Source organism: Lissotriton helveticus, chromosome 3_1 (genome assembly GCF_964261635.1).
Source record: "Lissotriton helveticus chromosome 3_1, aLisHel1.1, whole genome shotgun sequence".
NCBI lineage: Eukaryota > Metazoa > Chordata > Amphibia > Caudata > Salamandridae > Lissotriton > Lissotriton helveticus.
Window position 1 is genome coordinate 1,621,082,928 of NC_136061.1, and position 72,089 is coordinate 1,621,155,016.

The window sequence follows — 72,089 nt, forward strand, 5'->3', positions numbered from 1 at the left end:
AATAAGTAGAAATTGTCATTTAAAGAAACCTTTGACATTCACTGAAAAACCATAGGTTTCAAGCAGGTTATAGTTAGGAATTATCATTTGAAAACCCTTTGAAATTCACGGAAAAAAACATAGGTTTCAGACATGTTATAGTTAGGAATTAGCATTTAAAAAATCTTAGAAATTCACTGAAAAAACCATAGGTTTTAGGGGTGTTATAATTTGCTAGACATTTCACCCGTACAAAACCATTGAAAATCCCCCGTTAGAGTTAGTTGTACTAACTATAACTCGCACGCCCGCATTCCACTGCTGATGATGTCACATATTACATCTTTCATGACATGGTCAGTGACATCACTGATGACATCTCAAAGGATATCACTGATGACATCACTAATGACATCGTCCATGTGACAATCTAATACACCTCATCATACAGTAGCAAAATCTTTTGACACTCATTATAAAATATGGAGTACCATGTTTGAATTATTAACAAACAGGGATATTGGTAGGCTAAAGAAGAAATTACAGTTGCAAAAAACTGTCTTGTATATGTATCGTCATGATATACATAACATGGAAAAGAGAACCCCTCAGCCCACCCAGTGGCGGAGCATCATCATCTGGGATTTTGTAGGAAAACTGGTATCTCTTACATGTATCTCACTAGTTGTTTTCGTGAGATATCCTAGTATGGATCCACCAGTGATGTAAAACAGCCACAATGAAGATGCAGTGGTGCTGAGAAACAAAATGCAATGTTGAAAAGTGTAAGAACGCAAAACTTGAAACTAAAATTAACTATTATGATGCCAAAGAACCAATTTATTGAAAGGTCATTATAATGTCAAGGTTAAAAATAGTTTTAGATAGTATGAATAAATGGTAACTATCTTGTGATGATTAGGGAGGTCAACATGTTTCAGCCAAACGAGGACGATAGATCGTCATGTGGCTTTCTTCAGGACCAAATATGTAACACTACTGCAAAGTTCAGTACAAAAACAGTCATCATAAATAAACAATCAGAGATACATCCTACCATATGTGAGGTTCCAGATTCTGGAAATGATGTCTCTGTAATGCGATTCTTTTCCTGAAAGATAACACATATATACACATATGCAGACGCAGACAAATTATTGTTAGCCACTGTAATAACAAGTAAATAGCCACATAGCAACATGCTGCGGCTACTCTATTCCATCAGCATTAGTCATTGGTATCCATTTGGTATATCAACTAGACTCACCCAGGAAAGTCTTGGGATCAGACCTCACCTCTCCTGGCACTCGCTCAGGCAATGAGACCCCGCTCTAAAGATATGCATAGAAAAGAGGGGAAGAATAGCAAGATAACATGTATTATCATGCCGTTTTTATATTAGCAGTCAATCAACCTTGGTAATTGGTGGAAACACGAGTAGGCAGTCCTTAACAAGCCCTCTAATTCTCGATGATAATATTATTTTAAAAAAAAATGTTTTTTGTGTATCTTATTATGTTATAAGCAACCTAAATCACATTATAGGACATCAAAGTGATGCCTCAATATAAGCAGGCTGTTGTTTAAATACCAGTATATGTGGACAAACCAGTATATATAAACTAAACTATGTAAGTTGGACAATAGTCATAAAGCTCATAAGAATGCTCTTTATAGAACCCCGAGTCAAGCGAGGGTTTGCAGGAAGAAATGGTAATTCACGAGTCCTGTTTTCAAGAAAGTTCATGTGACAAAGAGCAATGCGGTGAAAAAATTAACAATGCGGTGAAAAAAACACCAGAGGAACGCTTCTTCATGACGCCATCAGAGAATCTTGCGGTCCTACCTGTCCGTCCGTACCTCGGGCTTTGTCCTAAGCCGAGGGCGAGGTACCCGACGGAACAGGAAGGACGCTAATATTATCCTGCTTGTCAACATTCTAATTACGATGTGCGGACCAGAATGGCAGCTACTAGCAGGCCGGACTGGTATGCAGCTTACGTTCTGATTGGGTAGTTCCAGAGCGCAATGTTATAAAACTGTGTAGGACAAGATAGGGAGCTGCATTGTACTACCCAACCGGAAACAGACTCTATATCCGGTATGCGCACCCTCGAGAAAGAGCTAGTACGTCAGTGCGACATTCTAGCAGAGACCGGAAAGTATTCCAAGTTCGTGCTCTATCCCCATTGCTTGTTGGTCCCTTTAATTCTGGCCTAAAGGAAAACAGTGTGCACGATTATCCGAACCCTGTTCAAAGAAAAGCGGAATGCCTCTTTGTACACGTAATGCAGACCTGAATGTAAATCATGTTTCTGACTGAAAACGGTGTCTGGTCAGAACACCGTACAATGGAGGCATGTCCTTCGGTCTTAATACATATGTGTAGATCGTATCTAAGTGAGCTTTCCAGAGTAACCTACTCAACAGTTAATGCTCCAAACGAGGATAACAATGAAAAAGGTGCAGCGGTTGGAGTAGCTGCTCGTTATCATCTAGATATGTCATTAATCATAGACTGCCCAAGTATCGCAGAATGTTCGCGGGGGGCCGTAAAAGTAATCATTGAGAGCCCTAATGTCGCAAGATCATTTTAAAGTAAAGCTTGCTTATAGATGTAAATCTGCTCTACTGACATATAGGCATATTTCTGTTGGCATCAAAATCTCCATATGACAGTTCCGTAAGTGATAGCTTCTCTTATCTACAAAATGTACCTTATTGACATTCCCAACTTCAGGTTATTGCAGAAGTGAAGCTTGCTTGTAGATGTAAATCTGCTCTACTGACATATAGGCATATTTCTGTTAGCATCAAAATCTACATATGACAGTTCCGTAAGTGATAGCTAAAAATGTACCTTCTTGACAATCCCAAATTCAGTTATTGCAGAAGTAAATCAGATTGTAACCCAAGGTATGTCATCATTTAGGCCTTCTATGTCATTTTTCAACTTGAACACCCATTGTTGTTATCTGATAAATAAGTACTGTGCGATGTCGCTGACATGGTGGGGAATGAAGGGTTGTTCTAGTACAACCCATTTCATCTCTTCAGCTTTATGTTTTTTAATCAGGCAGTGGCTTGTAAGACGCGTGGCTTGTTTATTGCATCGTAAGGTGCTTTTGTGTTCATTGATTCTAAGCTTCACTTTCCTGGTTGTCATCCCCACATATCTTAGAGAGCATGGGCATGTGACCATGTAAATGACTTTCTCGCTATTGCAATTTGTGTGTTTCTTAAGTATCCATGGTCTATTAGTGCCTATATGCACCGTCAGTGTCTTTTGTGTTTGGGGACAAGCAGTACAGGAGCCACAAGGGTAGTGACCCTGGACAGACGGAAGGCCCCAGAGTGTGGTTGCCGATTCCTGTTGAAGGAATCTGGGTCTAGTATGTATCAGGCCATCTCGTAGGCTCTGTGCTCTTTTAAAAGAGAAAAGTGGGAGAGGTATGGTAATTCCTGCTGTGTTCAGAATGCGCCAGTTCTTCCGAACCGACTTCTGTACTTGAGTGGACAAAGTACTGAAAGTCGTGACGAAGGTGAGTCTTTCCAAAGGTGGTTTTGTGACTGGGGTGTCTAAGAGGGCTTCTCGATGGTTATTCAAGGCTCTCTTCCGAGTTTTTCATACCAGATGGGTTGGATAGCCGCGTTGTTTCAGTTTTGTAGAAAGATCTTTTGATTGAATTTCAAAATCTGCTCTTTCCGAACAGTTACGTCGAACCCTCAAAAATTGGCCAAACGGCAGGTTTTCTAAAAGAGACCGAGGATGATGACTATTAAAAGAAAGCAAGGAATTCCTAGACATGGGTTTCCTATAAAGCTTGCTCTCTATTTTACCGTCTTTTGGGAAGATGAGTAAGTCCAAAAATGCAAGTTCAGACTTGCTGTATTCAACAGTGAATTTTAAGAACTGGTTCTTCGTGTTTAGCCAGGTTTGAAACTCAAAGATAGAGGTGGCATCTCCACGCCAAATGACCAGGATATCGTCAATGTACTTTTTCCACAGCAACACCTGATGGAAAAATGGGTTGCTGTGGTCGAGTACGTATCCCGTCACGAAGAGATAGACATATAAATTAGCCAAACTTGGGGCAAAGACACTGCCCATGGATGTCCCCGAGATCTGAGGAAAGAAAGACTCTTCGAACTTGAAAAAGTTTTCAGTCAAGGCTAATCTAGCACATTCAATTATGAAGTTGATAGGTGTTATGCTGTCATGGTCACATGTTTCAAGTAGGCCCTTGATTGCCTGTAAGGTTTCTTCCTGCGGAATGCAGGTATATAGAGATTCAACGTCGAAGCTGACTAGGAAGTCAGTCTCGACGTTGAAATCTAACTCAGGAAGCAGCCTGAGGATATCTTTTGTGTCCTGAAGGTATGTGGGCATGTCTTTGACCAAGGGTCTTAGAAAAAGTCCACAAAGGTGGACAGTGGTTCCAGTATAGAACCAATCCCTGATATAATTGGTCGCCCCGGGGGAGGTCTAGTTGCCTTGTGAATTTTGGGCAGGATATAAAAATATGGGGTTACTGGATGTGGTGTGACCAGAAATTGTGCCTCCTTAGCAGTGATCCATCCCTCTGCACTAGCTTCTTCCACCAGATGGCCAATCCCCGTGGCCAAACGGTTCGTAGGGTCAGTAGTCAGGGGCTGGTATGATTTAATGTCATTAATCTGTCTCAGACACTCAGTGCGATAGGCTGTGGTGTCCATAATCACTATGGCCCCACCCTTATCGGCTGGTTTTATCGTGATGGTCATATCCCTGGATAGACCATCAGCCGCCGCTTTTTCAATATTAAAGAGATTCTGGAATGCTGCTGATTTAGAAGCATCGATAGACATAATGTCATGGGCTACCGCTTTCTCAAACGCCCCTACCATGGGGGGTACCTGTTGAAGAAGCGGTGTAAAGGTTGATGGTCTCTTGAGACCTGTGTTTTCATCTCTCAGACCTCTTTCATTGTCTTTTGCACTGTTCAAGAAAAAGAAATGGAGTCGTATTTTTCGAAAGAACTTCTCGAGTTCACAGCGTAGGAGAAATGGGTCTCCATGGTTTGTGGGAACAAGTCCCAAACCTTTATTCAGAACTGCGTGCTCAGTCTCAGTCAGTGTACGGGTACTCAAATTCACTACGAGACCCTCCCCTCTGAGCTCATCCCTGCTTTTTGTTGCTGTTTCATCTGCTGTCCCCTCCTGCTGCGTGTATTCGGGAAAGTCTGTTAGTCTTCCCATTGTACCTGGGGCGGACCTCTCCGTCTGCCTCTTCTCCGGCCTCGGCCCTGCCCTAAAACAGTCTGATTATCAAAGAACTGGGGTTGGGGCGGAAACTGTGGCATCGTGTGTGGATAATGAGGTTGTGGATAGCCCCAATGAGCAGGTGGCTACCAGGGGCCTTGTTGGTAGAAATTACCCTGGGTGCTTCTTCTACGATTAGATCTACGATATTGGCCTCTGCCTAACCCCTGTGGTGTATGGTTGGATCCAGAATCTTAATTGTTTGAATCCTCGTCAGATGAAGAGTAATTCGACCCATACCTTCTACCTTTTTTGTTGAATTCAGGAGTGTAATTGGTACTAGTGTATAGATAGATTTTTTCTAAAGAGAACCGTGCCAAATCCTTTTTAAATTTCTCAATCTTTGTGAGTAGGATGGACTCTTTGTACTCTTAGTTAGATTTATTTGGCTCGTCCATGTTCTTAGTAAACAGTTTACTGGACAATAAGGTCTTAATTTGGCCCTCTAGAACTTGTATTTCAATGAGGATGGCGTCCGCCACCCTCTTGGCTGTAGTAATAATTAGGATTAACCAATCGCGGGTACATCGCCATGCGATTAGGGACCAGTCTTTCATAAAGATCTTATCAGTTAGAAAGAGTCTAGGGGCATTAGTTACTATTAGCCCCGTTGGTGTGCATTTTCCATGCAGGTATTCGGCCATGACTTGTCCGTGTATGCATGTCCGTGAATGTGACTTCCTAAGATTAAGGATGGTGTTCAAGTTCTCTTTTCCATGTTATGTATATCATGAAGATACATATACAAGACAGTTTTTTTGCCACTGTAATTTCTTCTTCAGCCTCTTTTGACCACTAATTTCCCTGTTTGTTATTAATATAGTTAGATTGGGGGATAGGATATTAGAGGGTCGGTAATCTCATTTCCCTTCGGACCCTTTACCTAAGTTTATGTTTACATGTACCATGTTTGAAACCATTGACACACCAATACAAGTTTGTAAAAACCCACTAAGTGATTCCTACATCTACACACAAATCTAAACACTTACCTATAAATTCACTCATGCATGCTAACAAAGATCAATAGAATATTATCAAATATACTTATACACCTACATCAACATTACACACCAGCACACATCCTACACACTTATGTAGTCATCCTACACACTTATGCAAACAATTGATCATACTTACATTTACTAAGCTACACACGTATAAAAAACTACTTTATTTATTCATATATACAGTAACTTATACTTAGTGTGTTATAAAATCACTATTACAGGTATATAGTTTTCAATACAGTCACTCATACAATCACTGAGTCTTATGTATACTTATTTATAAACAAGTGTCACATACACTGCCTTTTATTTTTCAACTTTGTTGGATATGTATCATTGAGACATATATTTACTCATCACCACACCCATAAACAGATTCACTCACCCAAACGAGTGTTTCCATGTGCAGTATTAAACTCATATAACTACTAAATAAACTATTTTCACATTTTTGGACAGTCACACACCTCCCACCCAACCATAAATACATTCACTATCCCATACTGATACTCACTTAACTAATTAATAGTAATATAGACTTTGAGGTAGAAATTAACTTATGTAGTAGTTTACACAACAAGAGATACAGAGAAACAGATATTTACACAGTTTAATCAGTATCCCATATATTTAGTGAGACACTTTAATATAGTCACTTAGATAGTCAATCACAGTGCTACTAAATGCTCCATCGAGACACTTATACATCCACTCATTCTTCAATGCAGATTGCTATATATATAATACATATTTAAATATCAAACCAAACCACATTCACTGGATGATGTCATTAGTGGTGTCATCAGTGATGTCATTTGAGATGTCATCAGTGATGTCATCAGTGATGTCACTGACCATATCATGAATGATGTAATATGTGACATCATCAGCAGTGGATTGCGGGCGCGCGAGTTATAGTTAGTACAACTAACTATGGTTTTGTACGAGTGAAATGTCTAGCTAACTATAACACCCCTAAAACCTATGTTTTTTTCAGTGAATATATATACACATACAGAGAGATAGACAGATAGATAGATAGAAATATTTCTATATATTATATATTCAAAAGTACTGGGACGTTATAGTTAGAAAAAAGAAAGTTTAATAAACCTTACAAACGTACTGAAAAAAGCAGAGGTTACAGGGATTTTATAGTTAGGCTCAGATTTCACTTGTACAAAACCAGTGAAATGATGCTGGTATAGTTACTTGAGCTGTTGGGAAATCCATGTAAGCCGCACCTCCATGGACTCCCACGGTTGACTAGTTTTCAGAAATGTCTTGGTTTGGTAGGTTTCCCTAGATGACCGCTGAGTCCGGGGTCAAAAATGCAGGTGCCCCCGCTTGCAAAACCAGGTCATTTTGTGATAGATAATTTTGATGTCTCCAAAATATGTATTGGGCCCTTCCCTGTCACAGGCACTTTGCCCACCCACACAGGTGAGGTAGCAGTTGTGTTGGGAGATCTGGAGGAATGCTGAGTGGTAGGAAATTTGTGGTGGCCTAGTGATCCCATAACTGTCTCACACAGAAATATGTGGAATATGTGACATTTTAGTTACATTTTATGTGTGCAGGGTATTTGTGTTAAGAAAAAGAATACATTGGTGGACCCATGCAGGCTACACCTTACTGGACTCCTCCATGTGTCTAATTTTTAGAAATGTCTGGGTTTGGTAGGATTCCCTAGATGACCGCTGAGTCCGGGACCAAAAACGCAGGTGCCCCCTTTACAAAACCAAGGGTCAAATGTACCAAAGTTTTTTGCATGCATAAATAGGTTTTAGACCCGTTTGCGACCGTAAAAAACATGTGGCCCATGTACAAATCCTATTTTGTGATTCGCAAATCAATTTGAAACTCGTAAAATAGAATTAGCGACTTGCTCGTAGGAAGGGGCATTTCAAAGGCCTCCCTTCCTAATAGCGACTTCTGAAGGTCTATATGACTGTTTTGCGACCGCAATCGCGGTTGCAAAACAGTCGCAGTTTACCACCCTTCACAGAAGGGTGGTAAACCACTTGCAAATGGGATGGGATCCCCAGAGGACCCCTTCCCTAATGTGAGTAGCTCTAAAAATATGTTTTAAGTGCAGGCAGTGGTCCCAGGGACCACTGCCTGCCCTTAAAAAATTGAAACTGAAAAGTTTCATTTTTATTTTAAATTGCTTCTCGTTTTCCGAATCACTGACAAAATATCGAAGGTCAGAATATCGTCCTACAGAAATATTGCATCTACATTATGGTAAGTACAAAAATATCAAAAATAAAATATCGATGTCAAAAATATTGTTAAAAATATCGTTTTTTTAGTAAAAAAAAATTGTAAAATAAAGTACATAATACATATAATTAAAATCAACATACTTAAAAATATTTTTAATTGTTTAAAAAGTACAAATAATATATATATATATATATATATATATATATATATATATATATATATATATATATATAATTAAAAATGTATATTAAACATATCCATATAATATATAATGTATATATATATATATACACCTACTTTTTAATATGTTTTAATAATTATTTTAATTACCTATTAATTGTTTAAAAAAGTCTTATACATTATAAATACATCTATACACATAAAAGATTAATACAAATACTAAATAAATAAATAAATGTAAAACATTACAAAATATTAGATAGCGGAAGGAATAGAATTACTATTCCAACTCCAAACAGTGCACCAGTAGTGAAAATGTTGGATAGCACAGGGGTTAAAATTACTATTCCCATTTCAGGGAGTGCAACAGTAGGGAAAGTGTTGGATAGCATAGGGATAAACATTACTATTCCCACTCCAGTGAGTGCAACAGTAGGGAAAGTGTTGGATAGCATAGGGGTAACAATTACTGTTCCCACTCCAGTGAGCGCAACAGTAGGGAAAGTGTTGGATAGAGTAGGGGTAAAAATGACTATTCCCACTCCAGTGAGTGCAACAGTAGGGAAAGTGTTGGATAGCACCGGGGTAACAATTACTATTCCCACTCTAGTAAGTGCAACAGTGAGGAATGTGTTGGATAAGTAGGGGTAAAAATTACTATTCGAACTCCAATTAGTGTAATGGTGTGGAAAATGTAGGGATAGCGTAGGGGTTAAATTAACATGCTTATCAATTAAATAATGTTTGTAAAATAAATAACATAATAATTAATTAAAAAAAAATAATTAATAAATATCAATACAATTTAATTAATATTTACTTAAATAACATTAAATTACTTCCCACACTATTCCCCCATTAACACATAACACACTACACATAAAAAAACACAATTAATGTAATTATCAAATAACCAATTAACCAAAATTATTTAGCAAGAAAAATAATTAACTATAAAGGAATAGTCAATAATAATACATAAAAACATATTCATTAATTCATTTAATTTAATTACTTCCCACACTATTCCCCTATAAACACACAACCCACAAGACATAAAACATCACATAATTAATATAATTAACAATTAATGACTTAACACAAATTAATTACCAATTAATAATGAATCAATAATACATCAATTAAAATACATAAGCATAAGAATATATTAAATATAAATAATATAATTATAAATTAACCAATTAATAAAAATGAATTACCAATTAATAATGAATTACCAATTAATTAATAATCAATAACAATACTTAAAAATCATATTAAATGATTAATTATAATTAAATTACTTCCCACCCTATTCCCCTATAAATCCTCAACCCGCTCTAATACGAAAACGCAAAATGTATGTTAAAAAAATTACTAATTTCTAAACATTTATTAAATATATTTAACTATTTATGAAAATACATTTAAAAAAATGTTAAACATACATTTGAAATATATACTAAAATACATAACATGAAAAAAAATTATATTATTGACTACTATATTTTTGCTAACAGTATTACTTACTTCGATATTACTTACTTTGATATTACAAAAAAATATATTACTTACCTTATTGTCGATATTCTGGTCAACGATATACTTGACTTCGATATTTTTTCCCTTTGATAATAAAATCTCAATATTAAGGTAGGTCGATATTTAAAATTTTGACTGTGCAACACGTTTTCCTTTTAGGAAAATGGGCTGCATTTAAAAAAACTGCTTTATTTAAAAGCAGTACCAGACATGGTGGTCTGCTGACCCCAGCAGGCCACCATCCCCGGGATTGCCATCCATTCCCAATGGGGTCACAAACTGCAACAGCCTCATTATTATGCATGAGGCTTGCAATGTGTGACCCCATTGGGAATCGCTTACAGTGGCTCAGACACTGTTGTGCATCCCAAATTGCGAGTCGCAAATGCAACACAATTTTTCGACTTCCAAATTGGTGGGTCATACATCTGGCCCAAGTGTATTGTGATAGATAGTTTTGATCTCTTCACAATTTGTTTTGGGCCCTTTGCAGTTGCAGGCACTTTGTCCACACACACAAGTGAGGCACCTATGAAAGTAAAAATGTTCTTTTCTAGGCAAAGGAGGAACTTTGCATGGGATTCTGGATAGAAAATCTGCTGAAACTTCTCAGACACTCACCCCCAGTCACTGATCTGGGTTGAATCCATCATCATTTTTTAGCTCACTTTGCCTCCTCAGTTCATACCCAGCTGCATGCAAATCAGTCTTGACACTGTGCCTCATGGAAACAGTCCAGCACAAACTGCCAAGCCAGTTCTTCCCTGAACCGGAAACAAGCATCCTGGGACCGGTTTCTGGGTAACACCCTTCATCAGCCAGGCTTACTTGAATCCAGTGGCAAAGTGAGAAAGGGACTCATGTCTGGGCATACCCTGCCAACATAGGGCGAATAAAGCAAACACAAGAAGATGATTGACGAAGCACTGAAACTTTTCCGACACTCACCCTCAGTCACAGATCTGGGTTAAATTCATCATCATTCTTTAGCTCACTTTGCCACCTCAGTTCATACCCAGCTATATGCAAATCAGTATTGACCCTGTGCCTCATGGGAACAGTCCAGCCCGAGCTGCCAAGCCAGGTCTTCCCTGAACTGGAAACAAGCATCCTGGGACCGGTTTCTGGGTAATACCCTTCATCAGCCAGGCTAGCCTGAATGCAATGGCAAAGTGAGCAAGGGACCCACGTTATGTTATACCCTGCCAAATTAGGGCGAACAAAGCAAGCACAAGGAGATAATGGACGGAGCACTGAAACTTTACAGACACTCACCCCCAGTTACAGATCTGGGTTGAATCCATCATCATTCTTTAGCTCACTTCGCCACCTCAGATCAGACCCAGCTATAGGCAAATCAGTCTTGACCCTGTGCCTCATGGAAACAGTCCAGACCGAACTGCCAAGCCAGGTCCTCCCGGATCCGGAAACAAGCATCCTGGGACTGGTTTCTGGGTAAAACCCTTCATCAGCCAGGCTATCTTGAATGCAGTGGGAAAGTGAGCAAGAGACCCACATCTGGGCATATCCTGTCAACTTAGGGCGAACACAGCAAACACAACGAGATGATGGATGGACCGCTGAAACTTTTGAGACACTCATCCCCAGTCACAGATCTGAGTTAAATCCATGATCATTCTTTAGCTCACATCGCCACCTCAGTTCAGACCCAGCTATATCAATCAATCAATCAATCACAGAAATTTGTATAGCGCGCTACTCACCCGTAAGGGTCTCAAGGCGCTGAGGGGGGGGTCGCTACTGTTTGAACAGCCAGGTCTTGAGTTGTTTCCTGAAGGAGAGGTGATCCCGAGTCAGCCGTAGGTGAGTGGGGAGGGAGTTCCATGTCTTGGCTGCCAGGTAGGAAAAGGATCTTCCTCCGACGGTGGATTTCCGAATTCTTGGGACGGAGGCGAGGGCGAGGCTGGCGGATCGGAGCTGGCGGGAGGGTGTGTAGAAACTGAGGCGGCTGCTGAGGTACTTCGGGCCCATGTCATGGAGAGCCTTGTGTGCGTGGGTGAGGAGTCTGAACGTGATCCTCTTGTTGACGGGGAGCCAGTGCAGGTCTTTCAGGTGGGGAGAGATGTGGATGCAGCGCGGGATGTCCAGGATGAGTCGTGCCGAGGCGTTTTGAATGCGCTGGAGTCTTTTCTGGAGTTTGGCTGTGGTTCCAGCGTAGAGGGTGTTCCTGTAGTCCAGGCGGCTGGTGACGAGGGCCTGGGTGACCGTCTTCCTGGTCTCGGTGGGGATCCATCGGAAGATATTTCGGAGCATGCGCAGGGTGTTGAAGCAGGATGATGAGACTGTGTTCACTTGCTTGGTCATCGTGAGGGAGGAGTCCAGGATGACGCCTAGGTTGCGTGCATGGTCCGTTGGTTTGGGTGCGCGGCCAGGGCAGGGGGCCACCAGGAGTCGCCCCAGGCGGAAGGGGATGGTCCTAGGATGAGGACTTCCGTCTTGTCTGAGTTCAGTTTCAGACGGCTGATCTTCATCCATGCCGCGACGTCTTTCATTCCTTCCTGGAGGTTGGCTTTGGCGGTGGTGGGGTCGTTGGTGAGGGAGAGGATCAGTTGGGTGTCGTCGGCGTAGGAGATGATGTTGAGGTTGTGTTGGCGGGCGATGGCTGCGAGGGGGCCCATGTAGACGTTGAAGAGGGTGGGGCTGAGTGAGGATCCTTGCGGGACGCCGCAGATGACTTCGGTGGCCGCGGATCGGAACGGGGGAGGCGGACTCTCTGGGTTCTTCCGGCGAGGAACGAGATGATCCACTCCAGGGCCGCTACTTGGATTCCGGTGTTGCTGAGGCGCTGTATCAGGGTGCGGTGGCATACAGTGTCGAAGGCTGCTGAGAGCAGCCGTTTCCCCATTGTCGAGCAGTGACCTGATGTTGTCGGTGGCTGCGATGAGGGCGGTCTCGGTGCTGTGGTTTGCTCGGAAGCCGGACTGTGAGGGGTCGGGGGACCCGTTGGTCTCGAGGAAGGCGGAGAGTTGTCTGTTGACGGTCTTCTCGATGACTTTGGCTGGAAAGGGGAGGAGTGAGATGGGGCGGAAGTTCTTCAGGTCCGTGGGGTCCGCGGTGGGTTTCTTGAGGAGGGCGCTCAGCTCGGCATGTTTCCAGCTCTCCGGGAAGGTGGCGGATGCAAAGGAGCTGTTGATGATGTTCCGGAGTTGGGGTGCAATGGTGGAGTCGGCTTTGTTGAAGATGTGGTGTGGGCAGGGGTCAGTGGGGGAGCCGGAGTGGATGGTGTTCATCATGCGGGTGGTGTCTTTGGTGCTGACAGGGGTCCAGGTGCAGAGGGTGGTGGTTGGGGGCACTGGTTCGGCGGTTTGGTGCGTGGTTTTTGCGCCAAAGCTGTTGTGAATGTCTGCGATCTTGCGGTGGAAGAACGAGGCGAGCGAGTCGCAGAGGTCTTGCGAGGGAGTGATGTCGGTGTTGCAGGCGCTGGGATTTGAGAGCTCTTTGACGATGTTGAAGAGCTTCTTGCTGTTGTGGGTGTTGTTGTCCAGTCTTTCTTTGAATGCTGTCTTCTTGGTGCTTCGGATCAGCTGGTGGTGTTTGCGGGTGGCGTTCTTGAGGGCGGTCATGTTTTCTGTTGTCTGGTCGTGGCGCCAGGCTTTCTCGAGGGTGCGGCAGGTTTTCTTGGAGTTTTTGAGGTCGATGGTAAACCACGAGGCTTTCCTGCTGCCGGGTCTGCTGGGGGGTTTCTTCAGTGGTGCGAGTTGGTCGGCGCAGTCGGTGAGCCACTGGGTGAGGTTGCAGGCTGCTTCGTTGGTGTCCGTCGTGTTGGTGGGTGGGTTCTGGCTGAGGGCGGTGGTGAGCTGGTCGGCGGTGATCTTGCTCCAGCTTCTGCGGGGAACCTGTTGTGGGTGGTGGTGGGTCGTGGTTCTCTTGAAGTTGAAGTGTACACAGCTGTGGTCTGTCCAGTGTAGTCCGGTGGAGTGGCTGAAGGAGATGTGCTTGCTGGAGGAGAACACGGGGTCAAGCGTGTGGCCGGCGTAGTGGGTGGCGGTGTTAACCAGTTGCTTGAGTCCGAGGTTGGCGAGGTTGTCCAACAGGGCGGCGGTGTTGAAGTCCTTGTTGTTCTCCAGGTGGAAGTTGAGGTCCCCTAGGAGGATGTAGTCTGTGGAGGCGAGGGCGTGTGGACTGATGAAGTCTGCGATGGCTTTGCTGAATTGTGTGCGTGGTCCAGGGGGTCTGTAGATGAGGGTGCCTCTGAGGGTGGTCTTGGGGTCGGTGTGAATCTGGATGTGAAGGTGCTCGGCGGCGGTGAGGGTGTCGTCGGAGTTGGTCGTGATGCGGATGGTGTTCCTGTGGACGATGGCGATGCCTCCTCCGGTTTGGTTGATGCGGTCCCTCCGGGTGATCTTGTAGCCGTCCGGGATGGCTATGGCGATGTCCGGGGCTGAGGAGGCGTTTATCCAGGTTTCCGTGAAGAAGGCGACGTCTGGTGAGGTTGTGTCGAGGAGGTTCCAGAGTTCCACGGCGTGCCTGTGGACGGAGCGGGTGTTGAGCAGGATGCACTTGAGGTGGTTGTTGCTGGTGCTTGGCTTGGTGGGTGCGGTGCAGGTCCGGAGGCAGGTGAATCATCAGGCTTGGCAGGAGAAGGGTCCGTGGGTGCGTTTTGGGGTGGCTCGGTAGCAGGCGGGGTTCCGGCCGGCATTGAGTGCGTGGAGGGTGGCGGCATCATAGGTTCGTCGGGTGCGCTGGCATCGTCGGAGATCAGGGGCCCAGGCGCGGACGGGCGCAGACGGGCTTGCCTTTGGCGCACAATCGGCGCGCCCGCTGCGCGTGACCCCTGCGCGTACGCGCGGACTCCGCCATAAATGGCGAAGTGGGAGAGAGGAGCAGCTGGGAGGCGGGAGCGGGGCGGCAAATGGGGGTACAGAAGGCAAAAGGGGCGGGGCCACAGGGGCTCAGCAGCGAGGAGCGGGGGAGAAAAGAGCACGAAAAACGGGCGAGGTGGCAGGACACAGGACAGAGAACGGGCAGAACAGTGGGCACAGAGACAGGGTCAAATACAAACAGAATACAATACTTGGCAACAAAATGCAATGCTAGGCAACAGATACAATACTTTGCAGGCGAGGCGCAAAAACACAGGGGCGGAAAACCGGCACAGGAAAAACTAAGAGCTCAGCTGCGGGCAGCGGCGAAACTCGAGGCAGCAGCTGGGGGAGCCTGGCACACTCCTGGGGAGTCGCGCGGTGTGTGGAGCGACCGGCCCTGAGCAGGGTCAAGGGTCACAGCTCACCACCGCGCGGTCTCCGCCATAAATGGCCAAGTGGGAGGGAGGAGCAGCTGGGAGGCGGGAGCGGGGCGGCGAATGGGGGTACAAATGGCAAAAGGGGTGGGGCCACAGGGGCTCAGCGGCGAGGAGCAAATCAATCTTGACCCTGTGCCTCATGGGAACAGTCCATCCCGAACTGCCAAGTCAGGTCTTCCCTGAACCGGAAACAAGCATCCTGGCACCAGTTTCTGTGTAATACCCTTCATAAGCCAGGCTAGCTTGATTCCAGTGGCAAAGTGAGCAAGGGACCCACATCTGGGCACACCCTGCCAACTTAGGGCGAGCAAAGCAAAGACAAGGAGATGATGAACGGAGCGCTGAATCTTTTCAGAGACTCCGCCCCCAGTCACAGATCTGGGTTGAATGCATCATCATGTTTTAGCTCACTTTGCCACCTCAGTTCAGACCCAGCTTTATGCAAATCAGTCTTGACCCTGTGCCTCATGGGAACAGTCCAGCTGGGTTCAAACTGGAATGGCAGGGTGAGCAACAAATGATGGATTTAGGCCCAGATCTCTGTAATGGGGTGAATATATGACATTGTTCTGCATTCTGTCCATCAATTGTGGTTTTTACATTTGTCACCCCGAGTGGGACGGGTATGCTCAGACGTAAGTCCCGTGCTCTCCATGCCACCAGAATCAAGCTATCCTGGCTGATGAGGGCTGAAACCCGAAACTGGACCTAGTATGCTTGTTTCCAGTCCAGGGAGGACCTGGCTTGTTATTTCGGGCTGGACTGTTCCCATGGGGCACTGGGTCAAGACTGATTTGCATATTGCTGGGTTCAAACTTGAATGGCATGCTGAGCAAAAAACAATGGATTTAGGCCTAGATCTCTGTACTGGGGTGAATGTATGGCATTGTTCTGCATTCTGTCCATCAACTGTTGTTTTGGCCCAGATCTCTGTACTGGGGTGAATGTATGACATTGTTCTGCATTCTGTCCATCAACTGTTGTTTTTGCATGTGTCACCCCGAATTGGACGGGTATGCTCAGACGTGAGTCCCATGCTCTCCATGCCACCAGAATCAAGCTATCTTGGCTGATGAGGGCTGAAACACGAAACTGGACCTAGTATGATTGTTTCCAGTCCAGGGATGACCTGGCTTGTTAATTCAGCCTGGACTGTTCCCATGGGGCACAGGGTCAATAATGATTTGTATATGGCGGGTTCAAACTCTAATGGGATGGTGAGCAAAAAACAATGGATTTTAGGCCCATATCCCTGTGCTGTGGTGAATGTATAACATTGTTCTGCTTTTTGTCCATCAACTGTTGTTTTTAAAATATGACGCCTCCTTGGTCACATTTTGGGGTGTTTTGTGTCGCACAAAGCCCAGCCACAGGAAACAGCGTTTACATGGCATCCGCTACAACGCATGCGGCTACAACGCGGTTGTTACAATAACTGTGTTGTTACAACGCAAGCCGTTACATCGCAAGTCATTTCTACGACTTGCTGGTGGGGGCACGCTAAACTAAGGAATAGAATAATTCACTATTCCAACACCTTCCCTACTGTTGCACACGCTGGAGTCGGAATAGTAAATTATACTATTCCTAAGCCCAGCCTGCCCCCGACAGCAAGTCGTAGAAAAGACTTGCTATGTAATGACTTGTGTTGTAACAATGTGGTTGTTGTAATGACCGCGTTGTATTTGCATGCTTTGTAGCGCATGCGATGTAACATCGCATATTCACCAGCCACACAAGTGTGGTACCATTTAATAGGGAAACATGTGGGAATGCAGAATAGTAGAACATTTGTTATTACTAATACATTTCTCTGCGTTTGTGCCTTTCGAATGTAAGCAAGTGTGTAACACAGAAGACATTTTACAAAATGGTCTCTGAAACACATGCCAGTAAGGGTACCCATTAATTCAGAGATGTACAAACAACCACTGCTCCTAAACTCCCTATCTGGTATACATTTCAGAAATACAGATTTTTCCTTCATACCATTTTTCCTTTCGTTGAAATGTACCATCTGAATTGCTTTATAGTCAGCACACAATAAAATCTATTGTAAGGTGTAGCTTGGTTGTTGGCTCTTGGTGTCTAGCTACAGGCCCTATATATCTCTGCAACCAGAGGGTCTAGCAGACATAACAGTACCTTGTTGTTGAAAATCTGCCATAGTAAGACGAGGTTACAGATGAAATAGAAGACACAAATGGCTGATTCTTCAACGCAATTTAAATATTTTCTATTTCAGCTGTTATTTTTTTATAGGACACCCTTGAAGGATCTACTCAATAGACCCCTTGCTTAATTTAGAATTTTGTTTAGATTTCATAAATGTATTTCTTTACAGGATCCCCAAAGAGTGAGAAATGTGTGTGCTATCTCCCAGTAAAATGTCAAAACTTGGTTAAAAAATTTGCTTTTCTGATTCGAATCTGCCTGTTCCTGTAAGCTGGAACGATGATTAATTTAGCACTGCAAACTCTTTGTTGATGACATTTGCAGGGAAAAATATAGACATTTTCGACCGCAGCATATTTTTCCCATTTAAAAAAGAAAAAAAAACATTTGCTAAATGTTGGCTACTTTTTCAAGCCCCCTAAAGGGGAATATTCAAGCCCTGGGTACCTTTAGACTCAACAGGATGTTGAAAAAAAGGACACAAATTTGGCGTTAATACCTTATGTGCAGAAAAATGTATGGAGCCCTATGGGTGAACCACCACAAAGAGCCAGAAATGCGCTCTGCAATGCGGGGGAAGGCCCAGCAGCAGGGGTTAAAAGATTCTGTTTAAAAAAAACAGCAAAGGAATTCACTAGTTATCATTATGTCAGGTAATAACTTGTGCCCTGAAGTGATTATAGCTCATGCCCTCGCGACGTACCGTTAATTACCTCCAATATTATATCACTCATTACATGTTTTTGACACCATTGATAGTTATCACTGCAACATCTGAAATTACATCATTGATGACAACACTGTCCATGATGGGGTGCAACATTGCATATTAAAGTATATCTTTAAGTGCTTCCTATAAATTAAAAAACATAACTTATTTTAAAAAACACATTTTATTTACATGTACTTAATATTAATTACAAATAAAAACGCCAGTGAGGGTGAGATTTCTTTTGTGTACAAATTATTATTTAGATATTTATTTAATCTTTTTAAATTATTTGATAATTTTATAAACACTTACTTTCAAGAGTTAATGTGCTGTAATATTTTATTTTATAAGTTGTATATCAAACACAATTATTTAAAATAAAGATATAATTATATTTTACATTAAAAGATTTGCAATATTCTTGTTTAAACATTAATAGATTATTTTTCATTTTCCCTATACTGTCCCAAACAGGTGATCCACCTATGCATTAAAATGTACCAGCAATAACATTACACTTAGAAATTCAGTTGGAGACATCTTCACTCCTAAACTTAGGGGATGGAGACATGCAAATGTGCACATGGAAATGCTGAATAATAAAAAGGGAAGATTTATACTGTTGCAGGGTAGTGATCTACCCCTTGGCAAATTTACATATGTAAGTGTACTTTTGTTGGTAGGCTCTTTGAGCTTGACCTAGTGAGGATAAGGAGGAAAAGTACCTACAAAAAGTCATGGGGCATATTAACCCGAACAGAGTAGTGGGAGAAGTGCATTGGTCAATGAGTGATTATAAAAGGAACAGTTGGGCTTGTAATTCAAAGAGAATCTGGTTAATACCATCAAAATTGAAGAAATGAGGTTGGTGTGCAGTTTTTAAAGCATGCAGTCATCTTGACTGATGCAAATATTTAGGGGTCTATTAGGATGGCGGGCGGACCACCCTAGCACTGCTGGGACTGGCCACCAGTGGTGCGGCGGTCCCGCACCGGCAATTAGGATGCCACTGCCATGGTGGTGGTAGCTTTGCCATCTACAACATTGTGGCGAGCAGTGCTCACAGCAACGCCCTCCACAACACTGTGGATGCACCATGTACATTTGCATGCACAACGTGGCAGGTATCGCGCGGTGCCTGCCACGTTGTGCATGCAAATGAAGGGGGGTACCATAGGTACCCCCCATGTGCACCCCCACCCCCCAAAGGGCCCACACACTCAGATACCGGATGAAAGGCACATTAACGCCTGAATTGTAATATGGATGGCAGTGTCTTGCAGACACCGCCACCATATTCAGCCCCTTTTCCACCCGCCGGGGCCCCCCGCCATTGTAGTTTGGCAGGGGAAATAGGAGACGGGTGGTAGATAATGGCAGGCAGATGGCCACCGCCATACCCGTGGTGGCGAGCCGCCCGCTATTATAACAGACTCCTTAGTGTGAGGTCATATTGAATGAGAAGGCTGAATAGTGGTCTTGGGAGTAAACAGGTAATGCTTTTGTGTGGAAAACAGGATGTTAAGGGCACCTATCTATAAGTTTGATCAGAAGATGAAATTACATTTCAGCAACATCAAGTAGATCTTTAATCATGAAAATATGTTTATCAGGGAGAATGAACGTTTGCTCCATCACCTCTTCTGAGCGGGAACAGCAACGCTAAAGGTGTTTTAGAAGCTTAAACGAAAGAAGTCTCATTCGAAACACAAAGAATCGCTAGTCTGCAGTAATATCTCCTCATAATGTGGATATGCTGGAGACAACTAGGGATGACTTGATCTTTGCATTTTAAGGAATCATAGGATTGTACTTGCATGAATTCCAGATGCTTTTGGATGTTAACAACTTAAACGCTAACTGCTGACTTCTCCTGCTATTGGCATTTTACAAGCTAGATCCATGCAGGGTCAGTTTAACATTCCATCCAGTATGTGGATTTAGAATCATTACAGCGGTTGATGATAACCCTGATATTCAGAACGTTTAGGGATCGCAGATGTGTGGTATCAGGATATTAATGCAATTATTAGTGTAAGAAATCAGGGGGCATATTATCAAGGATGAGCGATACATTATCGCCGCTTTTATCGGCAGGAAACTGCCGATAAAGCGGCGATAATGGGCTTGATGATATGCTCTATTGAATTCCTATCAAAGCCCATGTTAGATGTGAAGACATCTAACATGGGCTTCAATAGGAATTCTATAGAGCATATTATCAAGCCCATTATCGCCGCTTTATCGGCAGTTTCCTGCCCATAAAAGCGGCGATAATGTATCGCCCGTCCTTGATAATATGCCCCAAGATGACTCTGTAAGTGAACTTTTGTTCCCGGGAGCAGGTAATGGACCACGCCACACATGGAGCTCTCATTTGCACGTCTTTATTCTTTAGCATGCAGCCGTTAACTGAACGCTCTGTGTCACAAAGTTTATTATCACACCCAGCCACATCCATCAGATTGTGTAATACTTGTAAGGGGTCTGCCGAGGACCACAATGGATCTCCATGCACAGAACACAGGACACGAAAGTTACTATAAAAAAATAATACTAATGCTGTGGTACCTATATTTATGAGTGGTCACATCACTGATCATGACCAGGAGTACCCGAGAAGGGCTAGATTATTTAGCTATATGCAGCAGGGCATGTAAAAATATATTTCCTAAAATTTGTTTGAAATGCGCACATTCAGCCGCGGCCGGTAGTGGGAATACCGGCCGGGTGGTGACGTGGGGAGGGGGAGAGGCAGGGAGGGGGGTAGTAATGTATGGATTACGGACTTTAACAGGTAAGTAAACATAAAAATAAATAAAACAAATTTCGTTGCTTGCACTGCATCACCAAATGCGATGAGGTGCGCGCAACGAAATTCGTTTTATTTATTTTTATGTTTACTTACCTGTTAAAGTCCGTAATCCATACATTAATACCCCCACCCTGCCCCTCCCCCTCCCCACATCACCGCCCGGCAGGTACTCCCACTATCGGCCGCGGCTGCGCACATTTTCTCTAAATTAGTGCACATAGGTTTGCTACTAGCCTCCATAGTGCAATTTACATATCTCCAAGTTGAAGGAGCTGCTTCGCCTTGTGAACTTAATTACCCTAGAAACATATTTTTCAATATATTTTGAAGATTTTTGAAATAATTAGGTGAACTCTGACGTTTGCGGTTTATGGGTACTCATTATTTTACTGGGCTAATTAAGACATCAACCACAAGCCGAAGCCTTTCTCTACCTTGCTTATAACTACTGCCACCATAAACTTTGTGTATCGCTAGATTAATATACACATACTTATCTGAGAATAATGCGGCAAAGCACATCATAAAACTAATTAGTAATTTTCAATTCCAGTGATGTGTGAAACATTTGGTTCCTTATATCATTTTGATCATTAAAAATATCTGGTTAAAAGTAATGTCTAAAAATTCAGGTTTTTTTTAAGACTAATAAGGTCATCTCTTATAAATACAGCCCAGGAAATGTATTTTACTTTAGGTTCAATGCGAGAGAAAAGGAGCGTTTGGGCTACAGTGTGGGATATTTGCAATAATTAAATATATCAGATGAGTAAATGTAGTTGTAATAAGGCTGGGTTAAGTGAGAGAATATTATGCTGCAGTTGCATATTGTACAGTACTACATGAAAATAAAAGAACTGGCAAAGCCAGGAGGTAAGGTTGCTTTATAACTAAAAGTGCTTCTTCATTGATTGTTAAGATTCTGTGAGCAGTTGTATGAATGAGTGAATTAGAGTATGGATAGTTAATTGCCAATCGAGTGCATGGGTGGATGAGTGATATACTTTGTTAAGAAAATGCAAGTGATAAACCAGGGACTGATTGGATGGCTGGACGAATGGGAGAGCATGATAGGTGAGTGAGTTCATGGATGGTTTCTTCATCAGTCGTCTTTGCATGTATATTAATATAGTGAAAGAAGTGGGGGTTCTCTAAAAGGGGCGTATTTATGAATCCTTTAAAATAGGTGTGGCCTATGTAATTGAGGGGGGCTTAAAGCATGTAAACTTAAATCCTGCGTTTTCCATAAACTTTCATCCGACCAGTACTTTATAATCTTTCTGTTTTTTGCATTCAAACATATGACACAATAACAGACGTACCTAAAATAAACGAGACCTTTTGGTTTTGCCAGTGCTTCTTAGCGATAACAGAACAAATGAGTAACATTGAAGATTTGTTTGTGACTATTTAGAATTTGTATTTAGAATTTGAGTAAACTTTTTTGAGCTCTGTGGAAATGGTACTGGTCTTCAGCATTTTTCCTGCGTGCTCCCCATGCACACCACTTGCTTCTGTAGACCCTCTGTGAGGCACCTTTTCTCCCCACATCTTTCTGAAATTCTTAGAGGTGGTAAACGAGTGCTTGCAGGGGAACATGTAAGGCATGTACTGCTTTTGCCTGGAAATATAGCAGCATAAATTGACATATCTAAAGTAAGCAATACAAAAACACAATGCCATACACGGAGCAATATAAAAACACAGATAAACATAGCATACATTATCAAAAGAAAATAGTCAAAACAGAATGCAACACAACTGTAGTACAAGACAACAACATTACATTGCAGTAATTCAGCACACAGAAGGGCAGCAAAAAAAGACAGAACACATCACCGCCCAAACAAAATTCCACATACCAAATGCATGCCACACACTACCATGTCCAGGTCCAGTTTCTTAAAACAATGCCAAATGGCGCTTGGAGAAAGCACATTAGCTTTAAATCAAGGATGTGAAATAGCCTCGTCAACAATGTTGCAATATGGCCCATTGAATTTGAAGGAAAAAAGGACCATCATTGCACCAGGAAGGCACCAGTAGGTGTCTGCAATACTGCCTCACTGTGTGCAGATCTATAAGACACACATCTGGAGAAAAACGAGAAACAAACCTGGAAAGTAAGGTATCTGGACAGTAGTCAAAGAAAGGAACTCTGAGTGAGAAGAGTTCACAATAAACAAACAAGCAGTGGCAAATTCAGTAGGTCTGGCCTCAGCAACCCGGAGCATGGGTATTTTTATTTGTGCATGCACATTCATTAAAAAAGGAGGAAAAAATAACACACTATTGTCTAAACATGGCAATCATGTGCTTCCAATAAAAAATGCTACGTTTGAAAAACTCCTAACACATATAATTTTAAGAGAATAGTACAGCAGCTTGCTGGGAGACAGGTGTACTTAGAACAATTATACAAACCGTATTACAATTAAATACACATCCCAGAAAAATATTATTCTTATTGCCACAATTTGCTTTCATTGTTTTTGAATTATTATTACATGAAAACATTCTTTAAAGATGTAAGGGGGATCAAGAAAACTAAAAAAGTGATCAAGAATGTAAAGAAAATCATTGGCAAGAGTAAATACTGGCCTACTAGTGCTCAGATCCAAGTAAACGATGTCAGTAGGCATGGGAGAGATTTTAATTATGACAGAGTAATTTCAGTAATTATGCATTATTCTTGAGATGTGGAATTTCTGAAATTACGCAATTACACGAGCTTGAGTAAGTCAGAGTATTTTGGGCCAAAAATCCTATTGCAAGAGCACAGGAACAAAAAACTAAGAGAGAACGGGCAGCTGCTAGCTACTGCTGTTCTTGTTTTGTAGTATTTAGTGCTCTCTTCTTAGCACAAAATGCATCCTTATGCTTATTTTGGATGCAAGGATACATTTTGCACTAAGAAACTGCATTAAATGCCGAATTACACTTCTCACACAGTTATGCAGAATTAAGAGTCATTTCGCAGTAATTATGAGTAATTGCGTTAAAGAGAATTAAATTAGAACGATAACATAGTGCCTGTGTGTATTTAAGTCTCCCTGAATGGAGTCGACAATACAACTAAAACAAATCTGGAACTGCAGTGGCCAAGGACAGAGCTGATGCCCTTGGCATTGAAAGACCAGGGCCCAGATTCTGAACACTATCATGCAACTCAGCACAGCTTCCAAAGAGGCAGAGAGAGGGGGGAGAGAGCAGGCCAGTGCCATATTCAGAGAATCAGAATCAGAAAAATGCTTTATTCGATTTTAGCAGGAACATAAAATCATAAAAGCAACAATTATATGTGGACCATTTCAAAGAGGTATAACAAGAAAACATTAAAACATTAAAATAAGATAAAATTGTTACAATTAACAGGCTAAAACCTTTCCTTAGTACAGTTAACAAGTTATAAAATTCTGTTTCCTTAGGATACTTTTGAAAAAGTCAGTCATAATCATAATGCAGTATTCGTTTACCATTTGTTTTAAAAATAAGTACGCTGGCCGGCATTGCCACCAAGAACCCTGCTTTAGATACTGTCTGATCCACCTTTTACGTTCATTCTCATAATATTTACAAAATAAAACCACGTGAAATGTGGATTTCAATGATAGGTTATCACATGGGCAGAACTCCAAATTCCTTGACCAGTCATTTTTAGCTGGAAATGTTACCAGGTGATGGAATATTTCAAATCTAAACCTGGTCAAAATAAATCGATCGAAACCCTTGATACAAAGAAGTAAGTAAGGTTGGATCGCATAGCAGGACAAGGTCATTTGATGTTGAATTACTGATATTTTAGTTATTTCGCCCGATGATCTAAGCAGTTCAAAATGGTTCAGACATAAAATATTCACAGAGAAATGGTGCTCTCCTCCCCTCTCCCTGACGCCGGCGCTCATTTCAGCTGCCGAGCGCTGGACATTCAACTTAGCGCCGAGGGACTAGGGTGCGTGCCCGAGTCTAGGATGGGTCCTGTAACAAATACTATGCCTAGACATGTCCAAAAACATTTCCTACTTTGTAAGTGTGCTGCACAGTGCAACACACAGGCAAAGTTGGAAAGGCACGGAGAAATGTTAACATTTCTCTGTTTAATGCCTGTTTTTCAGCAGCATTCATTTATTATGCTACACCCTTTCCACTAATGCTAGTGAATCGTGTTTAGCATCAAAAGCATGGTTGGTTTCATGGGAACGATCATGTACCACCCATGAAACACTCCTTAACACAACCGGACTGGCTACCAGTCGTTTCTGTGTGCTGCCGAGCTGGGGGCTAATTTCTCTGTGGTGGGGGCTTATTTTGTTGATGGGGATCTGCGTGCGCTTTGAAATAAAAAAAAGCAAAACTAATTTTGTTTTGCACACGCAGGTTCACATCAACGAAATCAGCCCCCAGCTCGGCAGCACACACTACTGCCCGGTAGCCAGTCCCGGCCCTAAAAGTAATGCAAAGTAGCGTATCGAGTTGCTTTGCGTTACTCTTCTGGATAAATCAACGCAAATATTTATTTGTGCTGGTTTGTGAATCCCAAAACGGGTTGTTACCTGGAGACCTTTGCATAGAAGGTCCCTCTGCAAATATTTGTCACAGAAAGCTGTAAAGTGGGAAAGGGAATTAAACATTTGGAGATGGGGTTGGAACCACAAATCAACCATTCATTAACAGACACTATTAGCTTGCTTAGACAACACGTTATCCAGGGAATTTCGGAGGAATGCATCCGCCATCTTGAAAGTGCTAAGAATGAGAAGAAGGCATTCAAGGATGTGCACCCATGCGTGGGAAGGCACGCTCACACAAACTGAAGGCTTTTGTCTTAGTCTTTATCATTCTCTACTATTCCAAAATCGCCTGTATGTTGAAGGAATCAAGATGGTCATTTTGGAACGTGATGAATTTTAGAGATTGGGAAAATGCATGGCTTTCAAAAACAAAGTCCGTGCCAGAGGCTGCAGCGAATGGCTCGGTAGCTGTGTGCACGTAGGTGGCAGGCTCTGGCAAAAGGGAAAATAAATAATGATGTTTATGAAAACGGGTCGTGATGAACTTTTTTATTTATAAATAGGCTATTTATTCATGAATCAATCAATATCAGCCAAGATACTAAATGGGACTACTTTTAATGGAGATGTGCACATTGTCAAAGTCTGAGGCACCAGTGGCTAAAGTTGGCTGATCCATTGACCCATTCTGTATGCTATGGTAGGTAGAAACAAAACTTGAATGCCATTTAAACAGAACACGTTGAAGATCTCTGTGCAACTGTTTCCCAGACATGTCACTTCACACTGTGACACTGAATGACTTCATCATAAGAAAAATTGGTTTGAATGTCATCTTGGCTATTTTTCAGCCTTGTTCAACTGAAGCACCAGCAATCTTGATACGGGATTGACTTGTTTTTCTGAATTGCTCGTGTCAACGACAAATCCCTAACACTGACTGCAATGCTTTAGAACCCTGTGCTCCTGATACTGTCAAATGGTAACCTTTACACTTCTCCGTTATTTGGCTGTTCTAGAGCACCAGTACCTTGCACAATACACTCCTCCACAAATAGCAGCAAACAGATGTCTGTGGAGTTCAGCAGAATGGTGTGTGATGTGCTAGTGTAGCTGGGTCATTGCTCATGGTTTGGTGCAGTATATTCCTTGGGTCTCAGGCAGCTAAGTAATGCATCTTGATGGAAGCGAGGATTTTTAAATCTCAAACGTTTGGTGCAAACGTCATACAAACCCTGCCAGAGGCCATTATGAATCTTTTCTCATCAATGTTGGGTGAGAATTTGGAGCAATAAATTGCATACATGTCCATAAAAAGTGAAGACCAATTTAGCATCACAGGAAACGACAAAGAGAATTATAATAAGTGACAAAGGATTTACTGATACATTTTTGAGGCCCAGATCATTAATTCAGTAAGCATTCAGGTTTTTAGCAACATAATTACAAGTGTTAATGGTCCATGAGCCGATATTTCAAGATAGGTAAAAATAGAACATTAACAAAAACTATGCAAAGAATACAAAATGTGCAAAAAGTACATTCCATAAAACAAACCCCTAATCAAAATTAAGCAAGTATTGGTCAGGAAAGGGGTCAAGCAAATAAGGTAGGGCCTATTAGCAAGAAATAGCGATATTTATCGCTAAACGTGGTTACCGACTTTTTTTTTTTATCGCTGGATATTTTAGCGGAGAAACCATGCTATTAGCAACATTTTTCTCCATTGTGCTAAAATATCCAGCGATTGCGGCGAAATGCGAGAATATCGCTGGAAATTCAGTGATATTCTGGCATTAATGCCAATGGGGGCTTAATCTGATAATCCATCCCCTAGTGGCTATACAGATAAGTAAACTTTTTAGCAGGCGTTAGTTTATAGCGATGCTCGCGCTTAGCGCAATTGTTTTTTATTGCTTCGCCTGCCTTGCTAATAGTCGATAGCTGTGTTAGCGACTGTTTTCTGTCGCTAACAGTTTGGGTACGCCCACTTTGCATGTCATTAGCGATAAACATCACTGACATGCAAAGCGGGCCCCAAACCAGTAGCTATCGCCTAAAAGCTGTCGCTAACTGCTGTTAGCGACAGCTTGCTATTAGGCGATAAAAATATCGCCGCTTTAGCGGGAAAAAGTCCCGCTAAAGCGACGATATTGCCCTTGCTAATATACCCATAATGTGTCAGCTTCATACAACCATATAAAGGGAGCCTTTCATTTTACTCCAGATTCTGGGAGCGTGTAACCTTCTCTCTTTCTCAAGGCCACCCAATGGTCCATGCATGGCTATATTCTTGAATTGTTACACTGCACAGGCTGTCGGGTCATCTCTTCCCACAAGTCACTTTCCCATTAGGGCACCTTTTTCTTTCAATGAGGACCTGTATATCAATTGTCTAATACATAACAGTAAACTATTAACTAACAGGGAAAAGACATCTGGAAAAATGCAGCATCTGTAGTGGAAGAACACATGGGCCTCCATTAGGATGGCAGGCGGACTTTGCCCGCCCCCATTCTCCCGGTACAAGGGACCGCCCGCCATAAAGGCGGAGGTCCCATGGGGGGAATTAGGATGCGCCCATAATGTGCAAAACAACGGAAAATAAATGTGCAGCCTTCTTAGCCTTAAACATATAAAATGCAACATTCAAAATGACAATAAAATATGGCTAACCTTGAGTTACACAGCATGTTTACTCAGGTGAGAATTAAAATGGATAAATGTGGTTACCTACTACAAATTATATGATTAATATACATATGTTAATTAGCATTGTAAATCACCCTTTGCAAATACATGTGTTTAATTAATGTAAATGTAAAATTATGCTCCTTCAATGTTGTAATAGAAGAGTAGGGTGAATTTCAGTTTTTCTACAACACTACTGGAGATGCAGAGTTTGCATCACCTCTGTGAGGGATATATTATATCACTCACTCTCTCCAAGGCTAACAGAGTGTATGCACCAGTGATTTCTTTTCAATTGAAAAATGAGGATGGAAGTCACAGTGGCGTTGATGAAGATGTTATGTTCACTGACAGCACACCTCTCCTGTTTCCTTCTTTTCATTGAAGTGTTTCAAATAGTGTGATATAAGCATCATTGAGCAATTGGATGAGAATTGGTCTCGCCCAGGTGTGTGAGCAGTTTCTACAGTTACAATTCGTGCTGTTGAATTTGCTAACTGTTCTCTGTCAGACAGGGATTCCCTAAAACATAGGGATGCCTTCTGCATCTGCTTAGATGGATACGGATCACTGAAACAATATCGACATCAAGAATATCGAGTTCCAAAAATATCGAGGTAAAAATATAGAATTCCAAAATATCGACCTCCTATCTCCAAACAGGTAAGTACAAAAATATCGAATCGAAAATATCGATGTAAAAAATATAGGGGCATATTATCAACAAATAGCGATAGTTATCGCTAAGTAGGGTTTGAGACAATTTTTTTATCGCTAAGTATCGCTAAGCATCGCCTATTTTTATCGCTTAGGAACCTTGCTATTATCAAGGTTTATCTCCTAAGCGATAAAAATCGGCCGAAATGCATGAATATCGCTGAAAAGTCAGCGATATTCATGCATTATCGAGCTAATGCTCTTAGCCATGTTATCCACCTCCCATTGGATAACATGGCTAAGAACTGCTCAGGGGCAGGTGTTAGCTTTTGGAGATATTCGCGCTTAGCGCGAATATCTCCAAAAGTTGGTAATAGGAGATAGCAATGTTAGCGACTGTTTCCAGTCGCTAACATCTTGGCACGCCCACTTTGCATGTCATTAGTGATAAATATCACTGACATGCAAAGTGGGGCCCAAGATGGTCGCTATCTCCTACTAGCTGTCGCTAACTGGTGTTAGCGACAGCTTGGTAATAGGGAGATAATTCTATCTCCGCTTTCTTGGCTTTTAAAGCCAAAAAAGCGGAGATAAACCCCCTTGATAATATGCCCCATAGTTAGTCAAAATATCGAATTTTTTAAAATGCTTTAAATTAATTAAAAATTAATGAAATAATAACTATAATTAACTTAAACATACTTAAAATTCTTAACCTTAAAATTAATAAATAATAAATGTAAGTAAAAAAAAAATACAAATTGATTTGTTAATACATATATATATATATATATATATCTTGAGAAAACCAAACGAACTATGAAAGCACGCTCTCAGGACAAATAAAGAGGTAAACACCGGAAGGTCCGAAAGTGCTGTTTATTCCACAACGCGTTTCACCGTAAAACGGCTTTTACGTGAAACGCGTTTTACGGTGAAACGCGTTGTGGAATAAACAGCACTTTCGGACCTTCCGGTGTTTACCTCTTTATTTGTCCTGAGAGCGTGCTTTCATAGTTCGTTTGGTTTTCTCAAGATTCAAATTGGTCGGCTTTACTCCGCCGGCGTGCACGCCACCTTTCACGGGTCGCGGAGATCCAGAAGGAGTTGCTTTCGTTGTATGGATATATATATATATATATATATATATATATAATTAATATTAATAAAATATTTACAATAATTTTACCGTAGGATAGCGGAAAGGGTAGAATTTACTATTACCACTCCAGTGAGTGCAACAGTAGGGAAAGTGTTGGATAGCGTAGGGGTAAAAATGACTATTCCCACTCCAGAGAGTGCAACAGTAGAGAAAACGTTGGATAGCGTAGGGGTAAAAATTACTATTCCAACTCCAGAGAGTACAACAGTAGGGAAAATGTTGGATCGCGGCAGGGTAAAATGTACTATTCCCACTCCAAAGAGTGCAACAGTAAGGAAAGCATTGGTTAGCGTAGGGGTAAAAATTACTATTCCCACTCCAGAGAATGCAACAGTAGGGAAAGCATTGGATAGCGTAGGAGTAAAAATTACTATTCCCACTCCAGAGAGTGTAACAGTAGGGAAAGCGTTGGATAGCGTTGGAGTAAAAATTACTATTCCCCCTCCAGAGAGTGCAACAGTAGGGAAAGCGTTGGATAGCGGGAGAAATAAAATTACTATTCCCACTCCAAAGAGTGCAACAGTAGGGAAAGCATTGGATAGCGTAGGGGTAAAAATTACTATTCCCACTCCAGAAAGTGCAACTGTAGGGAAAGCATTGGGTAGCGGGAGGGTTAAAATTACTATTCCCACTCCAGAGAGTGCAACAGTAGGGAAAGTGTTGGATAGCGAAGGAGTAAAAATTACTATTCCCACTCCAGTGAGTGCAACACTAGAGAAAGCGTTGGATAGCGTAGGGGTAAAAATTATTATCCCCACTCCAGAGAGTGCAACAGTAGGGAAAGCGGTGGATAGCGGGACAGTTAAAATTACTATTCCCACTCCAAAGAGTGCAACAGTAGGGAAAGCGTTGGATAGCGTAGAGGTAAAAATGACTATTCCCACTCCATTGAGTGCAACAGTAGGGAAAGAGTTGGATAACATAGGGGTAAAAAATACTATTCCCACTCCAAAGAGTGCAAAAGAAGGGAAAGCGTTGGATAGCGGGAGAGTTAAAATTACTATTCCCACTCCAAAGAGTGCAACAGTAGGGAAAGCATTGGATAGCGTAGGGGTAAAAATTACTATTACCCCTCCAGAAAGTGCAGCAGTAGGGAAAGCGTTGGATAGCGTCAGGGTTAAAATTACTATTCCCACTCCAAAGAGTGCAACAGTAGGGAAAGTGTTGGATTGCCTAGGGGTAAACATTACTATTCCCACTCCATTGAGTGCAACAGTAGGGAAAGCGTTGGATAACATAGGGGTAAAAATTACTATTCCCCCTCCAAAGAGTGCAACAGTAGGGAAAGCGTTGGATAGCAGGAGAGTTAAGATTACTATTCCCACTCCAAAGAGTGCAACAGTAGGGAAAGCATTGGATAGCGTAGGGGTAAATATTACTATTCCCACTCCTGTGAGTGCAACAGTAGGGAAAGCGTTGGATAGCGTAGGGGTAAAAATGACTATTCCCACTCCAAAGAGTGCAACAGTAGGTAAAGTGTTGGATAGCGTAGAGGTAAAAATTACTATTCACACTCCAGAGAGTGCAACAGTAGAGAAAGTAAATACTTCATATATGAATACAAATAAATTACATATTAATCCCAAATACAAATAATTATAAGTAATTAATAATTTTATATAATATAATAATTAATCATTTAAAAATAAAAAATAAATAATTATTACGAATAATTACCAATTAATACAAATTATTTACCCATTAAAAATTAATTAATTAACAATTAAAACATTATTAAAAATTACAACAAAACAAAACCAATAAATAAATAACATTTAATTATTTACAATTAAATTACTTCCCACCCTATTCCCTTATAAACCCACAACCCGCTACAGAAAATACATTAATAACTTTTACATAATTGTCAATTAATCAATAATTAAAATGAATTACCAATTATATTTAAGTTAATTGCCAATTAAAAATGTAAATATCAATTAATTAAAAATAAATACCAATAAACATGTTTAAAAATTAAAATAATTATATTTAAATTACTTCTCACCCTATTCTCCTATAAACACACAACCCCGAACAGAAAATACATTAAGAAATGTAACATAATTATCAATTAATCAATTAATTAGAATAATTACCAATTATATTTTAGTTAATTACCAATTAATTATTAATTAACAATTAATTCAAAATAAACACCAATAAATAAATTAACATATTTATTAAATTATAATTAAATTACTTCCCACCCTATTCCCCTATAAACCCAGAACCCGCTACAGAATTATATTACGCTAAAATTAAATACCATAAAATTAATTAATTAAAATAAATTATAAAATAAATATACACTTTTCACACATATACTAACATAAAAATACTTTAAAAAATTTATATTATCTTAATTACCTCAAATTCGATATTTTTGTTGTCTATATTCTGTCCATTCTATATTTTTGTTGTCTATATTCCGTCATTCTATATTTTTGTTGTCTATATTCTGTCCATTCAATATTTTGTCCATTCTATATTTTTGATTCAATATTAATGCTATTCTATTCGATATTTTTGTAGTCTATATTTTGTCCATTCGATATTGTGTCCATTCTATATTTTTAACTCGATATTAATGTAACTCGATATTAAAGACTCGATATTTTGAGTGTATACCGTATAATTTGACACGAAAAGAGTTCACAGCTCATAAAAAGTAAACTCCAGCGTCGCTTACGAAAACAGTAAAATATCAATTAGCATGTGCAAAATACAATTACAGTACATAGACAGATGCCAAAAATGGTGTATGTGGCTGGTATTTTGCATACCGTCATAATACCAATGAGTGGGTGAACCTTCCTCCTGAGTATCAACATAGAACCAAGGAACTTGGCAACAGGAATGGCGTACGTTAAATGACTATCTGTTGTCAGGATGTGAAGAGCAATAGAATGGTTGCACACACCTATCTGCCTGCAGATAGGTGCTAGCCAGGTTCTGCGGGGACACTTAAAATCTGGGCAGGCAAAGAGAACACGCAAGACACTCTCTACTAAGTAATTACGGGCAGGACAAAAGACAACTCCCTCACTGGACGATTTTGAAGTGAACGATCTCAGGGGTAGAGCGCCCACTCTGAACTGGAGTATAGCATTCTGTCCATGGTGATGATTACCTGATCCCCAAAAACCCATAAGCATAGAGAAACTTAAATTCAATAAATTCACTTGACAACTTGGAAGGAGAAGCCTTTCTAGAGTGATTGGCCGTTGTGATTGCCAAGTATAGCTGCTTCGTTGAGTCCATGGATGGGAACCAGGTGACAGCTGGATGCGATGCTCCCATAATTCTGCTAAATAACGGTGATGGATCAAGCCCTGATCTTTGGACTGGGTAAGAGTGGTCTGCTTAATTCAGACACTCTGTTCATCACCACCCCCTTTTCTGAATCGTTTTTGTCCACTATAGGTGTGGCAGGGTATACTCAGACATGAGTCCCTAGCTCACTGCTCCATCAGGATTCAAGCAAGCCGGGCCGACGAGGCTGAAATGCCAGAAACCGGTCCCCGGTAGCTTGTCTCCTTTCTGGTGAAGAATTGGCTTGGTAGTTTGGTCTGCCCTGTTCCCATGATGCACTGGGCCAGGGACAGACTAATTTGCATATAGCCAGGTTCTGAGCTGGGATGGGGCAGTGAGCTAAATAACGGTGATGGATCAAGCCCTGATCTTTGGACTGGGTAAGAGTGGTCTGCTTAATTCAGACACTCTGTTCATCACCACCCCCTTTTCTGAATCGTTTTTGGCCACTATAGGTGTGGCAGGGTATACTCAGACATGGGTCCCTTGCTCACTGCTCCATCAAGATTCAAGCAAGCCGGGCCGACGAGGCTGAAATGCCAGAAACCGGTCCCCGGTCGCTTGTCTCCTTTCTGGTGAAGAATTGGCTTGGTAGTTTGGTCTGCCCTATTCCCATGATGCACTGGGCCAGGGACAGACTAATTTGCATATAGCCAGGTTCTGAGCTGGGATGGGGCAGTGAGCTAAATAACGGTGATGGATCAAGCCCTGATCTTTGGACTGGGTAAGAGTGGTCTGCTTAATTCAGACACTCTGTTCATCACCACCCCCTTTTCTGAATCGTTTTTGGCCACTATAGGTGTGGCAGGGTATACTCAGACATGAGTCCCTTGCTCACTGCTCCATCAGGTTTCAAGCAAGCCGGGCCGACGAGGCTGAAATGCCAGAAACCGGTCCCCGGTAGCTTGTCTCCTTTCTGGTGAAGAATTGGCTTGGTAGTTTGGTCTGCCCTGTTCCCATGATGCACTGGGCCAGGGACAGACTAATTTGCATATAGCCAGGTTCTGAGCTGGGATGGGGCAGTGAGCTAAATAACGGTGATGGATCAAGCCCTGATCTTTGGACTGGGTAAGAGTGGTCTGCTTAATTCAGACACTCTGTTCATCACCACCCCCTTTCTTTTCTGAATCGTTTTTGGCCACTATAGGTGTGGCAGGGTATACTCAGACATGAGTCCCTTGCTCACTGCTCCATCAGGATTCAAGCAAGCCGGGCCGACGAGGCTGAAATGCCAGAAACCGGTCCCCGGTAGCTTGTCTCCTTTCTGGTGAAGAATTGGCTTGGTAGTTTGGTCTGCCCTGTTCCCATGATGCACTGGGCCAGGGACAGACTAATTTGCATATAGCCAGGTTCTGAGCTGGGATGGGGCAGTGAGCTAAATAATGGTGATGGATCAAGCCCTGATCTTTGGACTGGGTAAGAGTGGTCTGCTTAATTCAGACACTCTGTTCATCACCACCCCCTTTTCTGAATCGTTTTTGGCCACTATAGGTGTGGCAGGGTATACTCAGACATGAGTCCCTTGCTCACTGCTCCATCAGGATTCAAGCAAGCCGGGCCGACGAGGCTGAAATGCCAGAAACCGGTCCCCGGTAGCTTGTCTCCTTTCTGGTGAAGAATTGGCTTGGTAGTTTGGTCTGCCCTGTTCCCATAATGCACTGGGCCAGGAACAGACTAATTTGCATATAGCCAGGTTCTGAGCTGGGATGGGGCAGTGAGCTAAATAACGGTGATGGATCAAGCCCTGATCTTTGGACTGGGTAAGAGTGGTCTGCTTAATTCAGACACTCTGTTCATCACCACCCCCTTTTCTGAATCGTTTTTGGCCACTATAGGTGTGGCAGGGTATACTCAGACATGAGTCCCTTGCTCACTGCTCCATCAGGATTCAAGCAAGCCGGGCCGACGAGGCTGAAATGCCAGAAACTGGTCCCCGGTAGCTTGTCTCCTTTCTGGTGAAGAATTGGCTTGGTAGTTTGGTCTGCCCTGTTCCCATGATGCACTGGGCCAGGGACAGACTAATTTGCATATAGCCAGGTTCTGAGCTGGGATGGGGCAGTGAGCTAAATAACGGTGATGGATCAAGCCCTGATCTTTGGACTGGGTAAGAGTGGTCTGCTTAATTCAGACACTCTGTTCATCACCACCCCCTTTTCTGAATCGTTTTTGGCCACTATAGGTGTGGCAGGGTATACTCAGACATGAGTCCCTTGCTCACTGCTCCATCAGGATTCAAGCAAGCCGGGCCGACGAGGCTGAAATGCCAGAAACCGGTCCCCGGTAGCTTGTCTCCTTTCTGGTGAAGAATTGGCTTGGTAGTTTGGTCTGCCCTATTCCCATGATGCACTGGGCAAGGGACAGACTAATTTGCATATAGCCAGGTTCTGAGATGGGATGGGGCAGTGAGCTAAATAACAGTGATGGATCAAGCCCTGATCTTTGGACTGGGTAAGAGTGGTCTGCTTAATTCAGACACTCTGTTCATCACCACCCCCTTTTCTGAATCGTTTTTGGCCACTATAGGTGTGGCAGGGTATACTCAGACATGAGTCCCTTGCTCACTGCTCCATCAGGTTTCAAGCAAGCCGGGCCGACGAGGCTGAAATGCCAGAAACCGGTCCCCGGTAGCTTGTCTCCTTTCTGGTGAAGAATTGGCTTGGTAGTTTGGTCCGCCCTGTTCCCATGATGCACTGGGCCAGGGACAGAGTAATTTGCATATAGCCAGGTTCTGAGCTGGGATGGGGCAGTGAGCTAAATAATGGTGATGGATCAAGCCCTGATCTTTGGACTGGGTAAGAGTGGTCTGCTTAATTCAGACACTCTGTTCATCACCACCCCCTTTTCTGAATCGTTTTTGGCCACTATAGGTGTGGCAGGGTATACTCAGACATGAGTCCCTTGCTCACTGCTCCATCAGGATTCAAGCAAGCCGGGCCGACGAGGCTGAAATGCCAGAAACCGGTCCCCGGTAGCTTGTCTCCTTTCTGGTGAAGAATTAGCTTGGTAGTTTGGTCTGCCCTGTTCCCATAATGCACTGGGCCAGGGACAGACTAATTTGCATATAGCCAGGTTCTGAGCTGGGATGGGGCAGTGGGCTAAATAACGGTGATGGATCAAGCCCTGATCTTTGGACTGGGTAAGAGTGGTCTGCTTAATTCAGACACTCTGTTCATCACCACCCCCTTTTCTGAATCGTTTTTGGCCACTATAGGTGTGGCAGGGTATACTCAGACATGAGTCCCTTGCTCACTGCTCCATCAGGATTCAAGCAAGCCGGGCCGACGAGGCTGAAATGCCAGAAACTGGTCCCCGGTAGCTTGTCTCCTTTCTGGTGAAGAATTGGCTTGGTAGTTTGGTCTGCCCTGTTCCCATGATGCACTGGGCCAGGGACAGACTAATTTGCATATAGCCAGGTTCTGAGCTGGGATGGGGCAGTGAGCTAAATAACGGTGATGGATCAAGCCCTGATCTTTGGACTGGGTAAGAGTGGTCTGCTTAATTCAGACACTCTGTTCATCACCACCCCCTTTTCTGAATCGTTTTTGGCCACTATAGGTGTGGCAGGGTATACTCAGACATGAGTCCCTTGCTCACTGCTCCATCAGGATTCAAGCAAGCCGGGCCGACGAGGCTGAAATGCCAGAAACCGGTCCCCGGTAGCTTGTCTCCTTTCTGGTGAAGAATTGGCTTGGTAGTTTGGTCTGCCCTATTCCCATGATGCACTGGGCCAGGGACAGACTAATTTGCATATAGCCAGGTTCTGAGCTGGGATGGGGCAGTGAGCTAAATAACAGTGATGGATCAAGCCCTGATCTTTGGACTGGGTAAGAGTGGTCTGCTTAATTCAGACACTCTGTTCATCACCACCCCCTTTTCTGAATCGTTTTTGGCCACTATAGGTGTGGCAGGGTATACTCAGACATGAGTCCCTTGCTCACTGCTCCATCAGGTTTCAAGCAAGCCGGGCCGACGAGGCTGAAATGCCAGAAACCGGTCCCCGGTAGCTTGTCTCCTTTCTGGTGAAGAATTGGCTTGGTAGTTTGGTCTGCCCTGTTCCCATGATGCACTGGGCCAGGGACAGACTAATTTGCATATAGCCAGGTTCTGAGCTGGGATGGGGCAGTGAGCTAAATAACGGTGATGGATCAAGCCCTGATCTTTGGACTGGGTAAGAGTGGTCTGCTTAATTCAGACACTCTGTTCATCACCACCCCCTTTTCTGAATCGTTTTTGGCCTCTATAGGTGTGGCAGGGTATACTCAGACATGAGTCCCTTGCTCACTGCTCCATCAGGATTCAAGCAAGCCGGGCCGACGAGGCTGAAATGCCAGAAACCGGTCCCCGGTAGCTTGTCTCCTTTCTGGTGAAGAATTGGCTTGGTAGTTTGGTCTGCCCTGTTCCCATGATGCACTGGGCCAGGGACAGACTAATTTGCATATAGCCAGGTTCTGAGCTGGGATGGGGCAGTGAGCTAAATAATGGTGATGGATCAAGCCCTGAACTTTGGACTGGGTAAGAGTGGTCTGCTTAATTCAGACACTCTGTTCATCACCACCCCCTTTTCTGAATCGTTTTTGGCCACTATAGGTGTGGCAGGGTATACTCAGACATGAGTCCCTTGCTCACTGCTCCATCAGGATTCAATCAAGCCGGGCCGACGAGGCTGAAATGCCAGAAACCGGTCCCCGGTAGCTTGTCTCCTTTCTGGTGAAGAATTGGCTTGGTAGTTTGGTCTGCCCTGTTCCCATGATGCACTGGGCCAGGGACAGACTAATTTGCATATAGCCAGGTTCTGAGCTGGGTTGGGGCAGTGAGCTAAATAACAGTGATGGATCAAGCCCTGATCTTTGGACTGGGTAAGAGTGGTCTGCTTAATTCAGACACTCTGCTCATCACCACCCCCTTTTCTGAATCGTTTTTGGCCACTATAGGTGTGGCAGGGTATACTCAGACATGAGTCCCTTGCTCACTGCTCCATCAGGATTCAAGCAAGCCGGGCCGACGAGGCTGAAATGCCAGATACTGGTCCCCGGTAGCTTGTCTCCTTTCTGGTGAAGAATTGGCTTGGTAGTTTGGTCTGCCCTGTTCCCATGATGCACTGGGCCAGGGACAGACTAATTTGCATATAGCCAGGTTCTGAGCTGGGATGGGTCAGTGAGCTAAATAACGGTGATGGATCAAGCCCTGATCTTCGGACTGGGTAAGAGTGGTCTGCTTAATTCAGACACTCTGTTCATCACCACCCCCTTTTCTGAATCGTTTTTGGCCACTATAGGTGTGGCAGGGTATACTCAGACATGAGTCCCTTGCTCACTGCTCCATCAGGATTCAAGCAAGCCGGGCCGACGAGGCTGAAATGCCAGAAACCGGTCCCCGGTAGCTTGTCTCCTTTCTGGTGAAGAATTGGCTTGGTAGTTTGGTCTGCCCTGTTCCCATGATGCACTGGGCCAGGGACAGACTAATTTGCATATAGCCAGGTTCTGAGCTGGGATGGGGCAGTGAGCTAAATAACGGTGATGGATCAAGCCCTGATCTTTGGACTGGGTAAGAGTGGTCTGCTTAATTCAGACACTCTGTTCATCACCACCCCCTTTTCTGAATCGTTTTTGGCCACTATAGGTGTGGCAGGGTATACTCAGACATGAGTCCCTTGCTCACTGCTCCATCAGGTTTCAAGCAAGCCGGGCCGACGAGGCTGAAATGCCAGAAACCGGTCCCCGGTAGCTTGTCTCCTTTCTGGTGAAGAATTGGCTTGGTAGTTTGGTCTGCCCTGTTCCCATGATGCACTGGGCCAGGGACAGACTAATTTGCATATAGCCAGGTTCTGAGCTGGGATGGGGCAGTGAGCTAAATAACGGTGATGGATCAAGCCCTGATCTTTGGACTGGGTAAGAGTGGTCTGCTTAATTCAGACACTCTGTTCATCACCACCCCCTTTTCTGAATCGTTTTTGGCCACTATAGGTGTGGCAGGGTATACTCAGACATGAGTCCCTTGCTCACTGCTCCATCAGGATTCAAGCAAGCCGGGCCGACGAGGCTGAAATGCCAGAAACCGGTCCCCGGTAGCTTGTCTCCTTTCTGGTGAAGAATTGGCTTGGTAGTTTGGTCTGCCCTGTTCCCATGATGCACTGGGCCAGGGACAGACTAATTTGCATATAGCCAGGTTCTGAGCTGGGATGGGGCAGTGAGCTAAATAATGGTGATGGATCAAGCCCTGATCTTTGGACTGGGTAAGAGTGGTCTGCTTAATTCAGACACTCTGTTCATCACCACCCCCTTTTTTGAATCGTTTTTGGCCACTGTAGGTGTGGCAGGGTATACTCAGACATGTGTCCCCTGCTCACTGCTCCATCAGGATTCAAGCAAGCCGGGCCGACAAGGCTGAAATGCCAGAAACCGGTCCCCGGTAGCTTGTCTCCTTTCTGGTGAAGAATTGGCTTGGTAGTTTGGTCTGCCCTGTTCCCATGATGCACTGGGCCAGGGACAGACTAATTTGCATGGATTGGTGTCACTACAACGCGGTTTTTTACAACGCATTCCATTACATCGGAATTTTTACAACGCAGGATCCATTACATCGGATGGCATTACAACGCATGGCATTACATCGCAGATGCTATTACAACGCATGGCATTACATCGTAAGTATAGGTAAGTATACCTTTTATAAAAAATGTAATTAAGTTAATTTAATGAATTTAATTAATTTAAATAAAATACATTTTAAAATAGTAATTAATTTAATTTAATAGATTTAAATCTAATATAATGAATTTAATTTAATTTCAATATTTTTAAAATTGTAATTAAATTAAATTAATTAAAAAAAATTATTTAATTTAATTAAATTAATTAAAAAATGTAATTAATATAATATAATTAATTTTATTTAATAAATATATTTTAATTAATTTATAAATGGTAAATATAATTTAATTAGCCCTAAGCACAAACCCAACCCTGAACCCTAAAACACCCCTGTACCCCAAAACCCAAACCCTACCCTGAAACCTAAAAACACCCCTGTACCCCAAAACCCAAACCCTACCCTGAAACCTAAAAACACCCCTGTACCCCAAAACCCAAACCCTACCCTGAAACCTAAAAACACCCCTGTACCCCAAAACCCAAACCCTGCCCTGAAACCTAAAAACACCCCTGTACCCCAAAACCCAAACCCTACCCTGAAACCTAAAAACACCCCTGTACCCCAAAACCCAAACCCTACCCTGAAACCTAAAAACACCCCTGTACCCCGAAACCCAAACCCTACCCTGAAACCTAAAAACACCCCTGTACCCCAAAACCCAAACCCTACCCTGAAACCTAAAAACACCCCTGTACCCCGAAACCCAAACCCTACCCTGAAACCTAAAAACACCCCTGTATCCCGAAACCCAAACCCTACCCTGAAACCTAAAAACACCCCTGTACCCCAAAACCCAAACCCTACCCTGAAACCTAAAAACACCCCTGTACCCCAAAACCCAAACCCTACCCTGAAACCTAAAAACACCCCTGTACACCTGTATTTATTTTAAAAATTACTTTAATTAATATAATAAATAATAAATTAATAATAATAAAAAACATAAATAAATATATTTATATTATAATTAATATTAATAAAATTAAAAAAAATTAAATACTTACCTATACTTACGATGTAATGCCATGCGTTGTAATAGCATCTGCGATGTAATGCCATGCGTTGTAATGGCATCCGATGTAATGGATCCTGCGTTGTAAAAGTTCCGTTGTAAAAGCCTCCCGTTGTAAAAGTTGCGATGTAATGGTGCATCACCAATTTGCATATAGCCAGGTTCTGAGCTGGGATGGGGCAGTGAGCTAAATAACGGTGATGGATCAAGCCCTGATCTTTGGACTGGGTAAGAGTGGTCTGCTTAATTCAGACACTCTGTTCATCACCACCCCCTTTTCTGAATCGTTTTTGGCCACAATAGGTGTGGCAGGGTATACTCAGACATGAGTCCCTTGCTCACTGCTCCATCAGGATTCAAGCAAGCCGGGCCGACGAGGCTGAAATGCCAGAAACTGGTCCCCGGTAGCTTGTCTCCTTTCTGGTGAAGAATTGGCTTGGTAGTTTGGTCTGCCCTGTTCCCATGATGCACTGGGCCAGGGACAGACTAATTTGCATATAGCCAGGTTCTGAGCTGGGATGGGGCAGTGAGCTAAATAACGGTGATGGATCAAGCCCTGATCTTTGGACTGGGTAAGAGTGGTCTGCTTAATTCAGACACTCTGTTCATCACCACCCCCTTTTCTGAATCGTTTTTGGCCACTATAGGTGTGGCAGGGTATACTCAGACATGAGTCCCTTGCTCACTGCTCCATCAGGATTCAAGCAAGCCGGGCCGACGAGGCTGAAATGCCAGAAACCGGTCCCCGGTAGCTTGTCTCCTTTCTGGTGAAGAATTGGCTTGGTAGTTTGGTCTGCCCTGTTCCCATGATGCACTGGGCCAGGGACAGACTAATTTGCATATAGCCAGGTTCTGAGCTGGGATGGGGCAGTGAGCTAAATAACGGTGATGGATCAAGCCCTGATCTTTGGACTGGGTAAGAGTGGTCTGCTTAATTCAGACACTCTGTTCATCACCACCCCCTTTTCTGAATCGTTTTTGGCCACTATAGGTGTGGCAGGGTATACTCAGACATGAGTCCCTTGCTCACTGCTCCATCAGGATTCAAGCAAGCCGGGCCGACGAGGCTGAAATGCCAGAAACTGGTCCCCGGTAGCTTGTCTCCTTTCTGGTGAAGAATTGGCTTGGTAGTTTGGTCTGCCCTGTTCCCATGATGCACTGGGCCAGGGACAGACTAATTTGCATATAGCCAGGTTCTGAGCTGGGATGGGGCAGTGAGCTAAATAACGGTGATGGATCAAGCCCTGATCTTTGGACTGGGTAAGAGTGGTCTGCTTAATTCAGACACTCTGTTCATCACCACCCCCTTTTCTGAATCGTTTTTGGCCACTATAGGTGTGGCAGGGTATACTCAGACATGAGTCCCTTGCTCACTGCTCCATCAGGATTCAAGCAAGCCGGGCCGACGAGGCTGAAATGCCAGAAACCGGTCCCCGGTAGCTTGTCTCCTTTCTGGTGAAGAATTGGCTTGGTAGTTTGGTCTGCCCTGTTCCCATGATGCACTGGGCCAGGGACAGACTAATTTGCATATAGCCAGGTTCTGAGCTGGGATGGGGCAGTGAGCTAAATAACGGTGATGGATCAAGCCCTGATCTTTGGACTGGGTAAGGGTGGTCTGCTTAATTCAGACACTCTGTTCATCACCACCCCCCTTTTCTGAATCGCTCCCATAATTCCGACAGCCCAAGCGAGTAAAGCATCTCTTTGATGTTCAGAAGCCAAGAACGTTGAAAAACTGTTCAGCTTTCATTATGTCCTGTGAGGCAGTAACGTAGTGGGATAGTTCTGGAGTAGTCCTTAATCACCTCCAATACAGGAGAGGACGTAATCTAGCTTTGCCTGCTAGCCCTCTTACTCCCATATCAATGAAAAAAAGATACAAAGGGGTACTGAGGGGGAAGAAGGAAAGATTTCTCAAAAATGTGTTTTCCGCTCTGGTTAGTAACTCAGTATTGGAGAATACCCAACGTTCCACCCCATAAAAAACCTTGATCCCCATGCCTCATAAATGTAGAGCAAAGTTGAAATGGGTTTAGTGTAGGAGGCACAGTACTTTTTAAGTATAGCCCCGAAATTTGTTAAAGCTTTAAGGCCGCTCTGTTGACTTGGGATTGCCAAGACATACAGCCACTAAATGTCACACCCAAGTTAGTGAAGGAGTCCACCTTCACAAGTTGTACCCCCCCTTAAAGCTGTGCTCTTTTGTGGGATTTGTGAGGGTTAAACAACATCAATTTAGTTTTAGTAGAGTTGATCCTCAAGCCACGAGCGAGGCAAACTATGCGAATGAGTCCGAAGTGTCATCAGCAATCTAAGGGATCAGGGTTTTACCATGGCCAATGAGGAAGCATTTGCATCAACCTGGATTAAAAAAGCACAATTTTATTGATGTATAACAAAAAAGTGTAGGAGCCAGTACGCAACTCTGTTGAATCTCTGAGGAATGTTATCCTGCCAGTCAACTGACCCTGTTACCCCACCTAATACATGAAAAATTATTCTCATGAAGGTGTATCACAAGCAACAAGATATCCAGGGGCATATTTATGTCAATAAAAGCCTGCCAGAGGGTAGGGAGTGGGACCAAATCAAAAGAGAACTTTTAATTGACAAAGGCAAAATTAGTTTCCCCTTGGCAATTATTACGGTCCTCCAATACCGCAATAAAAAATGGAAGGCCTGATCAAAAGTGGAGACTTTTCTCTGAAAGCCTGATTGTGAGGGGCTAGGGATGCCTTTTTCAAGAATCCATCCCTGAATTTTTGGCAACAAGCAGCAACTAAAAGCTCTTTGGAGCACTCTATTAGACCGATGTGTCTGCAGTTGCTTGGTTGAGATGTCTTATTTTTTTGTGGCTAGGCAATACTGTAGCACCCTTCCAAGTATTGGGGGTGGGAGAGTCCTTTGCAATAGCATTAGCTATAGTTAAAATATAGCTGGCCTAACCTCCAGATCAGATAAGAAAGCATCAGCTGGGATTCCATCCCGTCTAGCGGCCCTTCCCGTTGTGACAGCTGATATAGATTGATCAACATCGGAGATATGAACATTTTTTGAAGAATGGGAAAAGCTAGGTGGAACCAATGGGGTATCCTGAGTAATACTTAAAGGGTCATCGGGTATAGTTTATGGAAGTAATAAACCCAGTCAGAGTGAGCAACAGTATTTGTAGATTCCATTGCAGAAGAAGTGCCACCCTGAGAAACAAGTTGCCAAAATCTAGAAAAATCTCTATGAGTACAAACGCGCTTGAGAGCACGCCACTTCTGCTCATTCCAGTTTTTTTTGGCATTAATAATGCCCCCTTATGAGAATTTCTGGACAGAGGGATACCAGCCATGTCCTTAGTTTTGATGGCTTTGGTTAAAGAGCGATTGAGCTTGCAGCATTCTTTGTTGAACCAGGGGCAGTTCTTAGTGGTACAGTTCCTAGTTAAATACGCAACCATATGCTAAAAATAATGCTTCATGGGTAGGAGTCAATTGGTCAGAAATGTCAAGTTGGTCGCCGTCAATTTGTGCAAAAACTTCTTTATTATCAGGATTTGTAATGAATAAAATATCAGGACGAGCTAACACTTGGTTCCACATGTGTCTCATGTCAGATGTCAATACAATATCCCTGGTGTGAGAAATCAGGAAAGGGATGGGAAGAATCTTCTCACAGACAGCCTAAATAGACAAGGAGAGAGGATTATGATCATGTTCTTACCTTTCTAGTACAGCCCTGTCAATGACAGATGACCACAACCTTAGATCGATGAAGTTATAATCTATTCTTCTTGTGCGGTGTGGTGTGTTGCATGAATGAGCTCCTTTCAAGTCAGATTTTGTTCTGCCATTGACATTCCTAAGACCAAGCTCGATAGTTAGGGCCTTTAGTTGAAGAGCTACTTTTGACCATCTGTTAATTGGCAGAAAAGCAAGAAGGGAGCCAGCCCAAGCAGCATCCTCGTGGTTTGTTAAATGAACATCAGTGTTGTCAAGGGGCTCAAATGTTGTATTAAAATCACCAGCCAAGATATGATACTGTTTGTGGGAACACTATTTGAGAAATATTTCTGTCACTTAAAGGGTGCGAAATACCACACCTCTTAAAGCCCCTCTAATATAGACATTAATATTAGCAAACCTCGGGTTCGTCCAACTATTGAGCTGAAAGACCAGAATAACTGGCTAATCGATATTACGTTAATGTATTTGGCAGTTGAGTAAAGCTCTAACCCACGTGACTAGGCCACCAGAGGCTCTAGCCCTCTCCCTTGGAATTGCAGGAATGAAAAAGTTAAGCTAGCTAGGCCTGTGAATGGAGTCCAGAGACCAAGGGGCAAGGCCAAGAAATAGCGATATTTATCGCTAAACGTGGTTAGCGACTTTTTTTTATCGCTGGCTATTGCTGGATATTTTAGCGGAGAAAACATGCTATTAGCAACGTTTTTCTCTATTGTGCGAAAATACCCAGCGATTGAGGCAAAATGCGAGAATATCGCTGGAAATCCAGCAATATCTTCGCATTAACGCCAATGGGGGCTTAATCTGGTAATCCACCCCCCATTGACTATACAGGTAAGTCAACTTTTTAGCAGCCGTTAGTTTATAGCGATAATCGCGTTTGTGCAATTTTTTTTATCGCTTCGCCTGCCTTGCTAATAGGCGATAGATGTGTTAGCGACTGTTTTCAGTCGCTAACAGTTTGGGTATGCCCACTTTGCATGTCATTAGCGATAAATATCGCTGACAAGAAAAGCAGGTCCCAAACCTGTAGCTATCCCCTAGAAGCTGTCGCTAACTGCTGTTAGCGACAGCTTGCTTATAGGGCGATAAAAATATTGCCGCTTTAGCGGGAAAAAGTCCTGCTAAGGAGGCGATATTCCCTTGCTAATATGCCCCCAAGTCTCTTGGAGTAAATAAATGTCATGATTTTCCATAGATGCGTTCCAATCAGGCAGCGCTAACTTGGACCTAAGTCCGGCCACATTCAAGGAGACAAGAGACAACTTACAGGACTCTGGTCTTATGAGTACCTCTTTTATAGCACTGGTCTGGAATGCCTCATTTGCAGTATGCGAGGTAGCGCTGGTGGGGAAATGAAGGCCAGAAATATTTGAAGTAATACATTTAGGCTCATCAGTGGGCAGAGAATTTGTGTTATGTTTGAGAAGGGCCTCAGAAAAGCTAAAAAACTGTTTAGAGAAAAAAACACCCCATGACTCTGATAAAGAAAACTGAATAAAATTCGGTAATAAAGGCAACAACAGATTGAAGAATACACCAGTTACCCTACAACTCAATCATTTTCACTGAGGAGTGAGGAAGGCTGTCTATCACTGAGCTAGGTTGCTTGTCGGGATAGTAGGCTGACCTAGAATACTTTAATTAGATGTTTGAGTGGCTAGGCAGACAACTCCTAGCATTAAGGGCCGCCAGGTTGTCAACCATGTCCATGTTCCTAAACGTTATCTCAACCATATTGGAGTTGGAGTTGGAGTTGGAGTTGGAATGCATTATCCTGTTGGTGCTGGTGATGTTGTCTCGGATAACTGAACGACAAACCCTAACGTGCCGTATCCTGTATATCGCTTTGTTTTTGATGGAATCCTTCCCTTTGTTACTAGGATGAGGGCTCAGTTTAGGTGCATTGATCATCACAATGGGATCAGCAGTATGGTGCCTGTTCCTACTGGGACACAAAGAAGGTTTGTAAATAGGACCACAGATTGCCCCATGAGCTAAAGTACTATCGGGTTTGATGCAATTATCATAATGCTAGAAAACTGAGTACTAGGTTTGTTGATAGTTTCTGTACTCTGAGCGTTCCACTGTGCCATAGGCCAAGGAAAGCGCCGTTCATGGTTCACAAAGGGAGGGGACCCGGATTAGAAGAGGTCATCTGTGGACTGGATTGATTGATAAGAGACCTAACAATAGGGGATCGAAGAAGATACCATTGACTTTAACACTCCTACCTCAGTCTTCAGAACCAGTATGTTAGTCTGGTTAGAAATAGAAGAATCAGACATAGCAGATGCCACAGGAATACACACAGAGTTGTTATTGTCAGAAGAAGAAACCTGCTCATCTGATGTCTCACACAAGGGTGCAAAGCGGTTACTACATAGAACTCCATCAGGCGAGACTAAAGTTGGAGGAGCAGAGTCAGATGGCACAAATGAGCATGATGACAATGAATCTGTTTGGTCAATGGTAGCGGACTTGTGGCCTTTTTTTCTAGGTTATTTAAACATCCCAGGGATTTTCTTTTGGTTTATGGGGGGGTTGGGGATGCATGAAAGAGAGGTGTTCGGTGCAGGAGCAAATATGTCCTCACATTCGACCAGGAGGTGTTTCTATCTAAAAGACAACTGTCCCCACTAGTGTTTTGAGTTTTTTTAGATTTCTTTGTTTTCACTAAGCCGGTCCCTCCCTCCATGGCCTTCCTATTCCCCATGAAAAGATACAAATAACCCAGGGACCAAGTTGCAGTTAGTGCTACTAACAACAAGCTACTTGTTAAAGCAAATAGATGCACATAAAATCAATGACATGCAGTTCCTTTCAAACACCTGAGGAAAAAAGTGTGTATTAGATTCAAATGTTTATTTATGCTTTTCAACAGTCTCTTTAGGTGAAGAAAAGGCACTAGAGGGGTGGCCCAGACCAGCCTCCTCCGTGCTCTACTGGTATGTCCAGCACGCAAGCATTCTGCGCAACATACTGGACCACAGCGTACAATTATAGCTCAGGCAAAAAAGGATAATGAGGGCAGTGTTGATGGGAACTGTAATACCCAGTGGCCCAGGTGTCGACTGCCTAACCCCCAGTAAGTGTGTGCCTCGGTATAAGTAGTGCACACCAGCAGTGCTCCAGTTCCAGTGCTGGGATGGTAAAGAACAGGCCCCGAAAGCAGCGGGACCACAGTGCGCTTTTATAACACAGGCAGGAATTGATATTGCAGGCAGTGTTGATTGGACTTCTAGTCCCTAGTGGCTCAGGCATTGTCGGCTTAACCCTCAGTAAGCTAGTCCCTCAGTGTCAGTAGCACGCTTTAGCAGTGCCCTGGTTCGAATGATGGGATGATAAAGATCAGTCTTGACATTACTCAAATTGAACTGCCAAGCCAGGTCCTCACTGAACTGAAACACAAGCAACCCAGGACTGGTTTCACCCTTGTAATGGGCTCATTAGTTGGGTATACCTTGTGACAGGGTGCCTATGAAGTGACCTATGTTTGGGCATGCCACCCAATAAAGTGCACAAAAGGTGATAGATAGAATGCTTGAATTAATCCCAGCCATTGGTAATTTTTCGGGGGCTGCAACCCGGTACATCATTATTTTGCACACCGTGCCACCTCAGTTGTGTATACTTTAGCATATTACTCTCTCCTGCACATGCTGCAGATCTCAGCATCACCGTAGTGCCGAACACATGGGTCCTGAGCTTACTGTGTCTGCTTTGTTGGCGGATGGAAATTGACACATTCTCCCTTGTCAATCACCAGTACAAAATGTACTTGTCTTCAAAATGCAGTGGGCTTATCCATAATGTGTGGGACATTTCAAATATTCAGTGTCTCAATAGGACTCATCAAAAAGTCAATGGCTGATGGAGGCTGGACCAAAGTCCAATCCCTGTGTATTGTTTGTGACAAAAGATTTTAGTTGTACCAGACCTTTAAAACAAAATATCACATTAGTTGATAATGTGAATAGTGTCCTAAAACATATTGGGGTATATTTACGAAGAAGTGGCGGAGTGAGGTGTCAGCCGTCATGGCTTAACGCCTCACTCCGCCACTTCAGAAACGCAAGGCTGCACCACATTTACAAGGATATGGTGCAGACTTGCATTTCCCCCTGTGGTGGTGCTACACTAAGCAGTGTAGCTCCTAAGCAGGCACCCTTGCACTATAGTGCAAGGGTGCCTGCGTGTAGGGGAGGATGGTTTATGTGTAGGAAGATTACCCTTCCTGCACTTAAACAATCCTGAAATGCCATTTTGTCCCTTCTAGGGGGTCGATTCCGATCCGGTAAAAAGCGCTCCGAATCGTCGTACGGAGCGTTTTTTCCCCGTACGAATCGTACCTGTAAACGTCCCGTACGTACGATGAAGTACCATTCGTACCAGGAGCCGTACTCCGTATGAGTCATACAAGACACCGTACGACTCTAATCTCTGTACGATTCTCCCTCGGAACCCGCTGTACGCAACATCTGTACGGTTCGCGGCTGGTTTTTACGACCAAGCAAGTACGATACGTGTCGGGTACGCACCGTACAACCCTTTTTCTACCGGAGCTGAAAACAGCCGTAAAAGCAGAGTTCGTGCCGAAACAGGTATGAAAACGGCCCCCCCGGGTACGGTGCATACCCCCCATTATCGCAGGGATACACACCATACCCCTGCGATCATGGGGTGTATGAGCCGTATCCCCATTGTACGATCGGTGTACGAGCCGTACCCCCATTGTACGATCGGTGTACGAGGTGTACCCCATGTACGATCGGTGTACGGCTCGTACACCGATCGTACATGGGGTACGGCTCGTACACCGATCGTACATGGGGTACGGCTCGTACACCGATCGTACATGGGGTACGGCTCGTACACCGATCGTACAATGGGGGTACGGCTCGTGCATCGATCGTACAATGGGGGTATGGCTCGTACACCGATCGTACAATGGGGGTACAGCTCGTACACCGATCGTACAATGGGGGTACGGCTCATACACCGATCGTACATGGGGTACGGCTTGTACACCGATCGTACAATGGGGGTACGGCTCGTACACTGATCGTACAATGGGGGATGGCTCGTACACCCCATGATCGCAGGGGTACGGTGTGTACCCCTGCGATTATGGGGGTACGGACCGTACGGTGTGTATGTGTTTGTGTGCTTTTCCGTACGACTCGCCCTTACCTGACGTGGACCGTACGAATCGCGTCCTCATACCCCGATCCGGATCGTACTCGCCGGGTCGTACGGCATGTGTACGAGTCGTACGGTTTGTGTACGAGTCGTACGGTTCACGGATTTAGCCTTGCAATACGTACGGATCGCGACGATTCAGACAGATTCACCGAATACGGATTGTACTTCGCGACTCGGATGGACGGGTACGATTCGTACGGAGAGGGCTCCGGATACAAATCGTACGGACGTTTTTTTCCCCGAATCGGAATCGACCCCTATGTGTGCTACTTAATGAAGCACACATGGAAGTCACAAAATGTTATTTAATTTTACGGATTGTTTATGTGCAGGAAGGGACACCTTCCTACACATAAACAATCTAAGGCGTTTTGCATTTTTCCAAGCGCGAATATCGCCAGAACCTAACGCCTGCTCAGACCAGGACTTAACCTGTATATCCGATGCAAGATGGATATTCGGGTTAAGTCCCCAATAGCGTTAATGCCTGAATATCACTGGATTTCAAGCAATATTCATGCATTGAGCCGCTATCGCAGGATATTTTATCGCTTTAGAGATAAACGTTGCTAATAGCACATTATATCTGCGATAATATCTGGCGATAGGCGGCGATAAAAAAAAATGCGCTAAGCGCATTTAGCGATAATTATCGCTATTTGTTGCTAATATGCCCCTGAATTCACAGTAAAGGTACAGCCACAGATATCACATATAACAACAATATGAATAGGAAGCAGATATAAAGCACTGTAACAATTATAGGTACAAAGCATTCAGGTTCTAATATAAAACAACATGTATAAACACTGTGAAGAACTCTGTGTACTGATAATTCCTGTAATAGATGTAGAATACTGTTCATGGGGAAAGTGTCTAGTACAAGGAGGTTAAGCAAGGGGGACCAGATAATACCCTCACACGTGTGCATTATCTGATGTCCACCGAATAAGGTGTCATACATAGCTGCATTAAGCCCCTTCTTGTGTCTTAACACCGCTTTTGAAATAAAGCCCCTTCACATGCATCATTTAGCATGAAAGGGGCACGCATTGGGGAATATGTAAAAGTGAAGTGTCAGAGTGAGAAGTTAGCCCTAAAATGCCATTTTGTCACTTTTATGTGTGCTGATTCATGCAGCACACATGAAAGCCTCAAAATGGAATTCTTTTTTTACAGATTGTTTATGTACAGAAAGGGGGACCTTCCTGTACATAAACAATCTATAGTACAAGGCAGCACATGTAAAGGATACACGATGATTCTGCAGGAGCGTCAGGAATCCGAAGTACAATCCACAGCCTTCCCCTGCAGCCTTCCGACTCTATCAAGCACTAGAGCACAGGAGGCAAGCCAGGGGAAAACAGGGAGACAAAACAAGGAAAGGTTGGGGGTAACAATTGGGTGTTGAGGGTCTTCAGACTGGTCGTCTCAACCTTCGTGTGGGCTTGGCAATCAAGAGAGACTGTAATGCAAAGAGTTATATTCTTAAATCTGAAGAGGACAATCACATTCCCAATTACACAACATAACCTTACATACCTAGCTGATTGTATGTTGATGTCCCTGAATGGATATGGGTGAACCTCTGGAAAGGGATATAACTGGAGCTGCAGTGAAGAAGACAATACCCTCATAAGTCTAATGACCCAATGTATACTTGTGTATTGAGTGACTAACAATATATCCTGCTCACTCTGATCTTTTGTCTTAACTGCCACGAAGCACACCCCAAAGGATTCTTTGAATACAAGAAATCGGTTGCCAATATCCTTGATAGTGGGAACAAACTACAATAAACAAAACAAGGAGTCAAACACTTCAATACAGTATTACTGATACCAATTATAATGTGCAGCGCAAGAATGCGCTGTTACCGTGTTTCTGGAACATGTAGCTGTATCCCAATCCTCACTGGTCCACGCAAGATATCAAGTCCAAACCGGTGAAGTAATCACCAGAGCTGAATAACCCCCAAGAGTAATTGGTGAAAGAAGGGATAAGGAAAAAGCCCTAGCTAACTAAGGTCAGCACACCGGTAACAACCCGGCCGCCAGCGGAGCAGAACCCGGCTGGCAGCGGAGCAACCCGGTGAGGTAAGAAAAAAGGAAGGGTGAAGGTGTGCCCGGCCCGTCAGCGGAGCAAAACCCGGCTGACAAGCGGAGCGGGAAACGAGGCCAACAGCAGAGGGAGGATGCCCGGCCCGTCAGCGGAGCAAAACCCGGCTGACAAGCGGAGCTGTACTGAGGCAAAGGGTAGGGAAAGGAAATCCCGCCGGATGGCGGAGTCAAACCCGGCCGCCGGGCGGGACACCAGAACACTGCAAGGCAGCTAAATCGGGAAACGACACGGAACGTGTCAAATTGCACAAGCGCGGTGGAGAGGCACTGTGCAAATGAGAGAGACGGCCTGTAAAGGCTCCCAAACGAACCAACAGAGCCGAAGACACTCTCTCTTCGGTAGAACGCCAGGACGAAGAAAAACAGGAAGTCAGGCACAGGAAGTCAGGCACAGAAACGAACCCAACGGAGCTAGACGCTAGAACGTGAAGCGTCGCTCCCTGGGTCAAGGACACTTATATAGTGCACAATTAAAGGGCTAGCGCACTGGGAGGGGGCTTGAGGCATGACAGCACACATGGAAAAAGCAAAAGCGAGGAGAAATAATGCATTTCTCCTAGTTTGTCCAAGTAAAGACCAGGTTAAGTGACTTAACGCTACCTTGTAAATAAGGCTAAGCCCCTATAGCCACCACAATGTCGTTAAACGTAACGCTGTGGTGGCGAAAGAGACTTGTACACATGCCCGATTGTGTGTTGCCTTGGGAGTTCCACTGCAACACCCATTGCCGTAGAGACTGCCAAAGATTTACAAGGAGGTGTAAATCTGAGGCAGCACCAAATACAAACTTCATGCAAGAGCAAGCATTACAATAGGGAAACCAGGAGTAATACCTTTATTTTAGCTTTTTCTATGTGTGCTGCAGACAGCAAAATGCCATTAGTTATTATTTATGTGCAGGAAGGTGTTCCGTCCTTCACATAAACAATAATTAAATAATGATGATTTGCTAATCCTACGTTTGCTGCATTGTGCAGCAAGAATAGAAGTAACAAATCACCATCAGTGATTGTATATGTGCAGGACGAGATACCTTCCCTGCACATTAACATCATTCTCTGCAATGCAGGAACCCTTGTACTAATTGCAAAGGTGCCTGCATTGGCGCAGTCAGCTAAATTTATCGCCAGCTTTAGGGAAACACAGGGGTGTGCTGTATTCAAGTGAATATGGTGCATCCTAGCGTTTTGAAAATATCGGAGCCCAGCACTGCCAAATTTGGTGTAGCTCCTTGCTCCAAAATTTTCTTGTAAATATGCCCCTAAGAGTTTTCTGTAGATTTGCAACAAATTCACATGGCAATGTTCAACGTGGGCATTTATTGTACCAAGTAACCTCAGTAACAAAGTAAAGTACTTTTACCAGAATCTGTGTTGCATTTGCCATTGGGTAATAACTGTTGATCAGTTTTAAAAAGAAAAATTGTTGTATGAAATGAAACAGGCAGAAAGTATTATGCAGTCTGCACTGCTGTGGAGGACAGGAACCTAGGGCCATATTAGCAAGGACTTGCGATGGTTATCGCAAAGCGCGCTTAGCGCTGTATTTTTTATCGCCGGCTATCGCTAGTTTACATTACCGAGATAATGCGTTATTATCAACGTTTATCTCCAAGGCGATAATAAACCAGCAATTCTCCAGCAATAACGCGGGAATTCCACAGATGAATTCCCATCGCTAAGGAAAAGGTGGGAGAAAAGTCATTCAAAGGTCTTGTTGTGCCCCAGATGTCCAGCTAAAGGAACATCATGAGCCAAACCCAGTAGGAAGGCTCTGAAGCGCTGGGGTACCACCAGCACACGGGCTGACCCAGGCTCAGCAACCTTAGGCTCGCTATACAGGAGACAATTCTCCAAGTAGATCCAATGTGATCCAGACTGATAACCTGCTGCCTGGTTTGTGGCCTGTTGCCTCAAACCCACAAAAGAAGAGCACTTCTGCTGCTCTTCACAAAATTCCTCCCTGGAGGGACCTCCTTCTTGCTGCCAGTGGGTCAGCACAGGTAGGTTCCCCAGTTTAGAAACATGCTCCCCTGTAGGTTCCAGGGCATCCCCCTCAAGGTCTGCCTCCTCTTGGACCGTGGGAACAATGGGGGCTGGTTTCCCGCGCCCCCTACCTCTTCTCCTTAAGGCAGGTCCCTGGGCCATAATTTCAGACTCCAGGGTCTCTTGAACACCCTTAGCTGCCATAGACCGAGTGGTCACACACGCCCACTCAGGCAGATCCAACATCTCCAAATGAGCCTTCCTCTCCACCATAACCCATCGGAAGCTTACCAAATCATTACCTAACAGACAATCAACAGGGATGGCTGGCTTCACAGCTACTTGAAGAGTACCAGAGACCCCCCCCCCACTCAAAGGGAACTTGAGCCACCTTGCAATGGCTTTCTGTGTTGTCTGCTGCAACAACTGGGAAGAATGCATTGGGGACCACCTGCTCTTCAGACACCAAGTGACACTTGACAGCTGTCACACTGGCTCCAGTGACTCTCAGAGCCTCCACTCTACGGCCATTGATGGTCACCCACTGCCTGTATTTTTTGTGTTATCAGGCAGCTGAGTTCTAAGGACCATCTCAAAGTCTCCTAATGAGACAAGGGACATTTCTGCGGGACCCCACACACCTTGGGCACCCATCTCCTCCCCACCCAGGGCTACACTGGCCATCTGATGTGGTGGTGCATGGGGTGGCACATACTGACCCTTTTGGGGACAATGGGCATCATACCAATGGTGTCCCACCTGATTACACTGAAAGCAGGTAACATGCCCCTATGATCAGGTTTACCTGTCGGGGGTCCTGACTTCTTCTCAGGGGTAAGCTGGGAACCCTTACCTTGGTTCTCTTGGGAATTACTTTGGGAACCTTTCTGGAACTCCCTCTGTTTACCCTTGTCCCCCCCACTCTTCTGCTGGGGACCCTGCCCACCCTTGGTGGAGTCTGCCACAAGACCCATGTGGACCCTAGTACTGACCCAGCGGTCCTCCTCTTCAGCAAGCTTTCTAGGGTTAGTCGACTTGCTATCAATAAGGTGCTGGCGTAGCTCCATAAAACAATTAGCAGACAAGTACTTCCTAGCTAACTAATCATAGAGCGCTTGAAAATTATCCACATTGCTACCCCTCACCCAACCATCCATAGCACTGAAAAGGAAAGACACATATTCTACCCAAGGGGTTCCCTCCAACTTCTTTCAATTCCTGAACCTCTGTCTATAGAGTTCTGGAGTTAAACCATACCTTGTCATCTGTGCTTCTTTCATGTGGATGTAAGACATCCTATGATCACTGGGCAGATCTAAAAAAGTATCCCTACCTTCAGTTAAAAAGAGGCCCCACAACCCCACTTCCCAATCCTTCTCAGGGACCCGGTGGGCCAACATTGCTATCTCATAGGCTGCAAACCACAGTCCAATATCTTTTGTGGAAATCATTGATGACATCCTTGGGAATATGTATCCTGCCTTCTGAAGGCACAGATGGTGCACTGCCACCAGAGGGACTGTTTTCTAAGCCCTTGGTCTTGATTTCTAACTCCCTCAAAATCCTCTCATGTTCCATTCTCATTCTCTCCCTTTCCAAAGACAATCTGTAATTCTCTGTTTCCCTCGGACTCTCCATCTTAAGCTTAGCCAACTCCAGCTTGAGTGCCCTATTTCTCTCACTGTCTTCCAGCTCTCTGGGGTACAGGTCTTTGGAAGAGATGCTGCTGCCAGGTGGAGAGAGTCCCCCTGCCCTGGCTGAAAACACTGGCCTATTTATTGGCCCATTTGCATCTCCAACTGGCTCCGCTACAAGATCAGGGGCATTTCTTGTTAGCCTCTATCCAGGTCCTCAGCGCCTTTTGGTAGTCATCCTTTTTAGCAATGCATGGTGTAGCAACTTTCAATTTCTTGCAGAGATGCTTGAGCTGTTTCAAAGTGTAGGTTTCCAACCTCTCTTCCTCAAATTCAAGACCCATAGATGCAACATATGCTGGTTTACTCATGGTAGTAAGAATTGGGAGTTTTAAGGAAAAACTAACAGTCCAAGAAAAAGATTCTATCAAAACGAAGTATGTGGTTGCGTTTGGTCTGCACTCACTAGTAGTGTACACCAATCACTGTATATGAAACACAAATGCAAAGTCCAAATCCTCTCCGCTGACCACCAATGTTAGACACTCCTTAATAACACTTGCTCATCCTCTTGGTAGCTCGGCACGAGCAGACAGGCTTAGCTCAGAGGCAGTGTGTTAAGCATGGTGAATATATACAGTAATACGCTGAAAACACTACAGATGGTCACAACAGATATTTTATAAAAACAAGTATTCTTTATATAGTCTTAACACAAGACCACAAACGAGAAAAATCCACAATACTAAGATTGCTTTAAAGATGATAAAAGTTACTTAGCTCAAGTTGATGATGAATGCGACAAAGTTCTCAACAAAGGACCGGGATGCGTAATGCAAAGTAAACAAAAGGCTCGCAAAAGGGGAGATGCATCGGTTCCGTGATCCCGAGGAGATGATGCGTTGTGCCTCAATGCTTGCGCAGAGTAGGGGATGCATCGTAACCCTTACCGTTGTGGAGGTGATGCGTAGATTCTCCGCCTGCGGGCCCGTTGCGGTGCGCAAGAAGGCGCCTTGATGCAATGCGATGACCCAATTGCGATGCGAGAAGATGGCTCCCTTGATGCGTCGATGCGATGACGCTGTGATGATGATGCGTAGGCACCCTGGCAGCCTTGCAATGACTCTGTACTTTGGAGCCGCGACAGGCCCTGCGGCACGCTTCTCCGGTGATGCGATGGCGACCCTCTCCATGGCGTCACGCTTCTCCGGTGATGCGACAGCAGGCAGCTTCGATGAACACACGCTGCCAGGGAGATGCGGCGAAGGCTCGCTTAACCGGCAATGCGACGATTTCAGCTGCAGCGGCGACGTGCTTCATCTCAATGCGTCGCCCTTCCAGCTCCCAGCGCCACGCAAATGTCTGTAGATAGAATTCCCAGCAAGGAAATTCACAGGGGGAGTTGGAGATTAAGTCTGTTGTCCCTCAGACTTCAGCAGGAGGCAAGCACAGTTCAAGCCCTTGGAGAATATTCTGTAGATGATAAAAGTCCTTAAAAAGTTCCTTCTCCTTTCCTTGGCAATGAAGCAAACAGCACACTGGCAGAGGGGCAGTCAAACTCCTGCAGCTTCATTGGTTATTCTCCTTTGCAAATTGTTTCTTGTTCCAGAAGTGATCTAATTTCTTGGGATCAGGGACCCAATATTTATACCGCCAAATCCTTTGTTCTCTGAAGGCAGAGAGGTCTCTGCCTAGTCAAAACCAGTTCCTGAGTACTTTGTTTACATGACTCTCCCCTTCCTTTCACTGTGCAGGGCAGAGACATCAGCAGCCCCACAGGAGTTGGAGCCAGCACAGGGGAGGGAAGGCACAGCTCTGGAGCACTATGTTGACAAGATTCCTTCTCTCCTTTTACAGTGCAGGGCAGAGACATCAGACAAGCTACAGGAGGTGGGGCCAGCATTGAAGAGGGAAGGCCCAGCCCTATTCAGGTCCCAGGTGCAACTCCTCCCTCCAATCTAGATGCAGATCTCTCTATTTACCACTGGGCTGCCCCAGCCTGTCTCCTGGAATCCCCCAGCCCTGTCACTCACAAACCCAGACAAGGAATACACAACATAGCAGAGGCATGCATGGACAGTTAGGCAAGAAAATACCTACTTTCTAAAAGTGTTATTTTCAAAAACAGAATATTAAAACCAACTTTACTAAAATTTGCATTTTATCATTCTGAGGACAGGCATATTAAATTCGAATTTCTATCATGTACCCTGAGTCAGTTAGGATTATAAGAATGTGATAATCTAACTGCCCATTCTAGCCTATGGAGAACAGGTAGCCTTGCAATAGTGAAAAATGAAAATGGCTGTAATTCACTATGAGGACATGTTACTCACGTGAGCATGTACACACCAGAGCATGTCCTACCTTAAACTTACAATGCACCCTGCCCTTGGGCCTACAATAGGGTTGTTTAAAATGAAGCAAAGGGAAGGTTTAGGGACTGGCAAGTGGGTGCACTTACCTACCAAGTCGACATGGCAGTACTAGACTGCACACATGCCTTGCAATGGCAGGCCTTAGACACACTTTAGAAGCTGCTTCTGTGGGTGGCACAACCAGTGCTGCAAGCCCACCAGCAGCATTTGCTTTACAAGCCCTGGGCACACATGGTGTACTGTACTAGGGGCTGACAGGTAAATCAAATAACCCAATCATGGAATCATTAATCTTTACATGAATTTAACATAGGGAGCACTTGCACTGTGGCACTGAATAGCAGTGGCACAGTACCCAAAGCATATAACCAGCAAAACATATCAAAACAGAGGAGGCAATCCGTCAAAATGGAAGGGAGACTCACGCCAATGATGCCAGGTCAAATAGATATAGTAACAAAAATATAAAATAGATTATCAGCGCAGTTAGGTGCTACGCTCTTTGCACAGCACTTTACATGTATTATGCATGAATTGTCACCATGTACTGTATAATTGAGTCCGTCACATCTGTGGACTTTAGTCCTGTATTTCCAAGAGCCTGAATGATGATCAAGAGCCAACTGAATTCTAAACACTAAAAATGCCTGACCCTGTTAGTACAATGTTTGTGGTAGGAGGATCGTTAGTACAGCAGGTTCACAATAAAAAGGTCATTAGTAGACTGAAGCTTCCAGTGAACAATTATACATTAGTAGAGTTTCCTTGCATTGGGTACCTTTTACTTTGTTGTCCTTCTCTTGCTCAGTGGCTTCATATAGTTTGCTTGGTTGTCTAAGGTGGGCTGAGTGGCATTACTCATATGTGCTTTGTTGTTTCTTACAGGCGGGGCAGAGAAATGTTAGAGAGCGGGACGATCAACGAGATGCAGGAGAAGGCGGCATCTAGCAATGCGGTGTCTAAGGAGTTCAGCAAGTAAGTTCTCTATGGGTTGCAAGCTGCAGAATCTCTGGGTGCTGGACAAGTTCTAAGGTGAAGTGTTGCCTCAATGGTTTCCTCTAGGCAAAGTGCGTTCTGGGACTCAGGCGTGGTTTAAATAACCGGACCAGGCCTTAAAGGACCCCCAGTATTTGCAGCTATCTCAGAGATCACTACAAACACCACTGTAAGGCTAGGTTGCAGTTCCCAACCAAAGAGAGTGTTGGTAACTGTGATTGAGCAACATCACCTGGTGATGGGGCCTGAGATCACGGGGCAAGGCTAATGACAATAACAGGTACTCAGTGTCAATGCAGAAAGTAGAAAACCTAACGCTGATATAAACTGACACGCAGTGCCAGTGAACCTTGGCACAGTTGTGCACAATCATTATACAATATACTGGTGCTGGGTGCACAGGTTGGTGGGTGAGTTTCTATAACACTCTTAAGCAATCTGGGAACTCTGGAAAATGTGACATTGCAACATGAATTGAAATGCTGCCTTCTCCATTGTAGGAAATGGGGGCTCGGTCACAGTGTCCTGAAATGTTTTTCAAAAGTAAAGTATAAAGAGTACTAGGTAGGGGTACCCTGAAACCCTAGACCATAGAGAAGGGTCCAAAAGAGAAACACCCTGCCAGTTGGCTGCCCACTGGGGGATTGCTGTGGTTTGCTGTGATAGGTTGCTGTCAAAGTTTCAATATTAAGTGGAGCATTTCTTCTCTTCAAGTTCTATATAGGGCTTTCTCTGATTTAGCTGTTTTCATTAAACAGCAGCATGACATACATGCCAATATTTTAGAAGAGGAGAGTGGAAGATTAAAAAAAATAGATAATTGTATAACCCTGGGCAAAGTACTACGCTATGCTCGCGTAGTTTGCGAAGTTTGCGCTACTGCGCACTACGCAAATTGCACGTACCACAGTGCAAACATGCACAGCGTAGCGTAGCATAGTGCAGCGGTCATTTTTTGCTTGCTTACGGTCCTCAAAGGGCAAGTTCAAGACCGCGAGCAAGCAAAATGACATCTCGGCGAGACTTTTTCCTCGTTCGCGATCAGCAACATCAAGTTGCCGATCGAGAGCGTGGAAAATAAACCTCCTGGTGAGATTCTCAACGCGGGGAGGTCAGGTTTCTCATTGGGAGTGATCGCGTATGCTCGCGACCGCTCACGATGAGAAACTACCAGTCCACATTGAGAAAACTGCAGCTCGAGTACAAATCTAATCGAGCGGCAGAAAACGACTGCTTGCACTGTGCAAGATGCGGTTTTGCCCTGATTGCACAGTGCGGACAAGCATCCGGCACTGTGCAATCAGTGCAAACAGATTTTTGCACAGTGCACAACGCAGTTCGCGTAGCTACGCATAGCTCGCTTAGTGCGAAGCGCACTTCACGTAGTTACGCGTAGCGCTACCAGGCCTATAATCGAGAGAATGTATATCTCCCATTGACTTCCATTGAAGGAGAGGCAATTTCAGGCAGGAGGCAGCCATAATAAAGCCACTTCTTGCTTCAATAATCGGGTGTCCCCAGCCTGTTTTGGGTCTATTGGCATGTATGCCATGAGCACATGGATCAAAAGTGGAAATTGGGATGGCCCATTGCCTAAATTCATAAGAGAGTCTGGTATTTACTGCATGTCACAAAGATTTCTTCCTATAGCAACCTGTAGTGGTCTCACTTGCTTTCTTCCTGCTCGAACTTCTCATTCTGATCGCAAACAAAGAAGATGGAAATGGAACGCATGTGGGATCTCAGAATGTCAGCCCCAGAGGAAAGTGAGGGTCTCAGAACAGTCTTCCCCCAAGGTGCTTGGAGCGGGGCCATAGGACTGGGTGGGGATAGGGTAGTTCAAGGGGAAGGGTGAGGTTTTCAGTGGGATATATAGGCAGCGGGGGAGGCACAGCCAGCCTCTTCTGATGCCTAAAAACCCCAGTGCAGGGTCATTTGATTCAGGGGTCCCAGGTTAGGCCAGGGGGTATACTTTCAGAGAGAAGTGGAGAGGAAGGTTTGCAAGGGATAAAATCTTACTGGCGTGGTCAGGAGGCCCAGAGTCGGCAGTATCAACATGGGATCTCCAAATAGTGAGACTGTCCGGACTGCACTCTTGATGCTTGGGACGGTGAGGAGAGCTGACCTCCTTAGGCCTGGTCTCCTTGACCAGGCAAAGGTGGGTATCGAGAGCACAACTCACTTTCCGTCAGGTGGAGTTACTGCAGCAGTAGAAGCATGTCAGGTGGAGCCACTGCCACCAAGAAACAAGGCACGGAATGCAGCAGGAGTGCAAACTACGCTCCTGCTGCTTCCAAGCGCAGGGGCAAATGGAAAAGCCTTCCGGTTTGTCTCACCCCATGGAAGATAATGATGCAGCTGGAGCAGGTGGAGGGCCGGGACCTAGTGTACTGAAGGGCCGCAGATGCATGTCCCTTCCCCTGCACAGGATTACATGGCAGAGCAGGCAGGGGGTGGCCAGGCCACTAGGTATATAATCTAGGCCCCCTTTGTAGGTACTAAGGAGGGGATGGCTGGGCCTGCAGGCCGGCCTTTAAGAAATCACAACTTGGTTGCATGGGACTCAGTACGGGTGGGCCCTGAGGGCACCAGCAGGGCTGCAAGGCACAGCATCCCCAGGGGGCATAGGGGGTCCTCGAGACACCAGAATTGGACAGCAGAGCAAGTAGCAGGGGGTAGGCTTGAAGGTGTGCATCAGAGAACAGCACCTTCATGTTCAAGAAACTGAGGTGTTGGGCCATGATGTACAAAGCCAGGGAGAGGGTTGCTGCTCCCCCTCTGGTAGACCTGGAGGTAGCTCAGTTAGGTTTGTGAACCAGGCCTCACCGCCAGTAGGGTGCCAGTCAGGGAGGCCAGTGGGTGTGGGTTCCTGAGGTTAGTAGTCAAGGGGCTAGCCAGGTCGGAGCTCAGGTTGCTCAAGGGGCTGGTGGTGTGAAGGACCCTCTAGGATGGAGCAGCCTAGAAGGGGCAGTAAGCGCAAGCCCAGCAGTTGGGGCTGAGAGAAAGTGGGAGGTGCTGGCGGGTGCAACTTGGCCCCTGGATGCTGGCACAAAGCAGTAGGGGGGTCCGTGGCAGCCTGGCCTCAATTGAGAGATCGTGCTCTGGGGGTTTGGCAGGAGACACGTTGCTGCAGCAGGGAGTGCCGTACAGAGTTTTAAGAGAATGGAGTGAGAGAACGCTTGTGACGCGAATGTGGGTGAGGATGACCTGGTCCTAGATTACAGTGTTGAAATGAGTGGGAGGAAGGGGATTTTTTGTGTGATGATGAGGACATGCCTTAGGGGAGGCCTGGGGATCAGAGAAGGCAAAAGGTGACGTTGGTGTTTTGCAGGTGTCTGGTGTGGACAAAGGGAGGTCCAAGGCAAAGGGACAATGGAGGAAAGTAGTTGGACAAGGCAGTGGGCGGAGCTGTATCAACAAGTAAAAGCGAGTGAAGGGCAGCATTGGACATTGGGGACTCCAGGGATGGGGGTAAGTCTTGTAGGTCAGTGAGAGTGGGGGATGGTGTTGTGGATGATTCAAGGGCCACGCTGATGGATGTGGTGGTGGCCTCTGTGGTGACATCCCAGGTGGGCAACACTAAGCAAGGGGTATATACGGGAGGCCAGACAGATGAGAAAAGCGACAAGTGCAAAGAGGACAGCAAAGCGGGAGCCGAAGACGATAAACATCATCAAAAACTTCCTTACCTGGGGCTAGCGATTTCACTGGGGTCCTATTTGTTGGAAAAACTAAGAACAGGATATGGAATCACAAATATGTCGAAGTGTTCAAGCTCCTTCACAGGGAAATTCAGGCGAGAGAGGGATCCTAAGAGGTGGAGTGGTAACTGACTCGGAGGCCGAGGGTCCCGATAAATGTGGAAAATTGGACCTCCGCCTTTCTGATTTACTCTAGCATTTAGTTCCAGTTGGATAGGGCAATTGCTTTTTTGAAGTACATGGACATTAGTCAAAAAGCCCAGATGTACTTTAGGGATTATGCCTGGCAGAGATACGATGAGGAGTTTCGGGAAAGGGTCAGAGTTAACCTTGATAAGCCATGGGGAGAGGTAGATTCAGAACAATGGCTGCAGTGGATGTCGTCCACTCAACCCTCTGCTTCCACACATACAGCCAGTGATCTACTGGTCCTTTTAGCCCCATCCTGCTCCATAGTGAGTGGGTTAATTTTTGAAGCCCGCATAACCCACCACTGGGGCGTGCTGGAACTTCAACTTACTGCTCGTGGCATCCCTGGAAATGTAAGCATGAATGCTCCAAGTGTGGGGGCCGACATCCCATCATACAGTGTTTTACACTCAACACCCTGCAGAACAATGTAAGGTCTCTAGAGGCCGAGGCAACCTGAACCTAAGGGCCCATACCCTAATTAAGGTGGAGGCCTTGTTACCTTGGCTCTCTTTGTTCCCCGACAGGGAGGCAGCTCTGGAGTTAAAAAGGGGATTTACTGAATGTTTTTGGCTGGGGTATCAAGGTACTAGGTCTTGTCTGTGGGTGGAAAAATTTATGTTAGTCAAAGAACTTTCCCGGGTTGTTGCAGCAAAATTGGACAAGGAGGTGGTGGAAGGCAGAGTGCCAGGTTCATTTTTTTAATGGCCTCTGCTGAACTTGATTGTTTCTCCACTGGGGGTAGTGCCCAAAAAGGGAGTAGGGGATCATAGAATGATTCACTATTTGTCCGGGTCAGAGGGTGGATCTGTCAACCATGTTATGGCTGAATAAGATACCAGAGTACTATGCGCCTCTGTGGATAGTGCAATTCGTTTGGTCCAGAAATGTGGGAGGGAGGTTGAAATGGCAAATTGTGATGTTGAATGCGCCTTTTGCTTGCTGCCTATTCATGCTACTGATTTATTTCTGCTAGGTATGCAATTTGGGGGAGCCATCTATGTGGATAAGGTGCTACCAATGGGGTGTGCCATTTCTTGAACCCTTTTTGAACATTGTAGCTCCTTCTTGCAATGGGTTTTGCCAAGAGCAGTGGCCACTGGGAAGTGTCTCACTACCTGGATGATTTTCTGTTTGTCAAAGGTGCAAGTTACAGGGATCTGTGGGCGAATGATACACATTTTTTAGGTTTTAGCATCGAAGATCGGTATGCCTTTGGCTCCCGAGAAGACAGAGGGGCCCAGTGTGGTTTTGACCTTCCAGGGAATTGAGATGGACTCTGTGCAGTTGGTAGCTTGTTTACCAAGGGACAAGGTAGTGGACATTCAGGGATTTCTGACACAGGTGATTGGGAGGAGGAAGATTTAGTTGGGGGCGTTGCAGAAACTACTTGGTATTTTGAACATTGCATGAAAAATTGTGAGAGAGGGGAGGACGTTTTGTAGTCGTCTGGGCATGGCCATGTCGGGGCGGTTCTGCCACACCACGGGTGAATGAGTTCAATGGAGTGTTGTTGGATTTCTTGGAAAAGAACACAGTATAGTAGATCCAAATCATCTTGAATGTGGTCCGAGCACTGGGTTTTGGCCTTTTCTGGGATGGCAGATGGTGTGCGGAAGAATGACCAGGTTTTTCCTTTGCAAGAATGCAGCAGGAGTGGCAGGGCACTGAGCAAGGAGTGTTGAGTTTTATTTTGTTCTGTATTGACAAAGGTTTGTCGCCTACGACTATGGCGGGCAAGCTATCTAGAACATCTATCTATGGCAAGCTGTATTTGGGGTTTGATCCTGCTAAGGATGATATTTTGAGCTGGGTTCTGAAAGGGTGGGGCTGGGAGAGGGGTGTGGGGAGGGTGAAGTTGCGAGAAGCTATTACGTTTGAGCTGTTGGAGGATGTGTTGGGAGTGTAGCCTGTTTATTGCTATGATGCGGATGAGGTGGCCGTGTATCGCCTGTGTACAGTTTGGATGTTTTTTGGGGCTTTCTGGGTTACGGAGTTGTTGGGTATGATTTGACACAGTGGGGTGTTTTCTGGGGAGGTCCGTTTAGAACAAGGGAGATTAAGTATTTGCTTACAGCAGTCTGAGACTGGTTAAACTCACATGGTGGAAGGGGTATGGTTGTGTGAGGGTGGTGGGAGTGAAATGTGCCCAGTCCAGGAATGGCGTATTTCCCAGTTGTGGACTAACTGGTGTTTAACAGAAGCTTTTTCCCATGTGGATGGCAGTAGAGTTACTGCCTTTCAGTTGTTGGCAGTGTTGCACATAGCCCTGCGCTGGCTGGGTAGAGACCCTTCCACTTTTGATACGCATTCCTTCTGGATTGGGGGAGTGACAGGGGCTGCTCGCTTGAAGTGGTCATGGTGGAGGATTCAGCAGATTGGCAGGTGGAAGTTGTGCTGCTGTGAGCGCTATGTGTGAAAGTAGGGGACTAAGTCCACAAGGGTACAAGGAAGAAGGGGAGTGGGGGTGAGTTTTCTGAGCTATTTCTTTTTTCTGCTTCAGGCTGCATGAGCGGTTCAGGGGCCAAGACATTTACCTGGATTGTGGGACATTCTTTTGTGCACTGGGAAGTGAAGTATGCTGACCAGCAAGTATATGGAAGAAACCTGGGCTTGTGGAGCAGCTACCACAAGGTGCTTTGGTGGGGTAAGGGGAGATGTCTTGGGGTGCCTTGTTACATTGGCTAACTAAGTTGGATCCGCAGAGATGCTGCCCGGATATGCTTCTGATCCATCTCAGGGAAAATGACTTAATCCGGGTATCAGGACTGTCCCTACTCCAGCATAGACATAGGGTTCTGGAGGCAATCAAGAGGAATGTCTCAGGAACATGTTTATTTTGCACTGAGCTATTGACATGCAGGATTTGGAGAGGGGCATTGAAACATGTGGCAAATGACAAGGTTGGGGGAAAGCTGAACAGGTCAATGAGGTTTTTTTGCCAGGCCTATGACATTAAAGTGAATAAGCATAGAGGGCTGAAGGAAGAAGAGCCGGCGCTTTTTGGGCACAATGGGGTGCACCTGTCACAGCTTGGAATTGGTAACTACATGAGGGAAATGCAGGCTGTGGAAAGGGCACTGTGAAACGAGACCATTTGGTGCTGCAAATTGTATTATTGAACAGCGCAAGCTGCACTTGTGTTTGGGCAGTAAACGGTCCTACGGGGTTTTCATGGTTATCGCTCCTTTGGGGATTGGTGAGTCACATGTGAGCATATCCACCCCTCGGGGAGGGGAGGAAGGGGGCACAGGTGACAGAAGAAGGTGCGCAGGATGCGACGACCAAGGGAAAGGTCTTCAAGGGAGGATGTCTTGGAGGGCAAGTGAAAAAACAACTGTGTATATGGAACGAGGTCAGTGAGCAAGAGGGGGAGGAATGAAAGACAGGATATGGATTATCTAGGCAATTGAAAGCAGGTGTGAATGGTGGGGGGAGAATGTAATGTTTGGGTACATGTCAAGATGTGCAAAGTCAAATTATTTTTGATGTTTATAAAGTTTAATAGAATGTTAGCAACGCTGTCCTAATAAAATGACTTTTTATGCAAATAGAGCAATGTGGAGTGTGGTTATTGCATGATGCAGTTTCTTAAAGGGAAGCCTGTGACTGCTTCTTTTTTCCAAAACAAACATCTTGAAGCCAAAATGTTAATCTCAAACACAAAGGCAAGATGAAAGGCCTGAGGGTAATGGGATTATTGAGACCTTTGCATATGATACTAGAGCATGGGAAGCATAACATTCAAATGCAAATCAAGCTCTGAGCAAATAAGTTAAGACGAAAGGACCTAAATGTACCAGACATGAAATAATAGGACTATCACTGCCACAGCCATACTTTCAGGATCAGTAGGTAGCAATTAATCAAAAATCAATGATACTTGTACCCCTTCTGGAAAGATATATTCACCTTCACTGGGCCACACCCATAAAGAAAATCGAAGGGATACATTTTCTAAATTATATCACCTTGTAGGGCATAAATCAAAGTTGCTGTGCTACTTTTCTCTAGATGGAGATTTCAGCGCAGAGCCAAATGTATTAAATATGGGCTGCTGATGCTCTGTTCCCATGTGCTGGTACACAAACAGGCTGCCTAGTGCCACGCACACAACCTTTGAACCATAATTCCAAGTTTTGTGCATGATATCTAGGCTACCTTTCCAGTACAATATACTGTGCCTAGACAAACTTTAAAACATTTCACAAAATGAGTGTGTTCTGTACAGTACACCAATCATTCAATATGTAAAATGGTAGAAGAAATAAATAGATTTCTACTACTTTGTGTCTGGCTCAAGGATGTGTAATCTTTTGACGCAAATCCCAGTCTAACAAATTTAGTGGATATGGCTTTGCATAAAAAATCATGGGTGGCTGCATGGGAACAATAATGCACCAGCTATCTGTTTTAAACAAAGGACACTTTTACATGGGAGAAAATACCCCATTAAGACTATGAACTGTTTTGCATGCCTTTGAGTGACTTTGTGGTAGTGCAAAGTCTTGGTAAATCACCCCCCTAAATGAGAAAAGCCTGGAAGAATTAAATGAAGGAGGCTTCACATTATTGCCAAATCCTTCATCAATGATACTTGATTTTCATTGGTTCCTATTGCTTGTAATTCATTGAGGTGTGTGCCTTCAGTCAAATTACTTTCACATATTATTTTTAGAGCAAAATCGTGCCGAGCAACTGTGTAGTTGATTTTACTGTATTCAATTCAATTTTCATCATTCACTATTACTTTCAATTGTTATACTTATGCTGGTTGGTCTATTGGTCATTTCATTACATCTTTCTCTGTTCAGAAGCCAAAATAGTTTGCGTGCCACAGAAACACTACATGTCCTCTCAAAGCTTAATTGAGCGTTAAAAAGTTAATTAGCTGTCCAGAGATGTGCAGTTTAATTTGCAATCCTGCACTAATTTGTTCTGCAGGATAATCTTATCTCACGTACAGAATGCCTTTTCCCTGTGGTTTTCACTGCTGCTGCAGGGCACAAAAAGCTGACAATGCTTTCTATTAAATGTTACAACTGTACGTATTCATAATCTTTTGAGTTTCACAGCAGATTTAATTGAAAGCTGCAATTGAAGAGGAAGCAGTTGCTTACGTATCTCTAGCTCAGTTCAGTTCAGTTCTACTTTCTGTTACAACTGAAAACAAATGATTATTGGACAACGTGGTCAGATTAAAATGCAAAACCTATTACAATCCGAAAAATGTAATCGACTGAGAGAATTGATTGGAGTCCATTGTCTGTCTCAGAAGGAATGATGAATTAGGCTGCAGGCTGTGTGCAAATGAAGAGCAGTCTCATCGAAATATTCTGGACTACATTAAGAGTGTGACAAACAGATTACTACACTATTATCCATTCCCGTGACTTAAAGTGGCATTACAATATTTCTGAAACAAGCTACACCGCTGTGTGTCAGGAAAACCAAATAAATCTACACAGCTGAAAGAAGGGTGTAAACAACTCAGCTTTACATCCCAAAACAAAGTGGCAACACAATTACCAAAATTACCAGTATGTATTCCCAAAATGTGTAGACAATTCAGAATCAGTAGCTGCATCAAAAAGGTATGTGTCAATGGCATAGGTCACAGCTGTGTGCATGTTGTTATGCAATTTAAATTCTGAGCGCATGCACTTAATCCAGAGTTTTATTTCGAGCTAGTACACGAGCTGCAACAGGAGAACTCGGAACCAGAGAGAGGCTTCATTGCTCACTGTTTCAAACTGTGTGTCTCTATCTCATGTACCCTCTCGGAATAGTTATGGGGCATATTTACAAGGAGCTTACGCATTCTCTGCTCCATATTTCCCCATATTTAAAAACTAACAGTTTTTTGCAGGCCTGCGTCACTTTATACCTGTGCTGTAACCGGCTGCGTCACACAGTGTATAGTATATGATGGGTAGCCGTTCCCTCGTAAAAACTCACCTAGAACTGACGCAGTGAAATTTGCACGTTTTCACTGCGTCACTCTAAGCGACTGATCATGATCTCGCCGGGAAAGCATTCCTACCGAATCGGTCCCGGAATCCTTTCCGGACTACTCGGATCGGGTGAATTCGACCGAGCGATTTGGATGTATCTGGATACGATTCGGAGACACAAGCCTGTGTTCCAAACATAAACACAGGCTCCCACTGAAAAAAGGGATGGCTGGGGAAAATAGTGCACCCTGTAGTAGGCACCCATGGTGCCTGGTGCATTGTGCATGGTTGGAAAAGAGGGTCCCTTGGGTGCCCCCACGGGCCCAATTCAGAAGGACCAGGGTGAAGGTGGCCTATTACGGGTCCTCAAAGACAGATCCTGGCAGACGTTTTTTCCAGAGAAACCAATTAGGAACAGCTGTCCGAATCAGTCATTGCAATCACTCACATTTGGAAAACAAGTCCATAGAGCTGTATGATGCGGCTCCGAAAGATGCGCCCTATCCGAATGCCTTTTGGAACCGATTCGGACAGCCCTTGCGAACGAGATCATAATCCGCCCCTAAACTTGTAATGCATAAAAATTCCTAAACCTCCTTAAGCCAGGCATAGGAATTGACACTGTGGTCTTACCATGAGACTCACCTCTGTGTTTTGATGCATAATTGTAGTTGCATCAGTCTTATGACCAACTACAGCAATGTGCCACTTTTGGGCCCACAGATGCGTCAGTATTTCTGAAACATCCATGGATCCTTGTGCCATGTATTGTAAATACTGAGCATACATGGCGTTATAAGGTTTTTTGACTAAGGCACAATAAATTTGACTAATCACTGCTGCAATGCAGTGATGGGTCAGTTCTTGTAAATATGCTCGTAAGTGTACATGCGTTGCGTAAAAGCAGGTGCACAATTGTGCTCTGGTGAACGTGCACTTCCATGATACGGCCCTCAGGGGTTTTATCAAACATCATGAATGTGCCAATGTAATCGCAAAATTAAGGGTACTGTTTATGTTTTCCTGTGATTCACAGTTCTAGATGCTCTCATTAGATATTGTTCAAAACGCTGCTGTTGTGCATCCCGGTTGGGTTACCTCAGAACCAAACTGACCTATGGGGCAATCAGACAGTTCCAGAAGAGCTGGTCTGATCGTTAAGTGTGGAGGCAGTTTTTCAGCTTTTTGTGGACCTGTTTTATGGTCTAGTGGGCCGGCTTTTACTGTTGCCACAAATATTGCCTGCAGCAAGCACAAATGCACCCAGCTTTCATAGCTTGCAAGCAACCTACACAGTATGTCTTTACAAGTTCAAAAAAGCAAGATTTGCAAATTTGGCCAGCTTTTTTAGCTATCTTATTCAGTAATGGACACCACTTTTATTTTGGTACCAGGACCTATTGTCTCCCTGGTATGGTGCTGGGTCCCCCCATACACTTTTCTAGACCCAACAAAAAGAATGATGCATTACTGAAATCCTAGAGCTATTATCCTAGAGCTGTTTCCATAGAAGCATAGCATTCCACATTGATTGGCATTCTACAAATGACAAGGGCGAGGGGAGTTGGAAAAGCTTCAGCTCGCCTCTATGGCCCAGATTTACAAAACTCTCATGCCATGCAGTGCAACACCCAACATTGCTTCTCTGCGTTGCATCAGAGGGACAGAGAGGGAATGCACCATATCTAATAAGATATGGCACTATCCTGCTCTCTCGCTTGTGCGGGCACTTAATCAGGTTCCTGGGCACCACACTCTCCTCTGCACAACGTAAAGGTGTTTCTGTAAGTCTAGTCTAGCAAAGGGAGTTGACAGACGACAGAATAGGTGAAATTAAATATAGTAAATAAAGCCTATTCCGTTGTCTGTCGACTCCTCCCCCTCTTCACCACCCCTCCGCGCTTACCTGCACTGGCCTTGACTGGGTTTTGCACTCGAAGGCTAGTCTTTGAATACAAAATACCATGTCTAGACAAATGTTAAACATATTCCCACTTCTGATGTGTGCTGTACAGTACAGCACACATGCATAGCAGAAATGTTTGAAAACATAAAAGCATTTCTGCTCTTTAACTCCTACTTCAAAGGAACCTCATTGTTTTGTTGCAAAACCCTTTCTACTAATGTTAGTTGATAGGGTATTGTGTCAGAAATAATGGATGGTTGCATGTGAACATCCATGTACAGTCCATGCTGCAACCTTGACGCACAGCATTACTTTGAGTCAATTTTCCAACTCAAAACAGATTTTGCACGGGAAAGGAAATAAAAAATATTTAGTGCTGGTTTGCATCACTTGTTTTGTAAATCTGGGCCAATATGTGTGATTTGCTCACACATGATCACACTACAGCATTCTATAAGGGCCTGATTCATAGAAACAGTCCACATTTACTCCCATATATTTATGCCTACATCTTTCAAATATTTCCAAATTCTAAGAGAGCATTTGGTAAGCTGGGATAGTCACAGCTTTCCAGCTCGACCTATGGAATTATTTTGTTAATTCCAGGTTACACTCATGTGAAATAATGTATGCACTTGTAAATGTGGTTATTTGTATTTCAATTTCAATTTTATTTATTATGTTTTGGCTCTCAACGAGGGCCACATAAAAATCAAATGCAAATTACATAAAAAAGGGAGCGTTCAAACAACACACAAAAAACAAAATGCAGCCATTGACAAATACACAAGAATGAACAATGTCAGTCCTCACCAAAGCATCTAATAAATTGCTAAAAAACCCTTAAAGAAGTTAAAAATATGAAAGCAAAACATTTCATTTGGAGGACAGTACAAATATTGTAGGAAAATGTTCACATTAGAAATACCCAGTTGGAGGCATATTGGTTTTAACCATTTAAGCCGCAATGGGCGAAGTGCGGGGCAAACCAACAAGACATGCATACAATTCTGGGTGCTTAGGTTACAGAAGTTACACAACGGAGAGGTTCCATGCCACTTAGACAGAAGAAGATTTAAGGGCAA